At 40.0% G+C, this 60,948-nt stretch overlaps 2 protein-coding genes across 2 annotated transcripts; one reads left to right on the forward strand and one right to left on the reverse strand.

Annotated features, from left to right (window-relative positions):
- The first annotated feature begins 17,459 nt into the window (after nucleotides 1-17,459).
- On the forward strand, nucleotides 17,460-25,604 carry STMP1 (short transmembrane mitochondrial protein 1). Its single transcript, XM_074144653.1, has 3 exons — nucleotides 17,460-17,550; nucleotides 21,187-21,240; nucleotides 23,621-25,604. Exons 1-3 carry the CDS (start codon nucleotides 17,536-17,538, stop codon nucleotides 23,699-23,701), a joined length of 150 nt encoding a protein of 49 aa, XP_074000754.1. The 5' UTR covers nucleotides 17,460-17,535; the 3' UTR covers nucleotides 23,702-25,604.
- Nucleotides 25,605-32,362: 6,758 nt separating this feature from the next.
- SLC13A4 (solute carrier family 13 member 4) lies at nucleotides 32,363-58,898 on the reverse strand. Its single transcript, XM_074144652.1, has 16 exons — nucleotides 58,800-58,898; nucleotides 52,060-52,188; nucleotides 49,324-49,460; nucleotides 48,621-48,802; nucleotides 47,819-47,873; nucleotides 46,106-46,145; nucleotides 45,410-45,487; nucleotides 43,713-43,903; nucleotides 42,346-42,465; nucleotides 39,377-39,478; nucleotides 38,144-38,245; nucleotides 36,997-37,094; nucleotides 35,731-35,861; nucleotides 34,787-34,948; nucleotides 33,148-33,285; nucleotides 32,363-32,500 (listed from the first exon to the last, which is right to left on the reverse strand). The coding sequence occupies exons 1-16, from the start codon at nucleotides 58,896-58,898 to the stop codon at nucleotides 32,363-32,365; spliced, it is 1,902 nt and encodes a 633-aa protein (XP_074000753.1).
- Between the last annotated feature and the right edge of the window lie 2,050 nt (nucleotides 58,899-60,948).

Genomic DNA, 60,948 nt, shown 5'->3' on the forward strand with positions numbered 1-60,948 from the left:
TAATGGAAATGTACCTTTCAAAGAATAAAAAAATTCCCTTGGGACGATTTTAGGCAGGCTAACTTCAGCTTACTTAAATGGGTTCAGTGAAAGGATAAATTACAGTGTTTACAAAGGTAGCCACTGTACCCATGGGCTGGTGTTGTCCTTTACTATATTAAAGTATTTTGTAAAAACCTGGTGAGCAGTAATCAAATATTAATATAAAAACTATGCAAGTTGCATGTTCCTTTATAAAAAAAGCCTATTTCATATTCTACCAGAATCCTGGCAGAAACCTGTTTATAGCCATTTAGGAGCACATAAACAAATTAGCAATTTTGAAGACAAGCTCAGATCAATAAATGTCAGATCAGTAGGGTCTCTTGAAAAAAAATTAGATGGAAGGCATAACAGAGATGTGTCTTTTAATGGATTACAAAGGTGAAAATGATTAGAGATACGATTATTCTGCACCCTCTTTGATAAATTGCGCTCAATGCTTTCCTGACAAGGGGATTACTAGTATGGAATAGTATGGAATTGTACTTCCAAATATTCCTAGAATATCTGCTAGTATATATGTTTATGTATATATGTGTGTGCATCTATACGTACAAATACACACATACACTTTAAATAAGATAATGTTGCAGAAAATATTGGATTCCTGGTTTGTATTCCCTGTGGTACCCTCAGAGAGATGAATGACCTTGAATCAAGCTCTGTTACTTTTCTATGCCTCAGTTTCCCCATTTGTATAATGATGCCAATCATACTGACTTCGTTATGAAGTATATTGACACCTGCTGATGAAAAATATTTCATGTTAATGGACTGAAAATTGTTTACAGCTATTTCTCACTAGTATGAGTTAGTTTAAATAATAGCCAGGAGCTTGATTTCAAAAGAAAAACCTGTGTCAGTGTCAGTGGTTTTACCTCCTAGTCAGCATGCTGCTTTTCGCTGCACTTATCTTTTCATTCCATTGGCTTTTTGTTACAATTTAGAAGTCTTATCAGGTCACAGCACTCGCATAGAGAGCACATAAAGGTTTCATTGCCCCAAAGAACTCAGGGATCTATGACCGGAGTTTTCAATGCATTCGTGTCAGCTGCATTTGTACCCTTCAGCATTGCTTTCTCTACAACATTTCCAATATTGCTAACTTTCATGCTGTTAGAGTTTTTTCCTCTGAGGCTCAGAAATACAAGGGGAAAGAAGAAGAGCAAAGAGTAACTCTCCCTCTGGATCTAAGAGCCTATTCACCAATTCCTTTTCACAGTCCCATTCTAGCAGGCCCTGAACGGCTAGCTACCTACCCTAATGATTTTCACGCTCATCAAAAGCGTTAGTGCAGGATGGTTATTTGGTATCCTTTTAAATGTTGCCATCCATCTCTCTCAAAGCAAAAAGGAATCTGAATAATACCTGACAGCCAACAGATGTGCAGTCTGTAGACACAAAACCGTTTTGAAATTCTGCTACTAACAACCTAAGAACAGCGTAACTTCTTTTGTTGCAAGATATGAAAAGCAAACAGAGTGAGATGAGAACACATGCATGAAAGGGACCTTCTTTTCAACACTTACATTTTCCAAGAAATGAAGAGCTTTTTATATCCAGTAATCAGTTACACCTTGTAATTGTGGGGCTGAGGGGTGCGGGAACTCGTCAGGCTGACTTTGTAGCTTTTGCACTCCCTCTATCCCATTATTTTACCAGAGAATGAAAGAAACAGTGCCTAGACTTGTTTTCTGCTAAGGGTGAGAGCAACTGTACCTAACAGCACAGTTCCACAACAGGTTTAAGCCATTCTAATGCGGCATCATCTCTCTCTTCCTGCTGCATGCTCCCACCTTTCTGGTCCTGTGACCCGCTTCAGGGAACAAAAGCAAATGGTTCAGGGAATAAAACCAAATGAAAACTAGCCCTGGAACCAAAGCCTGATTTAGTTTTGCCTGGTTTAATTTTTGAACCAGTTCACTGCAGGACCAAATAGATGGTGACAGTACTGCAAAGGAGAGGGTGCAAGTACAAGCCTAAGATAAGATGTAGTGCCCCTTCAGCAGTCTTGTTACCTAAGCTGTTCCTTGTGTTCAACACAAGGAGTTGAGCATCCTTCAGCAGCCTGATCCATAACAATTCCACAACATGAGAACCCTGCTTCTAAAGCCACACATTCAAATCTTGCTGCTTCTCTCTCTGTAAACTCATAGGCTACAGAGAAGGGACCCCTGAACACAACAAGCTCTTGAGCTCATGTCTTAGACTTAAACATGTGTTGAAGGACTTTGCTAAACTGCACAGTTCATGAGTGCAACTGTATGGGTTCATCAGAATGGGTTTTTCTGCTTCCACTTTAAGTGCAATGTTACATGGGTCTGCTTGAAGAAAGAAGTGAAGGACCACAAAAAGAACAAAGAGCATCACAGCCACTACTGCCATCTGTGCAAAGAAAGCAATGCAATGGCACCTCGCCCGTTGTGTCTAGTTTACTGTCTTCCTTTGAAGAAACATATTCAAATACCAGGGAAGAATGTACTGATTTTTCCTAGTCTGCAGCCTGAGCTTTGCAGCAAAAGTTCTTCCCACGGTTTCTGAGCTCTAGGCTTTAATCTGTGCCAAGGAGTGAAGGAGGCAGAAACTCTGAGCTAGAAAAGTCAGGGCAAACTGTCTGGGATCTTTGGGCAGAGGGAGTGGAGATACTGTCGGGACAAAAATGCCAAATTGAAATGAAAGTTAAAGATAATTTATGAACAACAGCAACAAAATAGTTTCTCCAAATAAGACTTACTCGTATAATTCACTTCTCTTTTCTGCTGTTTCTATGGGCCTTTTTATTTGAGGTGGAATAGGACTTTGAAAAAAATTTAGCTTCTGTTGTGGTTTAAATGCAGCTGGCAACTGAGCACCACGCAGCCAGTCGCTCACTCCCCCTGCAGCAAGATGGGGGAAAGAGAACTGGAAGGGTAAAAGAGAAAATTTGGGGGTTGAGACAAAAACAGTTTAATAATTAAAATAAAATATACTAATACTACTACTAATAATAAAAAATTGTGATGAAAAGGAAAATAACAGAGATAAATAAAATGCAAGAAAGACGAGTGATGCAAATGAAAACAATTGCTCACCACCAACCGAACAATACCCAGCCTGTCCCTGAGCAGTGGTCCTCTGGCCAGCCTTCCCCCTTATTTATTGCTGGGCATGCCATCATATATCATGGACTATCCCTTCGGTCATTTGGGGTCAGCTGTCCTGGATATGTCTCCTCTCAACCTTTTGCGCACACCCCAGCCTACTCACAGGTGGGATGGCATGAGGAGGAGCTTTGTAAGCACAACTAAACAAACTAAAGCATCCCTGAATTACCAATACTGTTTCCAGCACAAAGCCAAAACATAGCCCCACACTAGCTACGATGAAGACAATTAACTCTACCCCAGCCAAAACCAGCACAGCTTCTCCTGAGGCATTCACATCATAAATACATACTGCATGCAAAATAATTATGTATCACATTGAAAAATTAGGGAGCACTGGGATTAAAGAGGCCTTTTCAACTGTGCTGCTTCCCTTTGTGCAATTCTGCTCCTCCATAGTCATGTAAGCTTTCATTTCATGCTTACATACTTGTTTTCTCAGCAGGGACTCTTCGCCCTATAAAGAAGTCTCAAGGCTCTCTGGAGACTGTGTTTAAGCATTCCTGCCTGTGGTCCAGGCCATCAACTCAGTAGACCATTCAAAATGAAGTTGTTTTATATGTTGCTTCACATCAACAGCCTTAACAGGGCCATGTGGCACGACACAGCTGTGCTCTTCTGAGTGTTTTAGGTGTTTAGTGAGAAGGAAAATGAAACTTTTGAAACACCAAAACAAGATTCTGAAAGGGAAAAAAAGATACAGATCTGGCAAAATGTGAACAAGAGGACAGTGTCTCATGAGGCTTCACTGACTCTGGGATGTACTAATGCAAACTGCTCTTATTGGTAATACAGCTCCAGCAGATGCGCTTCATACAGTGCAACCTGTGACATGCTGAAGTGTGGCTTTCCTATCTGTAACTGCTTCTTACCAAGCTTTCTTTGCTAGCACAGGTCTGTCACTCAGGGATCACACCTCCTTGTATCCCTGAGCAATGCCAGCACACATTTGTAGTCTAGATTTGGCTTCTGTGGACCTCATCTGATATCATGTCTTTTAGGGGCTAGTTCAAGAAGACATGAAGGAAGAACAGTTTAATTCCCTTTATCCCTTTATATCTTTAAGATACAACTTATAGCATACTGTGAAAAATTGGCTAAGTACAGAAGCAGCTCCAACTGCAGCTTAACACTTTGGTTCTCCCTTTGTTTCTTACTTCAGGCTTTGACTTAATTCTCTTCACGCTTCAGCAAATATGAACTGTAATAATTAGAGCTAGCTTTTGGAATAAGCTGCAGGGATAGTTGCTTGGGCACCCTGTGTATGGAGAGAGGACAGAGGGACCATTAAGTTATCTTAGGCTGTTCCTGCACTGAGAGGCTGGTGTGCTCTATGGTGTCTACCACAGCCTTGGGCTCTTGGTCTTCCAGCCTGCCAGACCTCACAGGACCCCTTTTGGCCAGCATGCTGGGATCTTCTTTCCCTGGAAATCCGGCTGAAAGGAGAATGAGAGGAGGGCCTGTTGCGTAAACTGAAAAGTGTTCCTGTTCCCACAGTCACCATATGGAAATGTCAGAAAAGAGAAGGAGATCCACAAGTTACTTTCTCTCTGTAACACTGTCTTTGCTTTTTGCCAGTAGTTACCTGCAGTTTTCTGTTCTTCTGCAGATAGCTGGTGTTTGCTGAAGGTTACACTGAAGAAAGATGCTAAAAAGTGGAAGAGGTATGTATCTAGCCATCCTTCTTCATGACGATTAAGTGGATTATATGTGCAAGCAGATATCTATCTGGTGTAAATAAGGGACAGGAAGGGGAAAATAATATTGTCTTTCTTTTTTTGCTAACCACTTTGCTAAACAGGCATCAGTAATGTTAGAACAGTATTTGTTTACTCGTGGGTTTCCACAGAAACTCATCCTCAGTCATAAAGTGATTTTTAATGAGGTTTTTGACCTTATGTGCAAGGTTCTTAAACAAAAAGGGTAGGGGAAAGTGTCCTGTCCTTAGGATATTTAGCAGGTGAACAGTGAACTGAGCCAAAGATCTGATACAATGTTACAAAACAGAGACAATTTCTTCCAGCTCTTTTATTTAGGCTCTCGGAAATGTTTCCATTACTTTAATAGGGGAAAAAAAAATGAATAGTTGAGGGTTAAATTTACATGGAATATTGGGTTAAGTTAAATCCTCAGTGGGGAACGAATGGTTACTAAGGCAACAGCAGCATGCATTCGATACCTGTGATTCAAGTCTATATCCTCATGCTCATTAACTATCACATTGTTTATTAATATTCACACTAAAATGGATGTTGCCAGAACGTCTTTGCTTTGACCTAAGTAGCAAGTCATGAATTAATGTGAAAAGAACTAGCAACTACTATCAATATATTAAGATGCCTCTCAAGAAGCCCAGATCTTTGCATCTGAAGAACAACTTTTGCTTTCATGTAATAAAACATCAAAGAAGCATTTGTAAACAGAATTCTGAAGGGAGCTCTGCCTGGAAAACAGCAGGACCCACCATGATCTCCTGAACCATGCAGTACAAAATTAGCAAAAAAAGCCAGGCCAAAATATCCACTTAGATACTAGGCACCGATAAGAATTGCCATGCAGGATGAGACTAAGAGCGTCTGACTGTATGTGTTGTTGAAGACCACAACCAATACGAAGTGTTTTATGTGAAGCTGGAGCACTTGCACGTCACTGTTTTTGTCTCCTGTGATTAATGAGAATAATATGTTCAGGAAATATATGCTAGTTTTGGCCTACAATAGTTTGCGGAGGTCAGGAACAGTATGATAAGGACTTGCAAGAACTAGTATACGTTGTACAACACAATAGCACTTCACAAAGCTCTTAAGGCACTTTTTTGTAGCCTCCCACAAGAACACAGAATCAAATACACACAGCAATTCATCCCTGAGCTTACTCATTCCTCTCCCATTCAGAAATTAAATATCAACAGTAACAGATGCTTCAATCTGAAACAAAAGAAATCATATTTAAATTGCTTCCTTGGGAGTGAAAATTCTTCCCATTCAGAATCATCAGAGCCTGTTATTTAATTTTATTTAAATTTTTTCACCATGTTAAAATATACATAATATTATATAAAGCTTATGTGACATACAGGAACATGGTGCGTTATTTTAACAGTGTGCATATATGGCAATGTGACTGTGTGAGTGTGTCAGTTCATGGAAAGCATGAGCTTGCCCTGCTGTTTCTTGAAACACTACCAGAGAGGTTAGGGTCAACTGGATCACCTCAGTTCGTTACTTCAGCAACCTTTCAGAAAGCAAGGCATAACAATACTCCCTTTGTAAATTTGGCCCTAAATGCCCAATGCTTTCCATAATTTGAAGTTAAGTCTTTAAATCTATCGCATTTCCTCATCCACAGAGTCCACAGCCTGTGCAGCCACAATGCTTCCAAGCATAACAGAGATGTATCTATCAGCCCATCTTAAAAAATTATTCTATTGAAGCAAAGGATCTCATTCTTCACATCTAAATGAGTCTATGAAAGCAGGAGCACTCAGTTACTGCAACAGAACTAAATCGACTGTTCTAAATGACATATTGCAGACAAGCACTGAGTTAATCTAACATTGGTCAGTCTGGCATAAAAATTAATATTTTTGCTTCATCTAGAATCTAATATCCTACAATATCCTTGACTTTCACTGTCTGAAACCACAGTGATTTGTATACTCCCCGTGACATCACACTGGCCTTAACAGAAGAATCATTCAAAGGATGAAAAAAAATCATTGTAGGAAAAATTTTGTACATAGTATGAGTTCCAGATTTTTGTTTCATTTTTATTAAATTATTGTAAATTTTCCATTCTGTAAGGACAGCTGTCACATGAGACCTGGCACACACTGGACAGTTATGGAAAAGAGGTCAAGATGTCCTCATAGTTAGGATGCTTTTGAAGATACCATGAGATAAAAATAATGATTATTAATAAAACATTAAAATCTATGGAGAAAAAAGTATTTCTTACAGAGTGTCTGAGTTTTTAACATGAAGTGTTTTTTACTTTCCTTCCTTTTGCCAGCCTCAGATGCTGGCTTTCTCAGACACTGTAGTGGTAAGAATGAGATTAGCCATTATACTAAATAACCAAGCCTTTCTATAGTTAAGACCAGCACCTCAGAAAAGCATCTGAAGTCTTTTGGATTTTACAAGCAATTGAAACTGTAAATCCTCCTTGGGCTCCTTTAAAATACTTACACCAAACCCCAGAGCCAGGAGAAGGCTTGAGATACTGTCGGGCTATGATTTCTCGGTAGCGGGACTCTGAGGCTCCCAGACAGAGCAGGCAGGGGCAGGGCTGTCAAAGAGCATTCATAGAAGTTGTGCTTCCCAGATTTGGTTGAATGAGTTGTCTTGTTCAGTGATGGAAACTTGGGAAGTGTGAGCATAAAATTTCTTGGTATCTGGAAGCATTTGAATTCTGATTGCTTGCCAGTGGGTATGAAACTCATGAAAGAAAGACAGAAAGAAAGTGAAATTCAAATAACTGTAATCAAGTAAGTGGAGTTTCTCAGTTCTATGTGATGTGTGCAGGTTTCTCATTTCCATTGAAGACTAAGAAGAAATACAAACAGGGCTCAGGAGAAAGCACCACTTTGGTTTTCTTGCATCAGAGACTAATCGAATACTTAGAGCCACAGTCCTGCAAAGGCATGACTTCTGTGATTTATCCCATGAAGTCACCTGAACTTCTCCCAGTGCAAACCTGGAAGCCTTTCCAAGTGAAGATTTTTTGATCAATTTTAAGAGCACTTTTTAAAAAAATCTCTTCTTTTTGACATTCTTACTGTCAGGAGAACAGGTGGTAAAAAACTATGATAGAAAGAGGAGAGTGAATTAAAATCTGGACAGATAATCTCATTCTTTTTGAAAAGCTGCTTGGTAAAGTGCAACATCATAATTAAATTATTCCACCAAGTTTAATGAAGTGGGTCAGTTAAACCAGTATCTCTCTGTCTGTTATGAAATACGGTGGAAATCTGGAGTGACTTTTGGAAGAATAAAAGTGTTTGAAACTTAATTTTTAATAAATATTATCTGTGGGATAAAAAGATTGAAAGAGATTTATAATATTTTTCTTAATTTGAAAATATTTCTTAAATTCTTGCTTGGGAAAAGAGCACCATCTAGTGATCATCACTCTGAAATTCCAGTACGATGTTTCACTTGCATGGATTTTACTTAAATACAATATCATAATCTTAATTCCAGAAGCTCTAGATGGCTTTTCAACATGTGTGAAAGAAGGCTTATGTATCTTCAGCTACCGCCTAATGTCACTGTGATGATTTATTGTTTTAGTAACCAGCAACACCCTAGCAGCAGAAAGCACGCTTAAGAACTTCAGAACCTGCGGTGATATTAAATAAACCCACACTATCACTAAAAGGATGGTACACGCTTTCCTACTACAGCTGCTTGTTACCGATGCCTGTTTCTTGCTGGCACTTTTTAATTATGTGAGGAACTAACCTAAGCAAGGGAAAGGTTGTTTTTTTGGTTTGGTTTTTTTTTGGTTTTTTTTTTTTTTTTCTTTTTTTAAGTAGGCTCTGTTTTTCAGCTGCCCCAAGAGGGAGAGGACAAGGACTGCCCTTTCCAGTCCCAGCACAGATCTATGCCAAATTACAGTATCGTTTAACATTGCATTAAAAAACATGCAGCTCTTCTGCACTAAAGAGAATAGTGAGTTCTTGAGTTCACCTCCAAAGCTTTCTTTGAGCTTGCTTTTCTGCCAGAGAACCAGGTGTGACAAAGAACGTCACACTGCGGAGTATTCACCGGAGAGCAACACTCATCCAATGCCATAAACACTCTCCCCACTCACACTCAGAAGATGTAGCTATACTTAAATCTCAGGTCATTACTCAGGTGTTCTGCCAGACACGTTCTAATTATATTCCTTTAATTACATCACATATGTCTTCTTTTTATAGCTGCTTTGAAGGCACTGACTTTTCTTCCACAAAGGTTGCACAGGCAAGTTCTTTTCTATTTTCTTTCTCTCAGGAATAAGTGATTACACTCTAGCTAGTTAGAACAAAGTACTGTTCCAGGAGCAGCAGGGTGGGCTGCCCAGTGGGTGTGGGGAGGATACTGGGCACTGAGGGTGGTGGTCCAGAAGGCCCTAGTGATCTGGCTGACCAGGCAGCAAGGCTGAGACAATGACCAGGACAGCTGCAGCCTTGCTTTGGACAGAACCTTGGACTGGAGCGCCCATGCAGTCTCTGACCCAAGGCACAGAGGCTTCTCCCAGCTCTGTCTCACAACCCCGAGGGTGGCAGTAGAGACTGTAGAGCCTGCTGCTGCACTCAGGGCCCTAACAGCAGCAAGCAAGCTTAGCTATAAATAACATTTTTTTCTTTGCTCATTTTCCTGTACATTTGATAGGACTTGAATTCTTAAAAAGCTCTAGTGCTGTTCTGAAAAGTGACTTCAGAAAATTGGTGTGCTGGTGATTGCTGTCATCCTATGAGTGACAGGGCTATTTTCCAAGTGCCTCACATCTGATGTGATTGTGACGGTTGTCTCTAAACTAGAATGTGAGGACCTGAACCAGGAGATCCCACAGCTGCATCCACAGCTACAGCTTGAAACTGCCAGATAAATTTCCGTGACTGGCACTCATGCCCTCTGCAGGTCCGGCCCAGCAGCTAGAGCTGAAACGTATAATTGCTCAATAATTTCTTGCTTAACTCAGCCTTCAGTGTTCTTGAATTCCTTGTCCCAGGGGCACAAGATCATGGAAATATCTCAGTTGGCTGGGGGAGGAGTTGTTTAGAGAACATTTCTAGATCTTGTGCCTTCAGGGTAAAAACTTAAAACCATGACTCATTTGCTTTCAAGATACTCCATTACCCTGCCTAAATATAAAATTATCAGTCTTTAGGGTCTGAGGTTTTTCTTTCTGTATACACTGGAACTTTTACTGGACAGGCTTCCACTTTGCCTGGCAGGGTAGATGGTTATTTCATGAGTTTTGGATGCAAGGCTTGGTAAGACCGAAAAACCTGTTTCCTCCATTAAAAGGAAGAAGAAATGAATGAGTGGATATAAACAGAAAGCATAGTAAAATCATAGGTTAGGATAATTCAGGTGAGAAGTGACCTTAGGAGGCCTCTAGTTCAACCTCTGCTTCCAAGCAGCAGCTCTGAGCTTAGACCAGGTTGCTCAGGGCTTTACGCAGTTGAGTCTTGAAAACATCCAAGGATGGAGATGGCACAGCCTCTCTGGGCAACATGCTCCACTGCCTGACTGGCCTTATGGTGAAACAGCTGAAAGCTGAGTCCAAGTTAAAACATAAGTTGCCTATGCATATATACATATTGAAGGAATGGAGAGAAAAGGATGAAGTAGAGCCATTTATAGAGGGGAAACCAGAGCCACTGAGGTGTGTAGCCAGATATTAAGCAGGTAGGTTAGAACTATCTGTAGGCTATGTATATCACTGAGTAATGTAATTCCAAGGTATATGAAAAATTCATAACTAAAGCTTACAGATGACATTTTGTGGAAAGGCAGAATTAAGTTACAATACTAGGGTGGAAGGAATGGTCAGGAAATGCATTTTCATGCAACTTCAAGAAAAAAAAAAGTGAGGTTAATTTTTTTTTTTCATTCAAAGTATTTTTTTTAAATTCATGTGGTTGGTTTGTTTTAGGAGCATCTCATTATTACTACTTTGCACATAAAGAAAATTCAGCTGGTATTTTGGGTTTTCTAGCTATTTCTCAAGTCTCTCTGAGTCTCTCTCTTTGTGCCAAGCAACTTGTGGGGTTACTTTGAAGAGGAGTCTTAGATTTTGAGGTTCATAGGTTGAATTAGGACATCCAACATCAGACCATGCCACAAGAATAAGGTCCAATTTCTCATTTTATTGGAAAATGCAGAAACAATCTTCAATGAAGCTAGGCCAGGTTCCAGCCTGAGGAGACTGTGACAGACCCTCAACTCCAACTTGTGAGTCATGCTGTCTTTCATCCCTGAGACCTTCTATAGGGTCTCTCTTGTTTCTCCTGGGGCTTGCTCTTCATGCACTAAAGTTTCTCTTTTTCTGGAAAGGAGAAATTTGAGGACAAGTGAAAGCTCTGGAATTCACTCTAAAGACCACTGGGCTGGGTGATGTCTGACAGAGTCTGCCTGTTCCAGCTGTGGTTCTGGTGATGGCACATTGCCACCAGGGCAGCAGAGAGGAGCAAACTCTTGCAGGTTGCCTGAGGGCTGATAGGAAAAGCTCAGCTGCACTCTCTGCCCCTGACAAATCATTCACACAGACCTGGGCAGACTCAAGTGTACAGCTAATCTAAGGAAGACTTTAATAATTTCACATACATTATGAGGAAAATTTAATTTCTTTTTTTTTTTTCTAAAAAAACCCCCCATTTTTATAAAGTAAATGGTTTGACAACTCTATTTTACCTTTTTTTTTTTTTCTGTATTGAACTAGGCTGTCTGTTTTGTGGTGTCAGGAAATATCTTTGAATCTCACAGTGCTCTGTGTAAAAATTAGACTTTAAAAAGGTCAATATGAATGACCATAAACCAACTCTCTCTTCTAATCAGTAATTACATTTGAAAACTTGGCCTTAAACAACTTCAGACTCACATGGTAAGTCAGTGATGCCTTCTGTTTTTCTGTGAAAAATTTAGTAGGCTATTGATCAGAGAACTCCAGAGGATCTTTGGGTTACAGCATCTAAAAGGAGAGAGAAGTTATTTTGAAAAAGATGTTTTCAACAGGTTTAGATTAACAATAAACTGTACCTCCACTGGAAAAGATTTGAGGAGAGGCAAACTGAAAGTCTATTTAGCTTTTTTTCAGGTCAGCAATTATACTTCGTTTATTTAAAGGTGGTAAGTTCTGATAAGTTTTTCATAAGCTGATTGCCCTGCAGTTCTGATTTCTTATTTCATATTGTTCTATACATATTATGTGTATGACACATTGTGTATCTATTGTGTACTAAAATGGTGTACGTCTCCCCGGCAAGACAAAATACGTCCTGGATAATTACAGCTCCTCAGAAACTGTTCAACCACATCATGGATTATATAAAAGGTATTTCACTAAGGCAAAGAAAAGAAAATGGGCAGAACTGAAAACAAAATCTAAGGATTAAACATAATAAAAAGAAAACAGAAATTTTAATATATGGTTTTCTGGCTCCATCTGGTGTTTATTTTACAGAATTTCTAGCTCAAGGAAATCTGATTTCCACTTCCCTTTTCAGCTATATGTTGGAAATGAGGAGCAGTATTAAAAGGAGACTTAAATGTGTGCATCCTGAGGGCTTACATTCAAAGCTGTGCGTTAGCTAATGTGAAGATACAAGAATAATACTTTTTTTTTAATCAATGTTTATATCCTATGACTTAAATCATATTCAGATCTGAGAAAAGGCTTTTATGGCCAACAACTTATTATTTTCCCTCATGATATCTGTTAGACTGCTAAAATACTCTTCCTCCATACTAATCTTACCTTGCTTACATCCTCATCATGCCTAAATCATCAATACTACTGCTTTATTCAAATTAACGCACAAACACTTGCAAAACAATTATCACAAGTATTCACAACAAATTTTTTATTGTTGCACTTTCAGGTCCAGTAATAACATATTTACTGACTGCACAGAAAAAGCAAGTTGGAAGGAAGAGTGAGAAGATCACCACTTGACTGCTCACTGGGTCAAATGTTTGTGGAGAAAGTACCTACACAGCCTGAGACATAAATCACTTTTAGTATCATAGAACCATGGAACAGTCCAGGTTGGAAGGGGCCTCAAAAGATCATTTGGTCCAATATTTTGTGGGAAAGGGAGCCTAGATGAGATTATCTAGTACCCTGTCCAACTGCATCTTGAAAACCTCTGGTGATGGGGAGTCCATCATGTCCCTGGGAAAGTTGTTCCTGTCATTGATTATTCTCATGGCAAAAAATATCTGTCCTCTATTGGGATGAAACCTCTGCTGGTGCAACTTGTACCCATTGTCTCTTGTCTTTTCCATGTGGCTCCATGTGAAGAGAGAACCTCCATCCTCTTTGTAGCTGCCCAGTAAGTGCTGGAATACTGTGGTGAGGTACCCCCTGAGCCTTCTCTTCTCCAGGGAGAAAAGATCTAACTCCTTCAGTCTTTTCTGCAAAACCCATTGATCATCACCCTCTGAGTGAGGCCTATGAGCCAATTTCCCAGCCATCTGACAGACTACCCACCCATTTTGTGTCTTGCCAGTTTGTCCAGGAGAAAGCTGTGGGAAACACTGCCAAATGTGTTGCTAAAGTCCAGGTAAACAACATCCACTCCTTTCCCAATGTTGACAGGAAAATGCTATTTTGTTGTAGGAGGTGATCAGGCATGATTCGCCTTTGGTAAATCTTTGCTAGCTTTTCCCAATCACCTTCTTCATTTGGTTTGTAATAGTTTCTAGGAGGACTTGTTCCATTACTTTCCCGGGGACTGAAGTAAGACTAATGGGTCTATACTTTTCTGGGCCCTCTTTTGGTCCCTTCTTGTAGATGGGTAAGACATCTGTCCTCTTCCAGTCATCAGGGTCCTGATCCCCTGATCTCCATGACTTTTCAAATATTATAGACAGTGGTCCTGCAACAATGTCGGCCACTTCTCTTAACACCCTGGGGTGGATTCCAGCTGGGGCCATAGAATTACGTGGGTGTAAGAGTATAAGCTCTTCTTTGTTAGCATTTCTCATAATATAATGGCATAACACCCTTCTTCTTCTCCTGGGCCTAACATACAAAACTGTTTTGTCCTGGTATGTTCATACACCAGCAAACTTACAGTAAAAAAAAAAGGGTAAATTAAATATTATCCTTTTAGAAAGGGATTCTTACCTCCACATGCATGTTAAAAGCAATGTTAAATCAACATGAATGTATTTTCAAATATGATTTAGCAATTGAGAATAATGTAGAATAGCCAGTACTTCCTGACAAACAGGCTTTCTGCATACCTCGTGGGCTTGACTATACTTGTAGAAGATCTCAGTAAAGTAGATAACATTGAGAAAGTCTTCACCAGTAGCAAATGCATTAAAAATTATACCTTTTTTGTCCCTATCTCAGTTAGAAAGATGACTTTTTCAGCCTTACTCATTTTAAGTAGTTTACTCTTCAAGATTCTTGGCTACAAGGGACAATCTGTTTTCAAAGACTTTCATTGTATGTGTGGGTATTACTGTGGCCTTTACAACTTGCCTGCACATACTCATTGTTCAAAATTATGGGACTATCTGTAGGTTCCATCTGCAGGTAACTTAAGAACTCACTGTACTTGATATTCAGCGTTTCAGCTTTGGTTTTTGACTGAATGTATGCAGTAGCTCCTGGGATCTCACTGGTGCTCCATGACTTTTACATTCTTCTTTACACTGAAGGTCTTCACACTTCTGGATTCAGAGCTGTTGTTTTCCTGCACAAAGGACTCTGTTTCCTAAAATATGTGCGTGATGGCAAGGTGGAAGGAGCTAAAGTAAAGATGCTGTACATGAGTTGTCAGTCTCACTGAGCCCAAGTTTTCCTAGGGTAGTCAGCCAAGCGCAGCCAGCTCAGTATCATACAAGTTCAATGCACTCCCATTTGGGCTGCTGCTCCTCATCCCATCCTTATTCTCCACACGCTGTTACCAATCGCTGTGGCAACAGCTGGTAGCTACAAGAGAAGAAGCTGCAAGAGGTACCTGAAACAAGACCCAGAGAGCCTTGAGCCCCTGGTCTGAGAAGGATTATGACTTGTATCATCCTCTGGTAGGACAAGCAGTGAATCAAAAAAGTGAAGCAAATGAAAAGCAGGCCATGTAACTGATCCATCCTCTAGCAGGCAATACAAAACCATTGCCATGTAGCACAAGGAACTCCTTCCACCCCCTTAACATTGCTTAGAATAGCATCAGTGGTCTTGGAGACAGGGAGTCTTGTGGGCCTTTTCCTGATTCCTTCTCTTCTCCAAGATCAAATAAAAGCACTCCAACCAAGTTACAGTCAATGCCCAGGCTGGAATAAGTGCTGCCTGCTTATGAGACTCTGGTCTGAGATGAAGGCATATTTGGAAGAGTTCAAAAAAGAAGGGTTGCTTTGTTTTGTTTTGTTTTCCCAGCTATAAAAAGCATGATAGTTGCATTTATAGCTGCCATTTATAGCTCTTCTTTCCAATAACAAATGCCATCCACCACACCCACCCTCTACAGTCTCTAACTCAAAATGACTCAGTGTTGACTGATGTAAATGGAATGGATTTACTTTAAAGGAAAAAAGTGATTTTTGGCTGCCCATTAAATGTCACAGAGGAAATTCATGGCATGTAGGAAAACAACTGCGTACAGTACTGTTGAGTCAAGACTGTCTACCAGATGTTGCACTCATTATAGTCTAAGCATAACAACAACATTTTCAATGAGCAGAAAACAGGAAAAGCCATATCTCCCTGTGGTGATACTGTGGAGGCATTATTATTACTAAAAGCCTTGTTTCTTCCTTCTGATTTCTGATGTGCTCAGGCTGGAGTCTAATATTATCTCAGCATTCCGATTCTGCACGTGTGTTGAACACCTCAGCATTAGGAAAATACCAGGTGATTTCTTCCTATTTTCAGAACCAAGCTCATTTCCAACATTCCTGGGAGCACTACTTCAGAAGGTGAGGAATCCCAACACTGGCTCTTGTGCCACATCCACCCAAACCTTTGCGTGCTGTTTCCTCTGGCCCAGAGAGGGAAGCGCAATGCAGCAACTTTGGGACAGCCTGAAATTCAGGAGAAAGTTGTCAAGTCCAGCGCCTCACTACAGTATCACCAGGACCAAAAGCAAAGTTACTTAGTATCCTTTTGTGCTTCCCTTCCTAAAATGGGTAGAAGATACTTCTTTACCTCACCAAGGTACCTGGTCCAGAAAGGCAGGAAGCTGCATGTTTCCTGTTAGATGGAGCATCTGAGCTTTCTGGGAATAGAGGCTTAGTTTGAGTTAACTTGGTTTCAGGGTAGAGTTGCCTAATAGTTCCACAATAGCCACATGTTTTGTTTTGATCTGAAATGGTATGTGAAAAAAGAGATTTGTAATACACTGCAATAAAGTTTCCAATCTTTTACTGACTGTCAGCAGGAGAAACCTCCCTAACTGGTATTTACTGCTCAGTTCTCAATTAGTTAAGTGTAGCCATTAAAAGAAACTAAACCCAGTGTTTCACAAAGGACAACTACTCTTCATTTTCTAATTGTGCTAGTAAAAGAAAAAAAAAAAAAAAAAAAAAGAAAGAGAAGGGGAACATAGATATTTTGAAAGCTCATGTGGGACCATGGGAGGACTCAAGTGGGAGGGGGACTCAGAAGTCCCTAGTCCAACCTCCTACTCAGGGCAGGGTCAGATCTGAGCTTAGAATGGGTTGCTTGGGTTTTAAGCCAGCTGGGCCTTGAAAACCTCTGAAGGCGGAAATGGCACGCTCTCTACAGGCCACCTGGGCCTATTGCCTCCCGTAAGTGACAAAACAGTCTGTCCTTAAATGCAGCCCAAGATCTCTCATTTCACCTTGCCCTGCTGTCCCCCATGCTCTCATCATGCACAACTATGAAGACCCTGGCTCCACCTGACCAGTACCCCATGGTAGGCCCTGGGGGGTGGCTGTTAGGGTCTCCCTGGCACTGCTGAAAAGGTCCTGCTCCTTCAGCCTCTCTTCGCAGGGAGCTCTGCAGCCCTGATCAGCTCCGGGGCCCTCTGCTCAGCTTCCCCAGTTTGTCCAAGTCTTTTCTACACTGGGGCTCCAAACCAGGCCACGGGTACCCTAGATGTGGTCTAGAGAGTGCTGAGTAGAGAAGGGGACGGAAAAAAGAAGGTAAACTTTTCCTTCGGCCTTCTCCAGCATTGATTTCCCAAGCAGTGAGGCAAGGGACACCCAAATCACACAGGATTTTGGCCGCATCTAGATGTCTTGTTCCCCTGAACCTTCCTCGAAGGCTCCAGCGTGAAAGTACTCCTTCTGTAAAAACTCAAACTCTCATTTAACATGTCCCCCTCAGAAGCGGCAGGCTCGATGGCTGGCACCAGACGCCTCGCTGTGCAGGGGGAGGTAGGCATTAGAAGGTCGCCCGCCGCCCTCTTAGTACGGTTCCTCATCCCAGAGACCGGGCGGGAGCGGCCGCCCCAAGCGTGGCTCTCCGGGGGGTTGCCGGGCCCGGACCCTGGCGGGGCACAGGCCGCGGGGCCGCCCAAAGGGGCGCGGGCGGGCGGGCGGTGCTGGGCGCACCCCTCCCCGTGGGGGCGGTGGGGAGGGCGGGCCGGCACCCGGAAGAGAAGCCACCGCCCGCCCGCCTGACTTCCCCGGCAGGCAGGCAGGCAGGGAAGCAGGTGGGCGCCATGCTGCAGTTCTTGGTAAGTCTCCGTGGGGCGGCGGCGCTGCCGCCATTTCGCGGCGGGGCGGAGCGAGGCGGGCGGGGGCTGCTCCTCGCCGAAGGGCGGAAAGTTTTTGTGTGCGGTCACCGCCCGCACCCCGCGGGTGGCTCCGGGGGGGCTCGGCGGGCGGGCGGCCGGCCTTCCCCTACCGGAGGGGCTGGCGGCGGCCTCTCCCCTCAGCCTCCGGCTGCGTGCTCCCGCCCCGTGGCGTGACTCGCCGTCCTCGGCCATGAAGCCGCTTAAAAGGGGCGGCTGCGCCCGATTTTGGCTCTCCGGCAGCGCAGCATCCTTGTGGGTGCGGCTTCAGGCCTTGTCCCTTCTCCCACTCGCTGAGACCCGCCCCGGCCCTTTGAGTCGCCTCACGGCTTGTGCGGCCGGGTTTGTCCCTGCTCCCCGCAGAACGGGGCCTTAAAACTGCTCTGAAATTAAAGTTCCTGACGGTTTGGGGTTGTTGTTGGGTTTTTTTTTTTTTTTTGTGTGTGCGTGTGTTTATTTTTTTATTTTTTTATTTTTTTAACTTTTCTTCCCAAGTCGTGCCCTTAATTTGCCTTGGGGATTCAGCAGATTTCGCTTGCTCACGGTGATGTCTTCCTGCCGCTCAAATTTCTTTGCGTTAGCATATCTACTTCCCTCCTCCCGGGAGAGCAGAGGTCTTCCCTCCTCGCCGTTTTGCTCGCCTTTAAAAATCCCCCACCTGCAGCAACAGGCTTTTACATACAGGCGTTAAGGCAAGGGGTCGTGTTTCATTACTGCCTTTTATTAAATCCCCTTAACGACGGCTGAATTAATATACTAAACGTTTTTCTACTTTTCTTATTTTAGTATTTCTTTCTGTATGTTGCCCTAAACTCCTCAGGGTGTCTGAAGTTAGGTCCCTGGCTATTATTCATTAACTACTTAATGGATGCTGGTGTTTTTACTTCCAAGTGTGGAAATAAATCACCTGACCAAAAAAGATGTTGGTTTCTGGCGTAGCAAAGCATAGGAACAGTCCTCCCGTTTGTCGTTCTAGTGATGTGAGGGATACTCTAGGGTTTTAGTTGTGTTCAGATATGTCCCTGTAAGTACAAACAGTAAGTGATATTCTTTCATCTTTTATTGGGGGAAAAGTAATTTAGCTGGCTAGTAAGTTTCATACCAAGTGTTGATATAGAGCAAGAAGAGATGGCCTATTTTAAGTTGGGGGAGTCTCGTGTGTTTTTATGAAGTTTTATGAATAAATAAATAAATAAACTATTTCTTATCTCAGCTTCAAAATAAAATGCAATTAACAAGTATGAAGGCTGTAGTCATTTCTGTAGCTGGCTTTTATTGTTTCTCTCCACTTCACTGAAAACACTCAGTAAATACTCTTAGCCACTCTCAAAGTTTCTGTGTTTATCAACTCTACCGCTTGATGCTAATGTTTTTTTAATTTCAGTTGCTAGATGAAAACGTCTTATTAATTATGACTTCTTGATTAGCCCCTGAGAGTTAGAAAAAAAGATATACTAATTCTGGGTTTCTTCCCTTTTTGGATGTAGTTTGGGTGTTTGACTCTTGCTCTCCCTTGTTAGGACTGTAACAAGGAGATAAAGGGATAATCTTGCAAACCATATATTTTTGCTATCCAGAGTTAAGCATAAAATAAACACTTGTTTAAAATGCAACTTGAAATGCAGGGTAGAAATTGGAAGACCCTGAACTCTCATCAGCTCTGTTGTCCTTAGTTAGCATGCACATTTTAACTGGCTATATGTTTTGCTAGCCACATAATTGAAGTCTAAATAATGAAATGTTTCCCTCTGCTCGAATTGTCAACTCTAAAAGTAAATGTAACTGGGTGGATTGCTCTTGAATGCAGTGCTAGACCTTTCAGTAAAGGAGTACGCTTAAAGGGAGTACAGATGTCAGTACTATCTGTACTGAATAAGTCTTATCACACAGCAGAATATGATAGTTGTCCCATCTTTGGAAATGTTCTGTGGTAAAGCCTAGAAAGTAATAAACAAGGACTGGGTTTGTGTTTTCAGGTGAGTTCTCAGACAGTGTTAAAGATACAGGAAATTCTCCTTTGCTAGAATGATGCTCTGCATTAAAAGGTATCACAGGTCTGGTTTACATCAGCGCAATATTTATTAATATCTCCCAGAGTGAGTACTTCTGTAACTGATAATTGAAACTACAAGAGCAAATGATAACCAGTGCAGTACACACAAAAAGAACACTGTTGTTTCTTAAATTGTTAAAGCTAAGTTCCTTAAAATGTAAAGAATAAGACCAAAAATCTGTTTAAGAAAATACTGAAGTAACTTGCAGCCATGGTTCATTTGGCAGTTTTCAACCAATTTTAGTTTTCTATAACTAGCTTTTTACCAGTGGAGTCTGAATTATTGGAAGGATGAGCTGTACTGTATCCTGCTTTGGGCATGGAAAAGATGTCTAGTCAGTATGTGATGGCAAAGTTGTTATTGTGGGCAGTGGTTTTATTTTTCTTAAAATATCCATATTTTAACAGCAGTGACCACAAGCAATAGCAAATTTCTTAAATAGAATTGGCATGAGCTGTCATATTGAGGGATTTGTCTATTGACAATGATTGAAGGCACAATATTAGTAGTGTCTGCTTCCAAAATAGTAAAATGAGCCCTTATAGTGTAGGATGTACCTATTATGAAATTAACAATACAAATAAATCTAGGATCTTGGGGAGTTACTGAATGAAAATCTCATCACCTGTCTTTGAAGAAAGGAATTTCTTTCACTCAAAAAGTGCTGTTATGCTTGAGGATATTCCTCAGCTGGCAACAGAGTCTGGGCCAGGAACTGCGCTTCTGTTTTGCTCTTGCTCTCCTTCTCAGGTGTGTTTTCACAGACACCCTTCAGCAACTACGAGTTTGCACAGTTGTCAAAAGAGTTTGTGCCCTGCTTCCAACCAACAGTGGTTTCCTGCCTTAGAGGAGCCCCTAGATCATAGTGGATTTGGCTGAAAACTAATCTTTTGGGGTCAAAGGGTCTGGAAGGTGCACAGTTGTTAGTTGTTGCAGAAGAGAAGTATCAGGTTTACACCAGTTTAAGTTGGTGGAGGAGCTCTACTCTTAAACCTGTTAAAGGTGAGACTGGGATCTTTTTGCAATCAGAGTGTCTGTTCTGACTTTCAAGCTTGTGAACCTTTTTTATTTTTTTTTTTTAAGTGTATATGTGTGTTTCTCTCCAGCACTGAGTGTTGTTTTAGTGGGGTGTTGCTTTAGGCTTTCCAGGAGTGGACCAAGAGCTCTGTGATGTGTAGGTCCCTGCTGCTTGCTCCACCATTTTTATAGGAGTTATTGCCTTTGTGGGTGTTAAAAGAATTTTGCAAAGGTGATCATAGCCTGATCCAATTGGTCTTGGAAATGTGTATTGAAAACGCAGCTGTGCTGTATTTTGGAAATGATGATAAGGTTTTCCTGGTGAGGAAGATAGGTAAAATTTTACCTCTGGAAGAAAGGTGAGAAATTAAGAGTGGAGGAGTGGACTTGAAACTCTTTAGTCTTTACACAACTTGCAAAATTCCTTTTTTTTTTTTTTTTTTTTAATTTTAACCAATATGCTTTTGATGGAAGGATGCTAACTATTTCTCCTTTTCTTCCTTTCTAGCTTGGTTTTACTCTTGGCAATGTGGTTGGCATGTATCTGGCTCAGAACTATGATGTGAGTATCCTTGTATTCTCAGAGTTAAACTTATTCTGAACTGAAAATAAAAGGCTGTTTTCCCTCAGTCGGAACTGAATCAGTCTTGATTTTGATGGTTTATTTTATTTAAACAATAAAGTCAGTACGATCTGCAGTTACAGATGAACTAGAATATAAATAGAACCAAAACATCTAGCTCTTTGACATCTTCTCTCTAATAAGAGTAATGCTTAGAGCCATAACCAGTGTTGGGGCCCTAGAGCACAGGTACAGTAAACGAGCATCTACATAGATACAGACAGGAGAAACAGAAAAGGTTTAGCAGCTGCTTGCGGATTGTACTGACACTAAAATAGTTTTCCTGACTCTAATTGTCTGCTTACAGTGTTCTCCACTCAGTACACCTGTTCATTACTTAAAAATCCTTCAGAGCATCTGTAAGGTCTGTCTTCTGTACCAGTAATGAAAATAAGTTTTGCCAGCTTTTTTGGAAAATTCAGTACCTACTACTACTTCAAACGATTTTTCTTTCCTTATTTTCTCGCAGTGAGAAAAGAAAGTAAGTGAACTTTCTCTCCTCATTTCTCACAGTGAACTGAGATTTTATTCACTGTAAGAGTTAGAGTAGAAGAAGATTTAGAGATGCTTCTAAGTAGAAGTAGAGAAGCTTCAATACAAGCTTTTTTTTTTTATTTCTGCAGAATCAGCAGAATCCTTTGTAAGAGCAGAACCACTTAGCTTTTACAGGCTAGAGGAGTCAATGAAATTGAACGTAATTTTTTTTTCTTTTTTACTGTATTATCCTAGTTTAAAAAAAAAAAGAAAAGGCTGTTGATGCTCAAAACTCTGGTGACATTTATGTTTTCCTTCCTCTCATTCAGTATTGAAGTCATGTTGCTTGCAGAGTTCTTATTTTTTGCTCCTTGCTCACGTGCAAACTTTTGTGATGCTTCCTGTCCAGTCACTCCAGTAAGAGTACTAATAAAAAGCTGATTGTTCTTTCCAATATATGTTTTGCCTTGTTATGAAAATGTAGTCATAAGAACATATTGGGTGTATCAATATGTATTGTAAGCATGGTGTAGTGCTTTTCTGGCAGCACTAATAAAGTATTGCCACAAGAGGGGGACTTAGCTTTTGATTTGCAGGAAATAGTTCCCTGGGAATGTAACGCTGACTTGCAGGATAAACATGGTAATTTTATTGCTGGTATGGAAGATGATTTGTTTTAGATGACATCTATGATAAACTTGTTATAATGAGGTCCTAATTCCACAGCTGTTATAAGTACATGGAGGGTTCTGCTGACAACAGTGGACTTCTCTTGGTTTAGCTTAAATGTCAGGTGCATTACAGGCTGGGCTTTTAATTTTGTTTGCTCAGAGCTTAACTTTGAAAGGGAAGGTAAGAGAAACTTATGATATTCCTGTACTATCAGTCTCAAACCATCCAATGAGAACTGTTGGGAATGAGAGAATCTGTTTGGATTAACTTTCCTTCTGCTCTGTGGTCAGGTTAAATATGAAGTAAAACCCACGATTTTTTTCACAACTTTCAGTGGGAATTTTGCTTTAGTTTCATTTTAATGAGTTAGCTTGTAAAATCTTATGTTGTCAATTCCTAGTTTTAGCTAGAGTCATAAGACAATCTATTCCCTGCCCTTAAAAGTTGCTTCTTTTCTTTTTTTTTTTTTTTTAAGTTGTCAAAATTTACTGTTGGATTGCTTTATCAAAATGCTTTTATTTGCAAGAGAAAGATGAAGTTCTGAAGTTCACAAGGGGTAAATTGAATTTTCATTCAAGTGTGAAACAGCAAAAGGTTGCCAATTTGCAATGCAGTAGAATTCCTCAGTGGGGAATTTTAGTTCCCACAAGAAGGACCAGAAGAAGTATTTTTTCATAAATTTCTTGAACATATTTGCCACTCTCGAGCATCTCTTTTCTCTTGGTTTGTGACCAGTATAGTGCAATCTAATTTCCACTCTTGAAGTCATTATTAAAATCTGTGCATCAGTGTTTTAAGTCAGCTTATTCTTTGGCAGTTTGTCCCCTTTCAGTGAGGAAGCCAGACTTGTCTTGCTGAGTTTCCTGTGAAGTGATCTTTTTTCCTCCCTCTTTTTCTCATCACCTCTGGCTGACTTTTAGTCTTAACAACCTAAAATATTTTCTGAAGCCTCATGTGAGGTGCTTTCATCAGCTGCTTGCTTAATGTTGCTTTGTTTTTAACCTCTGTACAAGGTAACAGATCCTGAAAGCAACTGTCTTTTGCAAATCAGTTTAAACTTCACAGAATTCTTGCTGGGTTTATGGTATCGTCTTTCCTGCCAAGGCTCATGTAGCTCAGGATTTTTTCTTAATTTATGTGTTTTTTCTTTGTTTTTCGATTTTTGTCTTTAAAGATTCCTAACATTGCAAAGAAGCTTGAAGATTTTAAGAAGGATGTGGAAGCTAAGAAGAAACCTCCCAGCGACAAGTCCTAAGAGAGCAATGTTACCCAGGTCACCTCTGTGCATGCATCAAGGATGCAATTTACCTTTCAGGCAACAAAGATCAAGTAGAGGATTGGCATGGGAGGTTCCTCCACTTTTAGTCTCCTAGAAATGGAATGTCCTTCTTTTGAAAGAGCAGCCGTAAACTTCTCCTGGACTGATTTTCAGGGGTCTAAGAATCTGGATTTGCAGCTGATATATGACTGGATAAGATTGTTTGTATTTTTCGTTATTGCTTTTCCTAATATTTTGTAACCCATTTTTACCTGACCCAACTGGAGTCCTATTAGGCCTGTTACTATGCGTACCTCACACTTTGTAATACCCTCGTTGTTAGAACATCACAAAAGAAATTAAATGCATCAAGAAGTAACTTTCTTGTCATTTGTTGTGAGCAGTGGTACTTCACTGTCCTTAAGATCTGCATTCCATTATTGGAGATGGGAAAGTTCATTTGTCAAACTGTGAACCTGGGGGGAAGGAGGGAGTTCCTGCTTTTTCTGTTATGTTAAATGATTGCTTATAGCAGTTGAAGATTTTGCACAAAGGTGGCTGATTTCAAAAAGTGTAAAAGGCCATCAACTTTAACCAAAATTTCAAATTCATTTTTTCTTCTATTATTGTCTCTTCCTCCTCTTTCCCTTCTGCTGGGTGCTTGAGGATGTCTATGGAGTGATGGGAAGGATGGAAGAGAGAAGAACTATCTTCCATAAGTGGTAATAGGGGCACATGGAGGTCAGCACTTACATTGTGAATCCAAACCATTCCTTTATGTACTTAATGGACCAGTTTCTGTAACTGTTCTAAGCAGGCTTTTTTATTGCCTCTTGGTGTGGAACAAGGACTAGAGCTCAGTATTTCTATCAAATATATCTATCAAAGAGCTTGATCAGCAGGTCGAGGGAGGTTATCCTCCCCCTCTACTCTGCCCTGCTGAAGCCTCATCTGGAGTACTGTGTCCAGTTCTGGGCTCTCTAGTTCAGGAAAGACAAGGAACTGTTGGAGAGAGTCCAGCGGAGGGCTACAAAGATGATCAAAGGGCTCAAACACCTCTCTTAGGAGGAAAGGCTGAGAGATTTGGATCTGTTTAGCCTGGAGAAGAGAAGACTGAGAGGGGATCTTATCAATGCTTATGAATATCTAAAGGGCGGGTGTCGAGAGGATGGGGCCAGACTCTTTTCAGTGGTGCCCAGCAACAGGACAAGAGGCAATGGACACAAGCTGGAACATGGGAAATTCCATCTGAACGTGAGGAAAAACTTCTTTACTTTGAGGATGCCAAACACTGGAACAGGTTGCCCAGAGAGGTTGTGGAGTCTCTTTTCTGGAGATATTCAAAACCTGCCTGGGTACATTCTTGTCCAGGCTGCTGGAGGTGATCCTGCTTTGGCAGGGCATTGGACTAGATGATCTCTGAAGGTCCCTTCCAACCCTTACAGTTCTGTGACTCTGTGGTATTCCCAGTACTTCCTCACCCCTGTGTATGGTCTTCAGCCCATTGTCTTTGCATTTGGTTCAGTTGTCTACCATGTGTTTTCTTAGAATTAGAACCGTTTATCTGCTGTCTCCATTTTCTGTCTGGTATACTTTCTTCACCCGTTGTTGCCACTAAAAACCCTGATGTGTGAGAGAATATACATCCTACTGTTGTACTACCCTCTTCTATTTGAATGGAAAGCAAATTCTGCATTTGGAAACCATCATTTTGCATGAATTCTGTTGTAAATTCTGAAGAAAATATTGCAGTAATTTGAACAGATGTAAGTTTTATTAATTCAATCTATTAAATAAAAACAATTTAATTTTTCTTCTGTAAAATAGAGGAATCCTATCAACTCTGTAGGGTGCTTGGTGAAGGGAATTCAAAAATAAAGTACAGCCATGTTTAGCTATTACTGAATAGTAGTTTGGCTTTCACAGACTTTAGACCAGACCAAAGAAACTGCCTTCCACAGACAAAAACTTTTCCATGGAGCGAGACAGCACTGCACAGCTGTTTTAATGCGTTTGTGAATGTGATGAACTTGGTTTCCCCCAGCTTCCCTTTGTTGTTTTTTCCTTCTCATTCTCTTGCCTATTCTTGAGCAGAGTATTGAAAAATACTGGCTCTAACCCATTCATATGTCTTTGCTTGTCATATAAAATTACATTAGTGTTTAAGACTGGATTATTTCTTTCCTCAAACATGCTTTATGTTCTTCCTTTCTTTACACAGAGACGAGTATGGAAGTAATATTCAAAGTCTCAGTATTTGTTGCCAAACAGGCCTATGTTACTCTAAACGTGTAATTTGGAGCTGAAACTTTCAGCTGATCATTCCAAGTCGATGTTAGGATTATTTTTTTCCTATCAGATTACGAAATGAACCAGCTGGAGTGCTGTAGAAACAATATACATTCATTAGTATTAAAGACAGGACTTCCAAGTGTTTCGCACTGTTTGAAACACTTTCCATTTTAGCTCAAGCTGTCATTTTTGTCCCACATAGTAATCTGGGGAGCTGGATAACATTGTAACACAATTCTTATCAAATTTGCAACTACTGTATAACAGGTTTTACCTACCTGATCCCGCCTGAGGCAATCCTAGATGATACTAAAGGTTAGTCTTGTATTTTGGAGGCAGAAAGTAGACATGGATGATGACTGCCTCATGCAGATCTTGCACCTGAGGTCTCAGAGGGCTTTGGATGCAGTGGTGTCATAGGTTGTAAAGGATGGATGCACCTTCAAGATACCTAGAAGCAAGTTTTCCACTTAACATGGGGACTGTGAATTTCTGCGTGTTCAAAATGCCTGTGTGGATAACCTGTAATTGCCAGCTGAAATATGCAGTCTTCCTTCCTTTGGTAAAAGCTCTCAAGATAAATGCAGTTATATCAATTTTCATGTATTGATTTTTCTGAGACATCTTAGGAGCTGAAGGTTCAAGGCAAAATGGAAGGAAAGGAATTTGTGAGCTACTAACAGACAAATATTTATTCTGGATTGAGACTTATCTTTTGATGGAAAATGCTGCCCTAGTGCTTTTGACTATCTTCCATTGAATACAGGAAAGAGTTAATACTGAAAATATATGAAATGCTAGATCGCAAAGCTAATTATTAGCTTACTGGGCGCCAGAGTTCAACTGATTTAGTTACAGAACTTCACTAACGTGAATGCTCAGTGGTACCATTTTATGTCACAGAACCACAGCCCCTTGTCTCATGATGTGTGCTCCATCCCTTGATCTTTGTGGCCCTTGGGTAGCTCTGGTATGCCCATGTGTCTCTTGTACTGGGGAGCCCAGAACTGGACACAGCAGTTTATATGTGTTTCACCAGGGCTACGAAGAAGGGAAGGTTCACCTCCTCCCTCAGCCTGTGGAGTATGCTCTGCCTAATGCAGCTCAGGGTGCTGTTGGCCTTCTTTGCCTCAAGGGCACATTGCTGACTCACGTTCAGCTTTCCTACCAGGACCCCCAAATCTTCCTTCCTGAAGATAGAAGTGACGTTTGCTTTCTTCCAGCCCTCAGGGGCCTGTCTGGATCGCCATAAACTTTCAAAAACATCATAGAGTGGCCTCACAAGGACATTGACCAGCTCCCTCAGCATTTCTTTACATTTCCTTCAGCAGCTGGTGTGCCTATAGAGGCTCCTCTTGTTACAAAATCAGGAGCCAAAGGCCTCTATAGGCTTCCCAGCTGAGGCTGGCCCTGGCCATTAAGGCACTCAGGGCTCTGGGACTGGCTTTCCTAACCCCATCTGAGTTAGTTAAATCACTAGTACCTCCAGCCACCTTCTGTAAAAATGGGTTATACTAGAGAGGAGTTACTCAAGGACAGGAAAAGTTTAATGAAGCCAACTCTTTTTCCTTATGTTTTTGCATTAGATGACATCATCTACATCAGAATCTTTTATTATGGATTTTAGGTAAAGATACATGACTTCTGTTAATGTAGAGTATCACTCTTCACAGTGATTTCTGATGAGTAAAGTAACGTAGTGCTGATCTGGTAGCACAGGACATTTCTCAGTGGTGATACCGCAGGGAGTTGTGGTATCACTCAAAAAAAAATACTGCCTTTGTGAAAGCAGAATTTTTCCACTGTGGTTCTCCTTTGTGGTTCTCCTTTGTCCTGTGATGCTGGCAGCTGTATGCACTGACAGCTGTTACAACTCCTCCATGTTTTCTTGGAGAGATTTGTTATACATACTGAACATCTGGAAATGAGCTTTGAAGGGCCCAGACTACTGTCGGCCCAGATTACAGATGGCCCTTAGATTACTGGTAAAATAGAAGTGTTGCAAAGGAAGAAACAGGAATTTTCAGAGTTAATGAGGAGTTGATTTCATAAGTCTAGGTTATATGTGTGTTTGCAGAAACATGATTGTGAATTGGTATGCATATGTAAAAACCAATATCCTTTGTATGTGATGCAGAATTCTTTTCAATATTGGGAAGCGATGGTGGATATCGGAGTGCATATGTTACTGGTAAACTCCATAGAGAAATTTCCTGTACAGCTCTTTATTTTTGCCTCAGAGGGACGAGAAAGAGATATTTAGTTCTATTTGTTACATTTCTCGGTGGTATAGGCTAACCTTTACTTTACGAAGTCCCGAGCCAAGGTCATTTTTATTGAATTTGTACTGAGATAAAATAGCTGTGGAGGTTATTTGCTTTTTCACCTGAAACATACATTAATCGTAGATGGTCAAATTTACTCTTGAAAAATAAAACAAATTTCTTAAGTTGCCTTCAGAATAGATGTTCCCACCAGAATTGATCCTGGCTTTCGTCTTTAATACTTAGTGGAAAATACCTAAATACCCCATTCCTGTAAATGACAGACTCAAACCATAACTACTCAAGTAACTTTCCTACCATGTGAACCCAAACGCTGGAGTGGAACATACTTTTGGCTTTCTGTGTGAAAACAGATTCAGCAACTTTTTATCACACTGATTAGAGCCCTTCTCTCTCAACTGCACCTTTGGGTCCAAACAGATCAACCCAACTGATACTAATCAGTGTATGAAAAAAAAAAAAAAGGACCTGTTCTAAATTCTGTTACTCAAATTTTCTGCAAGCCAGAGGGTATTGAACAACCCCTGTGCAAGTATTAAGTACAGATATCATGCTCTGCTTTTTTCCCTTAGAAACAAAATGTTACTCTGTCAGCTGCAGAATAAAGCTGCAGAATGCTCAGTATAAATCACCTCAGTTGACTTCCATGGAATTATTCAGGTTTTATATCTCTGTGAAAAAAATATGTATGTAGCCTTAATAGGATTCTAGTAAAAAGTAACATAAAACTGTAAGATAAAACAGTATACTACTACTAGTTAATGTGATTATACTTTTTTGATAGGAATCTTAAATTCTGGTCTGAAAGTAGAACTTCTGTTTTTAGGACTTGATAGATGTGTTGAATGTTCAAAGCATCTGGAAATCACTTAATTTGAAATCAGGCTTATCTCCCCTCTGAAGAAAAGACTTCAGCTTTGGTTAGTGGTAGAGACAAATCTGAAGTTGAGTGACAGTATGCTATAAATTACCAGTGAAAATTTCCCCCTTTTCTTTCTCCTTGCCTTTTATTTATTACTTTTTTTTTTTTAAAAAAGGAGCAATCAGCACCCATTGCTGTCACCTTATGAACCATGTAGCTTCCCAACCCTAAGCCTGTAGTTCATCTGCTGCTATTTTCCTGTTTTTCTTTGTGACATTCAGATTCTGCCAGTAAATACTTTTTCATGTACTTTCTCATGTCTTCAGTGAAATGAAGGATACCATGCATTAATGTCTAAGGGCAGAATCTGGCTGTGATGCATGCACTGACTGCTCTGATATGGAAAAGGGGCCAGTACAGCACATTGCCTTCCTGAAGATGCCTGGTGGGACATAGCAGTGACAAGTGCCAGCAGCTGTGTCCTGAGAGCACCAAAACAGAAGGGAAGGCTGCTGGGGAAATTCCTTTCCCAAGTCCACTCCAGATTTCTCTTGTGATATAATCTTGTGATTTAAAAACTATGCCAGAGGCGTCCTGATGGAAATGTTCCTGCAGAACTATTGCTTGAGATGTACAACACAGCACCAGGCAGTTTCCATTTACCTAGTGCTATTGGTGGCCACCCTTTTTGATTTGTGAGTAACCCTAGATCTCCCTAAAGCTGATTGGCATGCCAGCTGCTCGTCTCTTGCAAATGAGAATATCCCGTGTTCATATCCCCTGGGAAAGGTGTGGGATAACAAGGCCTGATGGGAGCTGAGCTGAGCCCAGAAATAAGTATTAGGAGGGTGCGGAGTGATTTGTTGCCGAGCAGCTAGGCAATTTGAAGATGGTGGTGGATGAAGCGTGAAGTGAAAAGGAATAGAAGATGAGTGCGCAGTAAAAGGCTCAGAGCGGCTAAAGCCTTGGGAGGAGAGCAAGCCAGAAAGAGAGTTTCTTGGCAGGGGGAGAATGACTGAAACTAACTTTGAGGACTGTAAACAAAGAGATGTCCTGTTTATTTTGCGTGGAGACAGGACCCTTGGTACTGCAGACACCACCACCCACTGAAGTGCTTGTTCCTGGAGAAAGTTGCCCATGGTGGACAGGTGTTGCAGCCCTCCCTCTCCTGCTTCAGTGGCTTCACTACTGGGTGCAGCTTACTGGGGGGCTGCAGCTCGTGCTGGGAGGGAGGCCAGGGCACCTCTGATTTGAGCACCATGTCGGGATCTGTGCCCAGCAACAGCCGCGTGCTGGGGAGCAGGAAAAGACCCGGGGGGGGGGAGCTGGAGTGGTGTGGAGGATCTGGATCCCAGAGGCAGGCATGAGGTTTGTGTGCTGGGGTGTAGCAGAGCAGCAAGCTCAGGACAGGGGGAGCACAGGAACTGGGGAGGTGAGAAGAGTTGAAAAAGTGAGGCTGAGGTCCTGTTTCATGGATTAGGAGGGCATGGGAATGCACTGAGCCATTGATCCCCAGAAACGCTTTGTTTTTCAAACCAAATTTACAGGAATGACTATGAATATGAATTGTTTTGCTAAAGGATGCTGTCTCCTGCTTTTGGTACAAGGGCTAAAACATACTCTTGTGGTTTTCCCATTTTGCTCCCCCTCTGCTAACCTATGACCTCTTATTGTATCTGTCTATTTCCAAGACAAGTCTGTGGGATCCCTCTGTTTTGACAGAAGCAGTAAACCAACACCTCCTGCTGTCTCAACGCTACTTCCCTAAGGGCTTGGCGGGTTATGAGGTGAAATAGATCCTATTTATATTCTCATAGAGTACCAGAATATGCAGTAGTGAAAAATTTATTTTATTGACTTTTTTTTTTTTCAGAATAGACAGTCACACTAACATCTAGAGAGCCTAGATTATAAGTGGAAAGCATAAAAATTCATTAAAGTATATATATAAAGAGTGGGATTACATGAGATACGATCATCCTAATGTACAGCTTAAATGCATTGACATTAAAGAAATGATTAAAAACAGGACATAATACAAGAGGTTTACTGAGTATCACAGGGATCCAGTCAGAAAAACAGGGCATTCACTTTGCAAATGATAAAGAAATCAGCCTTTCGGTTTGGTAGTTACCCACTCTATGTCACAGTTTCCTACATTCGAATTTCCTGTTCTCTGGGCTGCTAGAGAGCAGGTGGGTGTGATGTTCAAGTGAATGCACACAATAAGGAGATACACCAGCACCACTCCACTTCAGCCCTCTCCCTTCTTACTCATGGAGCAGTGCCAAGTGCCATCTTGAATGAGATTGTACTTTCTTTCGCAGGGGAATCATAACTGTGTAACTATCTAAACAGCAGCCAAAGAGAGAGGAGAGCAATGGGTCTGTTGGCCTGGTAAGGTTTTGCTGGTCACAGCTTCCCCTGCTGAAAAAGCTCCCACTGCAGTACAATGATAATGAAAGAAGGCATTGAACAAAACTGTCTATCTGTTTCTGAACCTCTTCCTTCCAAAGTAGGGATTGCAAGTACTGCAATATTGGAAACTTTATATTAGTGCTGTGGGAAAAAAAAAAAACATTTTCCTTCCCAGGAGACTTCTCCTTCCTATCTGTTTGGTGCTTTCTGTTATCCCTTTGAAGTTCTGTAGCTGGTAGTTGGTAGCTGTATTTCTGTCCAGGCCGTATGGGTTAGGTGGGGAAGTGTTTTTTTCCAACACAGTGATGAGTCAACTCAAAAGAATAATAATTTGCCTGTAAATGAAGTAGGTTTATAAAACTCTGGGTTTGGGAATAAGACTCACCCTTCATTCACTGTAGGAGTCAATGGTAGGACTGAATATCCTACTACTGAGTACACCAGCGTACGTATACTGGTATTCTGTAATTCGAGTCCTATATCCCCTATTTTACCAGTTCTACATAATTGTTTTAGGGTGTGAAAGAACCATAGGCAGAGAATTTGGAGGAAAGATTTTTTTTCAGAGTTATAGTATCACAGGAAAAAGCAACAGTAGAGCAAAGTTAATCTCGCCTTTTAACTCACGTTGATTTTCAGAACTGAAAAGCTTAAGCAGACCTCCCTGTGGATTTTCTTCATGGTTTCACTATGGATCCTGTTTCTATGTATACACAAGTTTCCTTCTTTCATATGTGCAACGTAGGTTTAATATTTTGTCCCAATTTGCTTTGGTCTTGCACTTTTTTTTTTCATTGGAGATTATGTTTGGCGAGTGATGTTACCGACTGCTGCCCATTCTGGAAAAGTATTCAGCTGGAAGAGTCTAATTCCCCAAGTGTTGATTGCCACCATGACCACAGCCAGACCAATCAGGTTTACTCCCAGGCCAGCTTTCACCTACAAAACCAAAATGCATCAGAGTATGATCAATGACAACTTGATCAAAAACATGTTAACATGTTAACATGGAAAATAGAAATAGGGTGTGTGTATGTATGTATACTGACATATATATATAGTGATAAATTACGTATACCGATTTCTAGAGCCAAAAAAAAGCACAGTGTTATGTATTAGAGTATACATTGTGGGAGTATTCAGGAATGATAGTCAGAGGTTGATGCAGCTCATGGGAAAACTGCTCAGTTTGTCACTTGAACTTCTCAATCATAAACAGAATGGGGTATTATACCACATATAGCAGGGTGATAACTACATGACTTACTGTGGAACTATGTGATAAATCCAATTTCTCACGATTTCCTGTGTCTTGACTGGTCAATGCAAAGGATTGTGTACTCCTGTTCTTTGATACCTCTTTAGACCATTGCATTCATAAAAAATAAAGATGAGAAATGTGCGTATCCTGCAGCAGATATGTGGATGTTCTTAACCTGACAGCTCAGTCGCATAGCAGCAGTACAGATCAATATGACTTTATATTAGCACCAATATCATCATTATTATTATTGGCTGCTGGATGTGGGGACAAGGTGTCAAAGTTGCATGAAGCATGGAAGGATATACCCGATCTCAAGACTCACCATATCTTTAATCTGGCAGTGCCCGTAACTGAAGACAATGGCATTTGGAGGATTACCCACTGGTAGCATCACCGCAAATGAGATACACATGGTGACAGGAATCAGGGTGTATAAAGGGTTGATAAGCAGGGTTTCTGACTGGAAGGAGAGAGGGAGAGAGGTGCTTCACTTAACCAATAAAAGCCACCACTCACAATTAGGATTAAAAGACCCTGTCTGCTTTATGTGAAGATAAGATTCTGTGAATCTCACCTCCCTGGTTTCTAAACTTAAGTGTGGCATTCTTTTTTGTTGGGTTTTTTTAGAGTAGACCAATGCTATAATTTGGAGCTGGTCACGCTCCAGGGATTTCTCTTGAGACATTTCACACTGAGAGAGGGTGGAGATTTTGACTATTAGGCCGCCTTTGCTCTTTTTCCCACTTGTTCCCCATGTCATTATATCTTGTGTCTTTTGTATCTTAACACTGACTACCACCTCAGTCTTCATCCAAGAGGCTGACATGAATAACTTATTTCTTTCAGTTGCTGAAGATAATGAGACCATTATATAAAGTCATCCTGAACAGTGGCTAAGAAAACTAGTTGTTCGTGGTCCAAACTCACATGGTGAGAAGGCAGTGATGATAGAATATTCTTTACAGTGGTCTAAAGAATTGTTCTTCCTCTGCAGCCTTCAGTGGTGGTGAAATATTGCTATGACCTAGTTTTGTGTCAGAGGGAAAGGGAAAGGTATTGACAAGTCTAGCTTCATTTTGGAGAGGGAAGTGTCTGCAAGTTACTTTTACAGTCAAAAAAGAGACACTATCTTAAGATGGCAGTTCAGACTACTAAAAGTAGGTTACTGGTCTAAATTTCTCTTTAGGACAGTTTCATTCTGCACGGAGCAGACATAAATCTGAACTCATAAGCCATACTAACATAATTACTTATTTTCATCTGAGCATATCTTCATATTACCTCAGAGTTGTTGACAAAATGTACTTTGGGACAATCCCATAACATTGTTCCAGTAGGGAAACATGACTAATGACTTGCATTCTTGGTAAGAAAAGCTTCACATTACATAAAAGAAATAAGACAGTTTTCTGTAACTGCTATTCCAATATAGAATGCAATTTGTATCTCTTTTCTCTGCCTCTGTCACTAGTCTCCTGATTTATTTTTTTTCACTTACAAACGCCTCTGCTTTCCATGCTGGATGATAGTATGCTTACCAGATCAAATCTGATATAAAATTCATTACTACGGTCTTTTCTTACAAGTAGTGAGTGGGCGACTATTAGCTAATGAACAGCACATTTAAAATAATATTGATAAGAGTATCTCAGGCTTTATGTGGACTTCACCTATCTTGTTGATTGCATTGTCACCTTTTCTTATTCTTAGGCTGTGAATCCCTCAGTGCAGCAGCTATATTTTCACTTTGTCTGAGAGGTATTGAATAAATTTCTTGGTGCTAAAATATACTTTTGGCTGCCCAAGTTTATTGTTTTTCCTAAACCCAAGACTGCAGAACAGCAGCTTGGGAACCGAGGCTGGGTTTCATGTGATCGGGGTGCCAATACCCTGATGTCCTGAAACATTCCCACGAGCCTGTCAGAAAACAACAGACTGAAAATGTCATTGTTTTTACTCACCATGCTGCATAAAATAGGCAGAAAGATGGTTATGGTTGCTGGATTACTAACAAACTCTGTTACCAGAGACACCAAAATGCAGGCCAGCAGAGTTACAGCCCAGTAGGGAAGGCTGCTCAGGGAGAGCATTTGGCGTCCAATCCATGTAGAGAGGCCAGAGGTCTGGGGAAAAGACAGAAGCACAAGGATGACTAAATACTTAGTAGGTTTGTAAAACAGAATCTCACCAGCAAATAAACAAAGTCTAGGTCAATGCTTTCTGCATTTCCTTTTGTTCAGTAAACTGGATTTCACTGCAGTGCCTAATAAATAGTTGTCCATAGTAACAAAGAGATACATTTGGCAGTTAATGATATTTAAAAGGCACCAAGCCTGATCCCTCTTTCTTCATCATGTGGAGTATTGCAAATTGGTGATGAAGGATTGCACAGTCTGGGTAGAATTAATTTTGGGATTAAAATACACAAACTTAGTTGTCTACATGTGGGAGACTATAGAACAGCTAGATGTGTATTCATGACTGAGTGTAGATACAGTCAGTAGAGATTATAGTATGATTTGTCCAGTCCAGCACTAGGAGCGTAACCCATTTGCCAAAAGAGGAGCATCCACTGGCAGCCGAGAAGTTCCTCCTCTGTCTGGTTAGCTGTTAGTTGAGAAAGTGTGAGGTCACCCTCAGATCCTGTGTTATGTCTGCCAGCCTTGAAGGAATATATAGATATTCTAAAGCACCAGAAATGGCAGATGCTTACACAACTGACTTGAGCCCTAACCGTCTTTTTGTTTGCTAGATAACTGCCCATTGAATGCATGGAGTAGGGACTAGGTTATATACAAACTCAAAAGTATCCACATTGTAAATCCAGCCTCAGGAGCATACAAAGGGATAAAAGTCCAGGTTTATAATTTTTTTTTTAGGAGGGAGGATAAAGCTAAATCAGTACCTTGCATCCAGCTGCTAAGGCATAACCTCCTCCAACCAATACTACAATCTCCCAAGGCATGGTCTTCTGGAAGTCCTTCCAGGTAATGATGGGATCCAATGCGTTAATGTCTGTTGACTTTTCACCATCTTCTATATCAAAATAAAGCAAATGTGTGATCAGTATTACATTGGCCTTTTTGCAAAAATCTTCACATTTTTCACCCTAGTAGGAATAATGTAATATCCATGGAAGTTACCTTGAGAACTATCTGTGAGAGAGGTGAAGAACCTATTTCTCTGGTCAGCTCGGCCTCAAAAATACAGCATATTAATTCCAGATGTCCTGACTTTCTCTTGTCTGCTCTGTTAATGTGAATAGTTATAAACGCCTGTGTTTCATTCTATAGATTTTTGAGGGACTGTATACTCTGCTGTGTATACATGTATGCAAATTACCTGTAGACTAGAAAGATGGAGTTACAGTACAATTTTTTTCTCAAAGAAGGGCATTTTCTCTCTCCAGTAGGCCATGAAGTTTGGTAAAGTGCATTTATGTCCCTAGGTTTTATCTGAGGACATTATTGCTTTAGATGCCCGAGTATTTTCTTGAAGTAGGAGTTAGTGTCATTTTTCCTAAATGCTGCATATATGTCGGTATAAAAAATAACCATATCTATGTGTGTTTGTAATCTCTACATAAGACTCTATGCAGACTCTATTTTCATATATGACTGCTGAAAGCCTGTCACAGAAAACTAATTAATACCTCTGAGTGCTACCCAAACAGGAATATGAAATAGCTATCAATATTATTATCAAGAAGACTGTGAGAGAAGCATTGCCCAAAATTGGAACTTTGTCTGATGTTTACTGACCTCTTTTATGTTTACTTGATCAATGATTTCTGCTGTATAAGTGACAACCAAGTTATTTACTAGAGGTTATCTTCAACCAATTTTGCAAGCATCTGAATTATAGTTCTCTATATGGAACTTCATCTCAACCTTTCCTAAAACTCAGTCCTAAATTTTCATAATTCTGTAAACATGGAAGAGATGGTAGCCTCAGATACAAGATCTGTTTGTAATCTGCTGGACGAGACAACATGAACTAAAGCAACAAAAAACCAGAGTTTTGATGTAGGAAGAGCTGGTATCAGAGAAGAAACTGAACCCTGACCTTCCACAATAAAAATCTCTTCTTGGAAAGTTTTGCAGAGAACAGAAAAGTATCATTAAAACACTGGAAAATCTTCCAGATCTCTTTCTTGCTGCATCCTCCTTACCTTTTTCCCTTTTTCCAAAACATGGCTTTTTCGCTGGAATGAGGAAAAGGAGAAAACCAAGAAATACAGAGACAGTGGCATCAGTCCGGTAACCTTTCCTAGGAAAGGAACAGTGGGGTTATCATAAAAACACACAACCAGAAACATTTCCAAACAAGGTAGATGGGTCCAAGCAGATTGTTGTAGGTGCAGTTGTGTTTCCACATCTGGAATCTTACTAATAATCTGCTAGAAAAATGTCTGCATATCAAGGATACAGATGTGATTTTGTTTCCCAGTTACTAAACTGACTCCGATATGCAACTTCAATCACTGCTCAGCAATTTTTAACAATCCAGTGAAAAAATAGAAATTCCTTTTGGTTTCCAAATCTATTAACTCAGAGGTACAGAAAAATGGTGCATTTATTAGAAGCGAGAAACAGCAAACATATTCTGGGGAAAGTCAAGGCCAAGTGATCCATTAGAAATGAACTGTAGATTGATTTTAAATTAAATGCTTAAAACTCAAGCTGAAAAAGTATTTTGAGGAGTGCTGAACTTGAGATCCTCAGGAAATCCCAGTATTAGAAATTGTTTTTCTGTCAAAATTGGGCTGAAAAAAATTTATGCAGTAGAAACTTAAAGAAAATTTAAGTTCAAATAACTTACTCTTTGATATGCATTCCGTTTTATAGTTACTTTTAATATAACTTGTTTCAACATTATTTAAAATAAAAAATATTTGCTTGAGTCACCATTCTCTGCAATATTTAATTGAAATGAACATTTTCTTGATAAAATTTATCTTCAAAATAAAATCGAAAAAGAATCCTCAAGTTTTAATTTGAATTATAGTTGCAGTCTATTCCAGTGGTAGCTTCTCTACAAATGCACTAATGTTTTAACTTCAGTATCTGGCCCTCCTATTTTTTTACATTTGAAATATGTTTATTTTACTTTCTCTACTTAACTCACTCTGCTTACTGAGAAAGAATACAATTTGCCACCATGTGAACAGATGTAGTTTAAAAAGCAAAAATCAAAGACTTCATTTTTCACTACCTTGTTAAAAGTGGCTGATGATGTTTTATGGCCAAAAGTTATTGCAGAAAGTCAGAAGATGCAAGAACATATTCCTCTGCTGTTGTTTAGGGAATTTCACTTACTTCTCAAAAAAAGATGACCATCCTGGTACAAAGCCAGGCTCACGAGTAAACCAAAGCAAGGTCATCAGAATGAAGAAAAATCCTGTCACCATCTCAGGATAGCTAGAAATAAAAACAAAAAAATAAAAGCTAGGAATGCAATCCAAGGTCTGTCTGAAAAACTGAGAGCAAATTCCAGAAGAAATAAGAAAGTAGAAATTGGTTTCAACAAGAAGGGTAAAAAACATACAGAAAATAGAAAAGAAGATTAATTTGAATTAAAGAATTCTGCATTTGGCTCCCAGCTGAGAACCATCTAAACCCAGTAAAAGTAAGCTAAAAATATCAGTCTGTGTTTGCAATTCAGTCATTCGTGGGCAAGACCTGAAGGAAAATATTTATAAATGCTTGTTTTGTATTTATTTGCCTTATTATCTGATTAAGCGTGGTAACAAGGTAAAGCTTATGTTACTATTCCACTGGAATCACTTTCCATTGCATTTTTCAAAAGTGTAAAAAGCGTAAGAGCAAATGACAATGTAGATTAGTACAAATATTTTAAGCATGTGGAATAAATATAAAATTAAAGGTGACTTGAGGATACTGAGTTTTAATTTAGGATAGATTTAAATTAAGTATGGTTTCATATTTAGGCACAGTCTGAACAACAGTCTAGATTCAGAGTTGATCACAGCAAGTTGATCTGTCAAAATTTCAGTTGAACAACACAAAAATTTTTTGGGAAGAATGGATTTTACGAAATATCAACCCTTTTGAAAATTGAATATCTTGCAAAATAATCTTTTCAAGAGAGATTTCTTGCCACCATAAGTAAAGATTATGGGCAACTGAGAGGGTTGGACATCTCACAATGTGGGAGATTGCTGCAAAGCCTTGGCTAACAGTGAGCTTTTATCCACCAAAATAAGTATATGCCTGAACCTGGAAGGAGGGTTGTACCTGATTTAGTTCAAAGGCAGAGACAAACTGACTCAGCTGACCTTTGGACCCTGGTATAAACCTGAATCCTTCTTTTTATTTCCTTTAATAAATGACTAAACAAATGCATGCTTGTAACAAAGTACTTGATCTCAGTTCATTTTTGCATTTAGTTCTACTCCTATCCTGTAAAGGAGGAGAAAGAGCTGACAGTTTAAGAATAATCTACATGAGCCAAAGGCAACATGGAGGGCAAGACGAAAGGATGGTCCTGCCTAGAGAGGCAAATTCCTGAGGAAGGCAGCTCCATTTTACCTAACGTTTCCCAGTTTCTTATATTCTTCTTGAATTCTTCTCTCTGACATTTCTTCCCGTTTGGTCTTCTTCTTCTTGCTCACAGAACAGGTCTCTTTAAAACTGAGGTAGATAGCACAGTAAAATTAGACTAGGACATCAAATATTCAAAAAAAAAAAGTCATAAAAAATAATAGCAATGGGGCAAACTGAAAATTCCAGTTGACAGAGGCCCCTAGAGTTGGGAGATGTGACTGGGGCAAGGCCTGATGGCAATGGGAAGGGAAGTTTTTGCATGTTTCTTCTGATCTTCTGAGAATCAAACCTAGACATAGCAGGAGGGTCCTCAGGGTGCTCAGACGAATACTGACTTGTATCATTGAGCCATCCCGAGCTGTGCCTGGGCTCCCTTTGTGTAGGCTTCCTCAAAGAGCTGGCAGTGGCCAGATTTTTCTGGTGCCAGTAACCTCCAAAGGCTATGGCTAATTTCTATCATCACATGCAAAGACTGTGACAGAGGCCAGCTGTCAATAGATTTTTTAATGAGATGAATAGATCTTTTTTTCCAGTCGGATCAGGGGTATCCAACACATATGGGGCCCGGTCTGGCTTGTGAACCTAGGTTTGACTTGAATATTCTTGATTCACTGTAAGTAAAGGGGGAAAACTGTGCTGAGGATCCCAATACCTTTCATGACCGGTCTGATTCTACTAATACTAGCTGTTTATAAACCAGACACAATCAGTGTAGCACCAAATTGCCTCTGCCACAGAGGCCAAGGCAATCAGCGTAGTGTTTTGTCCTGGTGAAAAATGCCTGTACTTCTGCCAGGGACATACAAGCACATTTCATAACTGAATGTATTTAAACCTGCTATACATTTGTATGAAAATTAGGTCCTTGGTCCTTAGTTTCTTCAGATTGCCTTCATACTATAACAAATCCTGGACATTCCTAATTGAAGTTAATATACTGGCAAGCTCACTTCAACCTTTTCCTTTTCTTCTTTCCGGTAACATCCCTTTGCTGTGCTTTGAGCCACAAATCTCTGCTTTTCTGCTCCAGCTGTACCCTCTGTCACACAGAGGTGTATGGGGTGGGTTGAGAAACCTCTGCAGCTAAGCCGGGCTAAAACAGGCTGCATCAGCAGGGACTTCAGTGACTGAAGTACCACAGGAGCACAATGGCCTGCTTTTATAGTTTCTCTTATTTTAATATCTCATTTGGTACCCTGCTCGAGATCCATGCTATAATACTGGCCAAACCATGGGCTATGATGTCCCTCCATGTATCTGGTTATGGCCAGATTCTCAAAGGAATTTGTGTAGATCAAGATGCAGGCAGGCCTCATCTCGTTAACAAAAAGTATTAAACAGGCTTTCATTTCACTTGTAAATGGGCATCTATGTGACACTTGTTTTTAGCACACTTGGCACTGCCTTGCGCTTATAAGTATTTAAATTTCCTTGCAAACCTTGCTGTTAGACTCCAGTAAAATTCACCAGCAGTAGTGCAGCTGCTTAAAGAGAAGAGTTATGTGTTTTATAATGGCCAATTCTGTACTAACAATTTTATCCTTAGCTCTGCTTTGCTGGCAAAAATCGCTTGGTTGGTCCATTATCCTTCCCCTTTAACCTAATCTAGAACCTAAATAGCAAGTCTGATGTGTTGTTCCAACTAGGCTAAGTAAAACCAGATTGATGACACTGGGCTTCCTAGGAAAAGAACATGAACGTTACGTGAATTCAGTAAGCATTTATGCACAGGTAGCTGTTTCAACATGTTATAAGTGTTTCTAGGCTTTGGAAGATGTGAAGGCAGAGTATTGTAGCAAAGCTCCTAACATAATATATTCCTTAATGAACTGCAGTGAACAGGATTCAGAGATTAAGGAGGCTTGGAATCAACCAGTACTTCTGAAAAAGTCGATAATGCTTCAGTCTCTGGTATTATTTAGAACAACATTAATCAGCATGAAGTCCTGGATGCAATGTGGAATTTCAATTATATTTATTTAAAAAAAAAAAAAAAGAAAGTAATTGAGGGTCATGTTAGGGCCTGTTTCCTCTCAAGATTAAAAAAAAAAAAAGGGACTTACTTTAGCCTTTTAATTAGGAACTACAAGGATCAGGAGACTGACTGAGAGAAGGACATGGAGCTATTCACCTCTAAATTACCTCTTCAAATCTACTCAAGGTCAGCAGCAAGCAGGAGTCATTATCATTTTATTCATTGTCTTAGGTGAAGTAAGTTAGTGATGTCAGTTCATCTTACTTTCAAGAGTAAACTAAATCAAATTAATGCCACTTTAATTCTGAGTAAATGTGTCTGCACCACAATTTAATGCAGATTAACTAATCCACTCTAAATGCACACATTTAGTCAATTTTCATTAACTTTGCTGAATGCCTCTGCAAAGAGAATACGTGGTACAAATGAACTAGGAGACTGAGCCCTGTTCTTATTTTGAGACTAAGGGACTTACTGGTATCAAAAGGTATTAGTCTCTTAGGCTGTGAGTCCTTTCCACTTTGAAGAGAAATATACATGGAGTCTGTTTACCTTTAATTTTAACTGGGTTTACCTTCATTTCATTGGGCTGGGGGCAGATCTGAAAAGTGACTTGTTCACTTGCAGCTATTTTTCTATTCATCTTTTAAGCTGTACTTTTCCAAAGGGACTTTTAACAAGATTTTTGGTCCACCACTCCTCATGGTCATGAGAGTCAAAAAATCAGTTGAATGCATCATAAGGATTTCCATCAGCAATACCTAGGCACTTCACTCTCAAGCTGCAATACTGTACACTGCTGTCTATGCAGCACAGCTAAGCAATAAGATTTCCTCTGGTAATTGTTCTGGCAAGAAGAAGGAAGATGTGCCTTAGTTTTTGTCATTCGCAATTGGAAACATCTTTATGAGACATGTTCTAGAGCAGCCACAGATGCCCTGCTTTCATTATCCATGCATCTTGAACAACCTGCACTTACTTGCAACCCAAGAACAACCAATGCATCCAGAACCAAGTCAGGACCAACATGATGAGGGAGATGGGGAGACTGAACAAAAACCAGGTTCCAAAATTCACCACTTCAGCATTTGGGTAGTGGCTGTAAAGAAAAGAAAGGATGCACAGGAAGTTAGAACAGTAAAAGGACAGGCACATCCAATATGCATAGATGCACACACACATATGTGTATATATATTTGTCATGGCATGATAGAAAAATTGCATCAGTACGTAATTGCAACAGCTGCATTACATGTGCATGGTGCAACCAATTGCCAAAGAACGTCAGTCACTGACCACGCCTGACCAACAGATGAGCCATATAGCACTCCACACCTTTAAGACCAGGTGTTCTGGATTGTCTAGTCAGCTTCAAAAACCCTTAGAGTTACCAGGAGTGAAATTCTAGCCCTACGTGTGGTTTTTTAAAACTCTTTTTAGTGTCAGCAGACTTAAGCATGGTTTCACCCATGTATGTCTTACTGTGGATGACACAAATAATGACTATAGTCTGTTGGGCTCTGACAAAGGTGTCTGATATACGTGTTTGATGGAACTGTCATAACAGCAAAATCTTTGGAAATTCTGTAAAATCCAAATCCTTGGGTTTAGGATGACTTCTGAAATTAGTCTTTGTTACCACCATTTCAGAGAGAGAGATGAAGGATACCATGACAGCAGTGGCAGCAGAATCAGGTTTGAGCTTGGATGCATATCTGTGCATGAGAAGTACCACCAGTCTTCTGACAGCAGTAACATTCATGTCTTTGAGAGCCCTGAACATATATGATAAACGAAGTACTTCACTGATCAGAGAACTGCTTCCCATCTTCTCTGAAGCAAAGGTCTAAGGCCACATTTCTAAGTTTGTTTATTTTTGCACTACATGTTGAACAGGCCAAGTACTACTTGTGATGCCTCTAGGTTCACCATAAAAACTCACTTTCTAAGAACCCATAGAACAACTTGAAGCTGATTTTATGACATTTCTTCTTTTGTGAGTGTTTCCTTTGTCTTCTTTGCTATATCATCATGGCTTTAGCGTTTACTTTTCCAGGGTGCCTGCTGCCTTCTTGATAATTGGTTTGTAAAATCAAAAAAAGAAACTTAAATGTTACCACATTGATGAGGAATATTTATTTGGCATGGGAGAAAGACATGGTTATGTATGAACTCAAGCTACCCCTTTCAACCACTAACCATTGGTAATAACATTAGAGTAGAGGAGAAAACAAAATTGTCTTCAGAGAGACAAGGGTTCCTTGAGGTAGTAAATAACCCTTGGGGAAAGCCACAGAGATGATAACGACCCAACCACCATTCTCACACAACTACAATATCACTTACTTGTTGAAGTGCTCTAAGAATATGAGGCTAGTGGAGGTCCCTATGATGGTTGTCAGTCCTCCAATGGTTGCTGCGTAGGAAATACTCAGTGAGAGGCATTTACAGACCATGTGGTCATGTCTGGTCTGATACCGATACTTAGTGCTCAGGCCCAGTTCTGAAGGCTTAGGAGGCAGGACCAGTATCTGAGCCTGTGAAGGGATACATTTGCCAAAGAAAGAAGGTGGTCAGAACAGCCGCCCAGCTTGCTCTAATGCCACAGTGGTACTGGTCCCAGAGAAACAACAGGTTTGTGTAAGAAGGGGCAGAGTTTTTCACAGGGATTAACTGGGATCAGAACTTGAAACCTGTCCGGGGGCCTGAAATTGCCTGCTCTGTGGCAGAAATGTAGGACAAACAGTAATCAGACTTCTGGCTATGGTTTGGGCCAGCTCCAGTTCTGACTGGAATCTCAGCGGGATACCGAAAGCCTTTGTGGTCTGCAGGGGTGAGGTGCCAGCACTGTGGCAGTAGGAATCCATAATCCTTGAGGCTTATGAGCAGCCACCAGACAAATGCTTGGTGGACTTTTTGCACTTATACTGGCTTAGGTTCTCTAATTAGGAATGGAGTGCTAGGGATCTCAGAAACAGTATGGAAAAGGCTGGGCAACAGGAATATGGAAGAAAAAACTGCAGGAAAATATTGCTGCAAAAGAAGCTTTCTTAGCAGTGCCAGGAAAGTCTTTGTGTTGGTAAATCAAGTTCTTGTACTGGAAAAAGAAGTACAGTACTTCAAGGCACTTCACATGCAACTCAAGGCTGTAATTTAGGATCAGGTAAAAGGCAGCAAGTGGTTCAGATAGATTTGTTAAATTTATTAATTTGGATTTGGACTTATGAAGTACAATCAGTTATGCTATAGTTTCATCATCATCATGAGGGTACCCTGGCTGAAATCCCTGTAGTTTAAAAATGAAGTGAGTATATTTGTTACAAAATAACCACAGAATGTGCATGGGAAATGGGTATTAGAGGAAATTAAGTATGAGGAGCAGAGCATTAGCCTTTTTTTGGAAACATACACTCAGACTCTTTTGAACTGTGAATGCAAATTTGTGTGTTGATTTTAGCCTAATCTTTCCTGAACATCAATTTATGCCATTAAGATATGATGTAATTGTAGTCTAAACAGCAATCACTTCTTGGATCCACTTAAGAGAAGTAGAAATACTGGAATGGGCTGACGTAATAGAGGATTTTGAGGCTGAATATTTGGCACGACAAAAAGGAGGTGGATACTAAGACTACCTAATGAACTGACTGAATACTTAAATGGTCCATGCCCACTGCTGGTTTGGTTTTGAGTAGGATATTGCATGTCAGGGACTGTTATTTTTGAGTTAGGCTATTTTCCAAGGAGGCTTTGCAAAAATAAAGTGGGTAGAACAGCCAAATAAGAAGGTAAACTTGTGATCACATTACTGAATGTAAAGCTAAATGAATTGTACTAGGCATTGGAGGAGGGTCTTCTGAAAATACCTGTGCTGGAGGCATCTAAATGGAGGTAAGAACTAGCAAAGGGCAATGACTGCTGTAAGATGATGGAGAATGATTCCATGTAACACAGCTTACAAGGAACAAGTATGAAACAGTGGGGAGTGGGTGAGGTTCACGTCTATCTTTTCCTTTACCTCCTGGGTCTAACAATCTCCTTACCTGAGGCAGGTGCTGCCCATTGCTCTTAGAATTCATCGTTCCAATAGGATTGGCTAACACGTGCACGCCATTCATGCTCTGTAGGGAGGCAAATTCCTTTGGATTAGCCTTTCTTCTGTTCCTAAGGGTACTTAGATTAGAATTGATGATGCTTTGTAAAGATCATGGGTAGTGGGCTTTTGGAAAAAAAAAACAAACAACACTATAATTTCAGCTGTAAACTTTACACTGGAAAAAAAATTAAAAAAACTCCAATGACCTAATTTTATTTTTAAGTGATCTTAAAAATTTAGGTATTCTTCCTCATCCATGTAGGAAAATCTAACAGATCGCTTGCTAGAGGCTATGACTTTGTGATATGTGTAGATTGTTCTAGTATCTGAGGTGTCTCAGCTGCAGAAGCTGGCAATACCTGGACAATAAAAGACCATATGAAATTGTTAGTTTGCTGACTTGATCTCAGGATGTCCAGCAATAAATACAACAAACCCTACAGAGTTAATGCTTCCCAACTTGATTTGGGCTGACAGGTTAAATACAAAACAGGGCATTCTGCAATACATACGGTCTGCCAACAACCACTACTTGTTTGAAATAAAGGAAACAGCAGTTTGTTGTGGAGCTGTGTGGACTCTGCTCTGATGGCTCCTGCATTAGAAGACAGTGTAGCTCAGAAGATACTACCTATGACAATACCTTTGAGTGCATCAAGGAGCTGAAGTCAGTAGTAGTAGCACTAAAAACAAAGAAAGGAAAATATACTTTAAAAATGCCTCTTCACCCAGCTCCCTCAAAAGGCACACATCATGGGTAGGAGGGGCAACATCTGCGGGAGAACTAGTGCCTACTGAAATGGTGAAGAATACCATTTATTAGTACCTATTATGTGGTATCTTGACTACAACATAAGAGTCTTCATTATGTTTCACAGTACTGTCTCTACATGTATAACAATCAGGTTCCACCTCCATGAAAGAAAAACATATGTATTCTAGGTAGTATAAATCCCATTCTAGGAATGGACTCAATTCACAGTGGAGTGAATCACTGGGCGACCCAGTGTTACCACTGTCTTGTTCTACTCAAGATCTTCCTCTGCCAGCCTCTCCAATGCTGTTTCTGAACACCTACCTATACCACATTAAAGCCTTCTCTAAAATCTGTCCTATGTGGCATGTGGACCATGCAGACAATCCACTGAAATTTTACTTTGACATTGAAAACATACTTCATTACAGAAGTTGTGCTATTTCTCCCATTAATTCAAGCTCTTTTTCAAGTAATACTATTTGAACAATAGTTCTTTTATGAAATATCCCACACATACTCTTCAATAGGGCTTAAAGGGATTAATGGCACAATGCCAGGCTGAAAATTTGATTCTATACTGCACAGAAAATATGGCTGTGATAAAAAGAGATAACAACAGAGGGAATATTGGAGAACCCATTAGTCTCCAGACTAATGAGAAAGCAATTTTGATCTTGCAAGTTAACTTAAAGTCATCAACATGTGCTGTTTGAATGACAATGTTTGTTGTAAAGTAAATTTTTAAAGGTGTAAGAAGAACTTGTTTCTCTTTTATTTTGAATAATTGTGAAAACAATATAAGGACCTCAAGAAGGGATTATGCAATTTATTCTCACACTTTATGAGAAGATGCTTCTCAAGATTTAGCCTATAACATAGTTTTAAGACAATGAATTTGTATATTGTCCTGAGTATCTTGAAATGCTGATTAATTTGATAATTTGACAAAGAAATTTGTCCTTTCCTTGATTTGCCCTTTTCACCCTACTAGATTTTACCCCAAATAGAAACCTGGGTGAAACCTGGAGTGTTTCAAACTTCTGAGTAACTTTATCTATATTAAAAGAAATATTTTACAGGTTTTTGGAGAGGAGGAAGGGTGTGTTCCATTGGTCTCTCTCCCCTCCGTTCCCCTTCCCCCCGCCCTATTCTTCTGTCTCTCTTGAATGCTCTTCAGGCTCTCCTTAGGAATCCTTTGTGTTTTCCCTCTGACTATGTCCTGTGGGTACTCCATACTGTGCTTGGATCCTCTCTGTCACTGTTCCCTCAGGGGAACAGAAATGAAAATCTGTGGACAGCACTCTCTTATACAACACAAACACAGACTTCAAAAGAAAATCTTTCAAACCCTAAGAAACACTTTCCTTCTCTCTGAAGTGGCAGTAGCGTTAAAAAAATACATGAATCCTGAGAAGCTTTAGTGAGATCCAGACCATTACATTAACTCCATTTCTCATATAAGCCTTCCTTGTCAGTCACATCTAAAACATTCACTTGTAAGCTTCTGCTTGCCCTTCCTAGCTCTACTCCTAGGTTCATTTCATTGCAACCTGTGTAGGATTCAAATGTCCAGTCGTGATGTACAGGGTTCATTCTTACTCCTCATTGATGAAGATAAGCTCCAGTGAAGGTTGGCCACGCTTTTCACTGAGACCTGCAATGAAGGAAGAGAAAGCAGCTCTTGGGGAAAGAACCGAGCTGAGCCCCTGAGCCACCCACTGAATGTGGAGAGGCTACTGCAAACAAAAGCTTGTCCAAAGTCTCTCAGGTACTCTGTGACCCTTATGCAGCATTTTATTTTGTCATATTTTCCTCATCATGTGCCTCTGACAATTAAAAGACTATCATACCTACGTATAATAGGCAAGGTTAGATGACATAATTTTCAGCCTGGGAGCTGTAAATTGAAAGAAAAGAGAGATTCTTTTCTTCCAAAATCCTTTCTTTCTGGGAAGGAATGAACAAAATGAACCTTAGAGCTCTTAGAAATATTTTTTTTTTGTGGTACCTGCTCTGACCAGGGCAGCCTGGAAGGGCAGGGGTAGAATGGGCAAACATGGGATTATCACAGAGCACACTTTTGGGCCTCTTCTATATTTCTTTGACTTTCTTCTCAGAGGTTTCCTTCCAACACTGTAAAACTCTACGATCTGAGAGCTCATGACACACAAATTCCAGTACATGCCCTAATTCAACTGTTCTCACAGTTTCCCAACTCCATTTCTCCCATCACAACTTGAAACTTTCGTTTTTGGAAAGAAATATCAGAGTACAAAAAGAAAGAGTATGGACCAGTATCTTTGGCAGTACACGTCAGACAGTTCTGACCTTGATAGAATTTAATGTGTATCAATGAGTCTGATAAAAAAATTAGGAAAGAGTGGCCAATATTGACAAATACCTATTGGCTCGTTTTCTTCAGTAATGGTGCTGCCTGCAGTACTGATGACCTCATGCTCCTCCTCAGCATTCACTAGCTCCTGGAGCACAGCCTCCACGATTGGCATCACCATGGCTGTGGTGGATGTGTTGGAAAGCCACATGGAGAGCACCGTGGTGCAACACATAAAGCAAAGAAGCAACCTGCAGTACAACACAGGGAAACATTCTTGAGGCACTTCAGAAATGTTAAAAGCCTCCTGGCCTAACATTTTCATTAGTCAACTGATAACTACATGGGGCCTTTTTGTGGCTGCCAAAATGCCATGCTTCCTTGTGCTGAGAACTGTCATAAGACTATATATCATTGGAAGCTGTTTGCTGCCCCACCTGTGTGTGACATGAGAAATGGTGATTTTCAGCATATCCAGGATTTAAATGTCCTTTTGTGTTTGCTGAACTACAGGCAAAGAAGGGACAGAGACTAAAATCAATATCAGTAAAAAAGAGAAAGCAAAGGGACAACAAACCAAGGAGTAAGAGGTGGCAGAAAGACGATGAGAAAATTTGTAAGCTTTCAAACTCTGAAATGAAAAGTGGGTAGGAAAAAGAGCCCCAAACCAAGCTAGCTTTTGCCCCCAGAATGGGAAAATTGGAGTTGTTATTTGCTCTTTCAAGTTGATGCTATCAGCCTCAGACTACCCCAAAGTCAAAGGTTCACTCACATGCCTGGCTTTGCTCCAGCCATCATGACCATACGGAGGGCAATTCGCTTGTGGAGGTTCCACTTTTCTACAGAAGCTGCCACACAAATCACACCCATGAGGAGCAAAGTTGTGTTCTTGAAATATTCAGCAGCCACCTGCATTAAGGGCAAGGGAGAAACAGTCAGTTAAAAAAGCAGTAACTACTCTACACAGAGAGCATGCTGACTGAGAAGTACAGTATCCTGCACTTTTTCCCCCTACAGGAAGAATGACAGGGAGCCGGAGTACATGAAGAATTCATAAGTCAAAATGTTCTCTTTCATCTCTTTCATGTCGTATTTACAAATAACAAGTCTCTATATGCACTTGTTTGTAGGTTTCTCAGCTTTGAAAGCTCAAGAGAAATTTTACTACTTTGAAAAGGATTTTTACTGCCTGCAGTTGATGACACTCAGCTAGACCCAGGCTGAAACAGCCGCAGACAAACCTCTGCACTGAAAGCAGCTAATATATGTGCTTTGTCTGCTTTTTCATTCTGGAGAGGTCATTGTCTATCTGATTTGGTTTTCTTATGTCTTGTTCAAATGTTGGGCAAAATGTGGCATCCCTAGAACCTACGGCTTCGGGAAAAGTCCTTTGGGACATGCTGTCTGCGTGCAATAAAGAAAGGTGGGGGTATTGCTTTGATGATCCACAAACCCTGTGCCGGAACTTTTCACAATGGAAATCCATCTCCATTGTATCATGAAAATAGGGCAAAGTTTCAAAAAAGAGAACTCTAATTTAAAGGGGATGAACCAAAATCATCAACTGGCTCAGGAGAAAAAAAAATTAGAGACCGCGCATGATCCTCCAAAGCAGCATTCTTGAATGTGTGGCTTGCTAAGATATGAGATGTTCTGTGAAGTAACTGCAAAAATAACAAATGAAGCAAACCAAAACATTCTCTCTCTCTCTGGTGTGAAAGCAAACAAAATGGGAGAAAATAAAAGTTATTAAATTAACAGATGCTTGGAATCTAGCTAAATTTTTCATTTCGTTCTCATGCAATCCTTCCCAAGCTGTTGCTGGAATATTTTTCCAAAAACATATTTTCTTCAATTTAAAGCTATTTCTCTAACCAAATGCGGACGCCAGCGTTTTAAAACAATTAAAATCAGTAGAAGCAGTATTTTTTCCATTGTCCTCAGTTATATTGATGCTCCTCCATAAAAGTGCAAGAATGACACGAATGTTATTTTGTGAAAGCTGCAGCAAGTTAAGAATTCAATTATATTTCTTTAACAAATCCCCATGGTGACCTAAATAGACTTGGCCATCATAGTTGTGTGCCAGAACTTTTAAATATCACTTTTTTGGCTTTCTCCCACTGGTTTATTTCCCATTAACTTCCTTTATTTTCCTGCTACCTTGTTAAAAAAAAGATCTTGAACTGAATAAAAGAATCCATCAAGCCAGCAGCACAAAGAATCTGTTGTTTTCCTTTATTCGTTTCACTGTCACTTTGGAGAAACAAGTAAATATTAATATTCTTATTAACACACACACACACACACATATATATGACACACTGGCTCATGTTCTTAAGCTTCTGTGAGTTATTTGTAGTTTAAACTGCTAGGCAAGAGCGCTGGGTTTCTATGGCACTCCCAAATACCAGACTGGAAATACTGCAGCATCATCAGAGTTATTATTTTAAAATACAGGGGTTTATTTCTGTTCCTAAAGCAAATGATACATTCTCTGCAGTAGCCCCACTGCCATTTAATTTGATATTACATTGAATTTCTGTCAACCTGCCCTTAAATTTTCCTTCTTCAACATGCTGCAGAATTTTGTAATGAAAATGTGTAACTACTTTACCTTTATGGTAGGAAAAAAATCCTGAAAATATTTAATTGTATTGGTACAGAAATGGACCTGATTATATTACACAGTTGTTAGACCATTAGGAGGAATAAGGCAGGTCATAAAACTCTTGGTTCATGCTTGACTTCATCCATTTATGGGCATGTCCAGAGCTATATTGTGTTGGAAATTCAACAATTTTATGGTTGCTATATATTCTTCTGTGTTCCTATCTGTATTTCTGGTCCTTGTAAATCCAGTGTGATCCCTCTTACCCCCCAAAAAAGGGAGAGAAAAAAAGCAAGAAAAAAGAAGCTGTAGATGAAATAAAATCAATTCTTGGCATATCGTGAAATAAAATAACATTCACCAAAAACTCAAGTAAGCAAATTCAGAACTGATCAAAGAAACTTTTTCTACAGCTGCTCCTTTACCTTAGAACTCATGCCTACAAGGCAGCACTAAAGTTACAGCTTGGAAAAAGACATTCACCAGGATAACAAAACTACCTAGTCTTATACAGTAAATGGTAATTCTTTTTAGGATACGTAGCCTCATGCCTTATACATCATCTATAATAAATATAACTGGAAGAAAATTTTACAGTTGATCCTATAACTGCTGTTTACATTGTTTTGGAGGAGTGGAAAGGTGGGATCCTTTAATGCAATAGGTTTTGGAAATTGTTGGTGATGCCATAGCTGACAGGATAGACACCCCTCTTGGCTAATATAGACATTCCTGTATGTATCTTCAGTAAAAAATCTGGTTGGCCCAAGTTACACATTACAAGTTGTACACTTCCTCCTCCCACACTTCTTAGTCTTGCTATTCCACTAAGTTTAGTTTTATTCAAATAATTAACTGAGAGTAAGAAGATTAAATGATAAAAAAGTGCATACTGACCTCACTGGACTTCATGACTCCAAAAAGTGGGTATAGGAAAGCAGGAACTAAGGCTGCTGCACCAAGAGGTACCGCTTCAGAAACCCAGTATACAGCCGTCACAATCAGCACGTAGGCACATGAAGCTTCCTGTAGGGAGAAAGCATGGAGGTTACACCTTACTGCCACACCACCTGCTGTGGAAGCCTTTCTGAACGTGTTCATAGGACTCATGAGACTGAGGGTGCCTGGACTTTTTGCACATAAGCTAGGGCAAAACATTGGGTTAAATGTATTTATCACCAAAATAATGGTTCCAAGTGCATTTACAGATTTGTTTGAATTTCATAATCCAATATTTACCAAATGTTCAACCATGACTCCTAAGGGCTTGTGGAGCTGGTATTTCTACACAGCTACCTCTGCAATATTAGACAAGAACAGGAACCCATTTCTTTCAGGATCAGTTGAGAACATCCACATTTGCCATAGCATGGATAAAGCTACATTGTGGCTTTTTTGGGATGAGAAGCTCAACATGAGCCTTCAATGTGCCCTTGTAGCCCAGAAAGGCAACCGCATCCTGGGCTGCATCAAAAGAAGTGTGGCCAGCAGGTTGAGGGAGGTGATTCTGCCCCTCTACTCTGCTCTCGTGAGACCCCACCTGGAGTACTGCATCCAGCTCTGGAGTCCTCAGCACAGGAAGGACATGGACCTGTTGGAGTGAGTCCAGAGAAGGGCCACGAGGATGATCAGAGCGCTGGAGCACCTCTCCTATGAAGAAAGGCTGAGAGTTGGGGTTGATCAGCCTGGAGAAGAGAAGGCCCAGGGAAGACCTAATAGTGGCCTTTCAGTACCTAAAGGGGGCCTACAGGAGAGATGAGGAGGGACTCTTTATCAAGGATATCTCTTATCAATGCTTGTAAGTATCTCAACGCTTATAAGTATCTAAAGGGTGGGTTGAAGGAGGAGGGAGCCAGACTCTCTTCAGTGGTTGCCAGTGAGAGGACAAGGAGCAATGGGCACAAGCTGGAACATAGGAGGTTCCACTCAAATACGAGAAAAAACTTCTTTACGGTGAGGGTGACAGAGCCCTGGAACAGGCTGCCCAGGGAGGTTGTGGAGTCCCCTTCTTTGGAGATTTTCAAGACCCGCCTGGATGCAGTTCTGAGTAACATGCTCTGACATGCTCTGGGCAATCCTGCTTCGGCAGGGGAGTTGGACTAGCTGATCTTTATGGTCCCTTCCAACTCTAAAAATTCAGTGAAATTCAGTGAAAGGAGTGTAGTGATAGGACGAGGGACAACAGTTTTAAACTGAAAGATGGTAGATTTAGATTAAATATCAGGAAGAAATTCTTTACTGTGAGGGTGGTGAGACACTGGAACAGGTTGCCCAGAGAAGCTGTGGATGCCCCATCCCTGGAAGCTGGATTGGGCTTTGAGCAACAAGGTCTAGTGGAAGCCCTGCCTTGGTCAGGGGTTGGAACTCGATGATCTTTAAGGTCCGTTCCAACCTGAACCATTCTATGATTCTATATTTCCTGCAAATAATTACAGAAATTATCTTCAGGAAAATGTTTTTCCTTTCCTTTTCTCAAGTTTTAAGCCAGCCCCTGTAATGGGTCTAACTGGCAGATCTATGGTAGCTAGTAGTTCTGCATTGATTTCCACCAGTTATAAATCTACCCGTTCTTCATTATTAACTGAATGTTCTGTATGAACTTACTGAGCCATATGGATTCACAGCTCACAATGGCTATTTTTTAGAAAATTCACTGTTCACAAATGCTATTTGAGTGTGTTAAAATATAATAAATTATAATTATATAATTGTATATGTATATTTATATATAATTTACTATAATTAATAAAATATAATTACATTACTTTTGTTTCCTGTCTGGATAACTCCAGTTTTCAAAAAGTCACACAAGCAATTCCCACAGATCCTTGTGCAAATCAATGAGCATATATTACACTTCAGTTTTGTGAACAAGGTGGTAAAATCTAAAGTAAGACTATAGAGGAATGTGAATTCAATAGCTTGCATTTAAATTCATATTTATACACTTTTTACATTACCCTAACAAAGATCCACAATCAGCTGTTTGTCTTTTTTAGTACAACTTATAATAATAACAGGCAGAATACAGTCCAGAGAAGAAGTTAAGATAGATCACTATGTGCCATTTTCTTCACTTGCTTCAAAACTGCAGCCAAGCTTGGGTTTAAATCAACTGCCAGACCTTGCTCTGACTCCTATTTCAGTAAAGCATAACATTAACCAGTTCTGATTCACATAAGCCAGGCCACCAAAATACCTGAAATAAGGTTACCAAGAAAAATAATTTCCTTGAATCAGATAAACTCCAATTACTTTAGAGATGATAAAGAATATCTGAAGGGCTGTTGGAGAAACTTAGCATCCTTTATGGATGGACAAGTATTCTGAACCACACAGAAATGTGCATATTTGTTTCTCTTGTTTAACTATTATAGAAGAGTGGTCCAGGTTTTTAGCTCTGCAGTACAGGTTTCACTAGTCTTCTGTGATCAGGTCCTTCAGCAAAATATTACAATAAAAGTGTGCATTGCAGTTGTAGCTTCATTGCTCCCAAGAAAAAATTATAAGAGAAGCTAGAGAAGGTGGGTTTAGAATGGATGAGATGAGAGGTGAGATTTCAATATTAATGGATCATGAAGCATGTATTGTATAAAATGGAATTGCTATGCTGTTTGAAACTCCAAAGACTGGTCTTCAGTTTGTAACAACTTCAAGTGATCACTCGGTAAAAAACTCAAACAAATAATTTTGACTTTAAAATGGAAATAATTTAAAAAGTGAGACGACAGGCATTAGAAATTTTTAGTAATCTCTACTAGGATGACAAAACTATTTTAGATGACAGTCACATTACTAATGGATTGGCTCATAAACATTAGCCAGCTTGCTGCTCAGTCACCTTTAACTACATTGTACTTCATGGTTAATATTCCACAGAGAGCAGAGCATGGGGTCACCTTTGTGACCTAGTAACTACTTGGCACATTTTTTAAATTTTTTTAACTCATTCGCTTCTGTTAACAAACTACTAGCTTACATGGGCTTTATATGATATCCAGCAGTTGTCTGAGGAGAAAAATGAAAATGCCTTTTAATGAAAAAGCATTGATTTTTATTTTAAAGTAGTGATGCAAGATCCAAGACATATATTTTGCCAAAATTAATAAAATTAATTTCATCCTAACCTGATTCCCAACTACTTTCTCACTCCAAAAATATACTTATCTGTAATTTCTTTGAGCATAGATTGTTATTTTCTATTGCTCCTCTGTGTGTAGCAATAAAATAGACTGAGAGTGGAAATGGAATAGGACAAAGGCAAATTGCATCTCTATCAAAACCTAGCTTGGGATGGGCACTGAGCTTTTGTGTTTCCTATACACTAGGCTGCAATCAGTTTACAACGAAACGAAAATAAAGCACATTTTTAAATGGCGTAAAACTGGGTAGCAAGTAGTAGGAAAGCCAAGTTTGATAATCTCCACTAAAAACTTAATCAGCTTGTGTAGCAACTTACTTTATTTATTTTCTCAGTGCTTTAAACCAGCTTGTTTCCAGGAGAAACCATATTAATCTCTTCTATTTAGTTGAAGTGAATTTATATATTTAATTAGTGGTTACCAGAGCTACTAAGTACTGGACTGTAGTAGTGGCTGTATTATTTTAACTGTTTCACCCTTCTCACTTCTTGTACAGCTGAACATTACTGTTAAGCCCACCTCAGGGCTTGAAGCAGGGAACAGGAAAACATGTGAAGGTTGGAAGGACTACCGTCTATCTTCAGTCAGTCCCTTAGGGGAAAAGAAAAGAGAAGCTGAAAGGAAGCCATGGCTAAAAATTCCACAATAAGGGTCATGCCTAAAACTTTTATAATTAAAACATCTGAGGATCTCAGAGTGATTAAAAAGAATAAACTCTGTGTTGGAGATTTTCCCACTTAAGGATGTGCACTCCATATCTTGCATGCAGGCGTGTGGTTAAGCTGTGCAAAGAAGGGGTAGTCTGGCCTCTGGACTACCATCTTTGAGCTGACAGGATCGCACTATAACTCCCTCCCTTCAGCTTGTGGAAGTAAAAACAAAGGTTAATGAAAGTATGCCGTCTGTGGCTGTTCAGAGCATGTTCTGTGCTTTACGGTCCATTCTGCTGATTTGGCATGTTAAAGTGTCAACATCACCTGGTGCTGCAGGTCTCACAGCTTACAGCAACTCTTACTGACTTCTGAGGAGTCATCCACATGTCCTTCGTTGAGTTCAGTGTGGCCACAGGATCAGCAGTCATAGGACACCCTGCCCACAACTGACTGGATTCATGTGGCATACTTTATGGTGTCACTGGTGGCTTTATGAAAGAAGGTGCATAAAGATGAAAAAAGAAAAAAAAAAGAAAAATGCTCCCATGTCACTGTTAACAATGAGGAAAATAAGTAAAGAATGAAAAAGACCTACAATTTTTAAAAACCACGTTGTTTCTTTCTGTATGTGTCATGACCTGAAAGGCACTTTTCATGTGTCCCATAGTTCAGATATAAGCTCTGGAAAGGGAAGAAGAATTCAAGCAAATTTTCTGAGGTTTATTTTTTACCCAACCATTTCTTGTCATAAAAGAATAGAAAAGAAGCCTTGGACGTTATTCCCATAAGCCATATCTACAAACAGTTCTGAGTCCTTGTGCTCCCTTTGATCGCTCTTGTCACTACACATGTAATGCTCCTTTGACATTTCCAGAGTTGTGCTGATATCATCAAAGAAGCTGCAAGCTGATTCCCTGCAGAAATGCAAATGTAAACCACCTGGTAATTCTTATCTCTATAAGAAAGACAGAAAACTAATATAATTGTCTGATAAATTAAAATATAAGTAAGTCAGCAGGTGACAAATTTGATCTTCAGGTTTAAGAAATAATCATAGCAAATGGGTTGTAACAGAGTAACCACTACACTAAACCACTTGAATAATGTATTGTCAACTGAGTTTATTTGGGGTAGATGTTTTCTTAATACCATTATGAGCATTTATCCAACTCTGGGTCAGATTCATAGCTATACTTTACCATCTGTGGTCATTCATGTATATATAATGTGGATGTAAAACATCATCTGATGGCTTTTCATATCACTTTGCAGTAAAGCCATGCCATGAAGTGCGGAGTAATAGCTCAGAGGAGCTTGTACTGTATAATAGCAGTTCTTGCAGCTATACTGTCAGTGAGCATCTGTTTTAGCACCCATATGATGCTATTACAATTCCCTTGGTTATTAGAGTTTCCTTATTGCATCCTGTGCTTCTGAATCCGGTAGGGAGCAAACATGAGTGACAAATTTTAGTGCAGCAAGTCTCATGTTTCCTAGGAGAGGTTCTCAAGGGACAGAGAGCATGCTGCAGTTACAGTGCCATATGGGCATGTCAGGGAGTATCTGTTCTTATGTTGCCCTTCTAGTGACATTGGGGGAGATTAAACCCTTTTTTAAAACAAGCCTGTCTGAAATGGTGAGCCTTGCTGTTCTCTGAAGAGCGCAATTTTCTGTCATTCATTCCCACCCGATAGAGAAGAGGTGGAAAACTGCTATAAGAGGACAGCCAAGATATACATTAAAGTTCAGAGGAGGAAAACTCATTCAAAGTGCAAGATACAGTTCAGTGGTCTAGGAACATTTCTTTTCTATGAATACAGTTTCTCTTTCCGAACAAACTACTAGAGTTTTATTTTTGAAAACTGCTATACAATTTCTAATCCTTTGCATTTCTATTTGATAAAGTAGTAGTATTCATAAACTCTCTGGTACTAGAAAGAAGAATTAATCTTTGGCAGGGTAGAGGAAGGAATGGAAATTGCTGCACCATTTGGCCAGATTTATATCTAGCACTATGGAAGCACCTGCTGCAGAATTTTTGATACATTGCAAATTCTGCTAAGGTAAACATCACCATCTCTATAAGGTAGGAGAATGTTATTTTGTGGTTTACAGCTGCAGAAGCATGCATAGAGAAGAGATAACAACATGGCCAAGGGTACTCAGTAACTCCAGAACTGTATCAGGAATGCAGCTGCATTCACTCCCATTCCCTGGTCTAAGTGTTAAGCATCAAATATTCCCTCCTTTGTACTTCTGTGTATGTATCTGAGCCGTCATTTATTAGCCACTGCCAGAGCTGCAGTGTTTCAGTAGAGGTGCCTAGACCTGCTTTAGAATAATGGATGCCATATATAGTCCTACATGACTGTCACTGAGTGACAGTGTCTGTCAGTGAGGCTCATGCCTCACTTGAATTGCTGTCCTATAAACCCAGGCTAAATTGAAAGTCCCTCCCTACATACTTATTATTAAAAACTAAAGACACTAGAAATATTCATTTTAAAGACCTCTCCATATAGAAATTGTATTGGATATGTTTGTTCTGCTCCCCTTTACACACACATATTATTGTAGAAAAATAAGAGAGAGAATATTTCTGCTTTAAAATAGAGCTTTACTAGCTTCACCTGATTCTTCAGTTCTGCTTGTGACATGACTCAAGGTAGCTCTGGTTCTTACTGTGATGACTTCTCAGTGACCTTCCCAGTCCTTCAAATTTGAGTCTTTGATTTTTCTAAGAGCAATGCTTATTTAGGTCATTTTGCACACTACCGGCTTTTCCAGCATGACTACCTACTGTACTCAGGCTTTTTTAAAAAGAAGATAAAAATGTACTTACACTGCTGGGATATAAAAGTGGCAGAGGAAGCAGCAGAAGCGGAATGAGAATAACGAGCAAGAGATTTCTGGATCTGAGAATTTCCTTCATCACTGCCATACTCCTTTACTTTCTGGTGGCTTTCTTCTCCTTGGGTTGCTTCTCTGGTTCCTCAGATACTCCAACTTCCACTCCACGTTTTCCTTCACCTGTGCTCAGATTTCCCTGAAAGGTGTCTCACTGCCTCATTTCCTATCCCCATGCAGTCACCTGAAATAACTTTCTTAATTTGTTTTTTCTTCAATCTGTTGTTTTGAAAAGAAACCTTAATGAGTTTTCAATTAAAAAGACATTCAGTTTAAGTAGGGCTCACCAGCACATCCAAATTATTGTCACACCATAACATACAGAAGTTTGCAAGTTGGAGCATAGTGATCTTTTGACAATTTTTCTTTTTAATTCAGAATCACATATGTAGCTGTGTTGCATTCTTATCCCCATATTTTGGAAGGTTTCTTTCTTCCATCATCCAACAATGTAATTCCTGCTTTCGTTAACTGGGTGAGATATGTTTCAGGCTGCTTCTTTTCCTCCTGTTTGATAGTCTGAATGTCTTAAATACAGGTTTCTTTCCTGCTGAAAAATTATTAAAACCAAAAATCTCTTGTTCAGTGCACAGAAACAAACTTTCAGGTATTCCTTCTTAAAAAACAAACAAACAAACAAACAAATAAAAATTAAGCCATCTGCAGCTTCTCCAGATTTTGTCTCTTTGCTATAGTTTCAGCTTCTACTTTGTATCTACCTTTACCCTACTTTTGCCCTGAGCTTGGAATTCACAGGGCGGCAATTCCAACACAGATTATACTTGGTCTCAAGATAAAAACTTGTTCAAAAGCTTCATGCAACTCTAGTTCACCAATGAGGACTGTGGAAGGTAGTAGTTGCTCCACCCATTACCCAAAACCCAGTCAGAATATTTGAGAAAATCAGCGGCCTCCTCTTTCTGAGATGCACACAAACGGACAAAAAGACCTTTTTTAGTTACTGAACAGTCTGTTATTGTTTCAGGGTCCCAGTACTGATGATAAATAAATAAACAAACATTGTTTTCTAGATAGTATCTTTTGTCTTTCGTGTTCCTTCCTTCCTGATCCATGAACATCACTTATTCATAAGGCATGAGCTGATTTCTGTACTGATTCATGTGCCTTCAGTAACAGCAGGATTCAGACTCAAATTGAGAATTTTTAGGCTTTCACTCTAGTCTTCTAGGGGAGAAACATTTCTACAACTCTACCATTACTAATGCTCTTTGTAGAGCAGAAAATACTGGAGATTTGGGACTGAATCCATTGGCTGGTTGCACGCACGACCTGTAGATAGACATCCATTTGCCCTGTATCTCATAGAAAGCCACATGTCTCGGATTTTCCATGCTCCCAAACCTTGCTTGTCTACCACCTACCCACACTCTGCTGATTAGACACAAACTGAGCTCCCCAGACTGAACTGGGATGCTTCTGGGGCGCTGATTCCTGAAGAACTGGCAAAGGCAAATATGCAGAGGAATTTGATCTGCAGCACAAATTCTTCCTGAAATTATTAATTGTATCTAAGACTGTGTAACAATTCTATAGCTTGAAATGTCCAGCAAACAACAGCACCTTGAGACCCTTCAGGGAAGTTTAGCAACTAGTTCTGGAATCAAAAATATGGTTAATGTGAAGATTTTGGGTTGGCCAATACAATCAGTAAGTTTATTTGTGTTTTGTCAGTTGTTTCAGGAAAACTAAAGGCATGTCTAAAATACTAAAAAAAAAAAAAAGAAAAAAGTTTTATTTTAACTGGAAAAAAACCTAAAAAAAATTTTTTATAATCTGTAAGGTCAAAGTGTGGATAAAAGCTGTCATTTAGAGCCAATGGCTCTATACCCCATATGGGAAGAACTGTCTATAAACTTGACTCAGTCTAAAGAAATGAGATACAAACTGAGCTGGGGAGAGCTAACAGTATTTCCTCTCTCCCACCTTTAGGAGCAGGCAACCTATGCTTGCGTCTTAAGCAATACTGAAGGAAGGAAGCTGCCCTAAGCCCAAAGAGCTGCCCTGATGCTGCTTCCCACTTGAATTCTGGAAAAAGGAGGCACTCCCGTTCCTATTTATTACCT

The sequence above is a fragment of the Numenius arquata genome, chromosome 2 (genome assembly GCF_964106895.1).
Source record: "Numenius arquata chromosome 2, bNumArq3.hap1.1, whole genome shotgun sequence".
Lineage (NCBI taxonomy): Eukaryota > Metazoa > Chordata > Aves > Charadriiformes > Scolopacidae > Numenius > Numenius arquata.

Coding starts and splice junctions, on each gene's coding strand:
- SLC13A4 (XM_074144652.1), bottom strand. CDS start 58,898: ATGGCAGTGATGAAGGAAATTCTCAGATCCAGAAATCTCTTGCTCGTT. Junction 47,874..48,620: donor TGAAGAAAACGAGCCAATAG/GTATTTGTCAAT, acceptor CCTTCATTGCAG/GTCTCAGTGAAAAGCGTGGC. Junction 39,479..42,345: donor TGGTTGTTCTTGGGTTGCAA/GTAAGTGCAGGT, acceptor TATCTACCTCAG/TTTTAAAGAGACCTGTTCTG.
- STMP1 (XM_074144653.1), top strand. Junction 21,241..23,620: donor ATCTGGCTCAGAACTATGAT/GTGAGTATCCTT, acceptor TTGTCTTTAAAG/ATTCCTAACATTGCAAAGAA.